Source organism: Nicotiana tabacum, chromosome 10, assembly GCF_000715075.1.
Source record: "Nicotiana tabacum cultivar K326 chromosome 10, ASM71507v2, whole genome shotgun sequence".
Classification (NCBI taxonomy): Eukaryota; Viridiplantae; Streptophyta; class Magnoliopsida; order Solanales; family Solanaceae; genus Nicotiana; species Nicotiana tabacum.
In genome coordinates, this window is record NC_134089.1 from 138,032,138 (window position 1) to 138,104,226 (window position 72,089).

Consider the following 72,089-nt stretch of genomic DNA (forward strand, 5'->3'; position numbering starts at 1 on the left):
GAGTTCAATTTGCGTTGTTATAACTTTCAATGGGAGTTGGACTCCTGATTTCAAATACTTGGATCATGATACAAAACTTATTCTACTTAATAAGCACATATCATTCAATACTTTCCTGAAGAAAATTAGTGAAGTTGCAAATATTGATTCAACCAGATATGCACTAAAAGTATGGTTTGATATCAAACTAAATACAAGCAAATGAATGTTTGTAACTTCAGATGAAGAACTCAGTACCTGTATACATTTGCTTACAACTGATTCACCCTACAAGAATTGCCATTTCATCATCGAAAAATACATCCTTCAGAATCTGCAGCATTCAAACAATCGCTTGCATATGCGATAGATTCAGAACCTTTTGCTGATTATCAACATGAAGTAGGACATCCAATAATGGAAGTAGACAACGAGCAACAATCTTCTAACATTACAGCTGGTTCAGAATATATAATGCTGCAACAATTACCCCCTCCTCCAATAAATTCATACCAGTTTGTTGATGACCAAGAAGAAGAAGGACAACTAGTAATGCAAATTGACAACCAACACACAATCCAACAAAGCTTTTTGTTACCTTCTGCATTGATAAGCAACAACGAAGATGAAGTAAACATGGAGCTTATACCGATAACATCATATAGAATTGAAGAAATTGCTGAAAGTTCTTGTGCTTCTCAGAAATCTAGAAAAAGAGTGAGGAGAAAGCTGAAAGAATCTCCACCATGTAAAATACTTAGGCACGATGTGTTGCCTAAGGAAGTAAGAGTTGGATCAATTGTTGAGAACAAACAAAACATGATTAAATTTTTCTGCAGCTTGGAGATAAACCAGAAAGTTGAATTCACTACTGTTAGATCATGTTCAAAGAGATACGAGCTGAAATGCATCGTGGACAAATGTGGTTGGAATGTACTTGCTACCAGAATAAAAAATTCCACACTATTTAGGGTGATAAAATATCATAACATCCATGAATGCTCGATTGATGCAAGAAAATCATATCATAAGCATGCTACATCAAATTTTATAAGTGAACAAATTATAGAACATGTTTGAGACATAAAGATAAAGGTTACACCAGCCTTTGTAGAAAATAAAATGAAAAAGAAATTTGGAATTAACATTGGTTATCACAAGGCATGGCGTGCTATTAAAAAAGTTGTTGCTTGCATAAGGGGAACACCTGAAGAGAACTACCAGATTCTTCATTCATACCTACACATGATGGTGGGCAAAAACCCAGGAACGTACACAAGCATAAAAAGAGATGTGCAGAATAGGTAAGCAAAACAATACTAACCATCAGCCTGAAGTTTCAAATGTTCCTATTTGAAAAACTTCACATCTTATGATTTGTTTTTTGTGTGTGTTTCACCGTACAGATTTGCTTACATGTTCTTTGCTCCTGCGGCATCAATAGCTGGTTGGTCCTACTATAGACCCGTTATTGTAGTAGATGCAACGTTTTTAAAGTCAAAATATCATGGTATTCTATTTGTTGTTGTATCAAAGGATGCAAACAATCAAATCTTTCCTCTATGTTTTGGTGTAGCAGATTCAGAAAACAATGAGGCATACATTTGGTTCTTCGGGGAAATGAGAAAAGCAATTCAAGTCCGTCGTGAACTGGTTTTCTTGTCAGATAGAAACCAATCGATCGCAAATGGGATTAGAAAAGTTTTTCTTGAAGCTCACCATAGTATCTGCCTCTATCACTTTGAGAAAAATTTAAAGCAAAGACATGTGAAAGCCACGGTAATAAATCTTTTTCAAAGTGTTGCAAGGTCATACAAACGTGAAGATTTTAATTAGTTAATGTCCCAACTCAAAAGTATTGACAAGAAAACATACAATTACATAATGGAAGAGCCTCCCGAGAGATGGGCTCGATCGTGGTTCCCACGGCGACGTTATGATATGCTAACAACAAACATGGTAGAATCAATGAATTCCGTTTTACTAAAAGGGAGAGAAATGCCTATTGTAAGAATGTTAGATTTCATCCAAGAAAAGTTGGGAAAGTGGTTTTACGAACGGAGAAAAAAGACAAATGAAACTTTTCACAGAGTATCAATATGGGCAGAAGAAGAGATGACTAGGAAGATGGACTTGGCTTGCAAAATATTTGTGAGTATATTTGTTAACTTCAGCTTTTTATATCTGTTGCAGTGATTTACTGCTTACATTTAAAAAATTTCATACTTTTTCTTTTTGAAGCAAAAATACACTAATATAGTTTGTCTTAATTTTTTATTCCTTGTTAGGTGTTTAACCTTGACTCAATATTGTTTAGAATAAATAGTGAAGAAATCGAATTCATTGTGGACTTAAAGAAGAGAACTTGTAACTACCTGGAATTCCAACTTGATGAATTACCCTGTCCACATGCAAGTGCTGCTATAAATAAGAGATATTTGCAGAAATCTGATTACTGCTCAAATTGATATTCAAGGGAAACATGGTTGAAAACATATGAAGGACATGTGAATACCGTGGGAGATCAAAAATTATGGGATATACCACAAAATATATAATCTAAGATCACAAAACCTCCTGATGTAGAGATTTTACAAGGAAGAAGACAAAAGAAGAGGCATATACCTGCGACTGAATCAGTACCATTCAAGTCTACCAAATGCGGTCGATGTAAATAAGCTGGGAATAACAAAACAACTTGCTTGTCTTCTCCAGCACCTCATCCATATTCCAAGAAACACACTGAAAAATACTCCAACCTTCAATAATCCTTGGCCTGAATTTAGACTTTCTTTATTGTATGACATTATTGAAATGTGATTTTTTTTCATTGGAATAAAAACAAATAAGCTCTTGGACTATTTTATATACTGCTAAAGTACAAATCACTCATTTTTGTTGCTTAGGCTTACAGGTTTGGTTGCATTTTAAAAAAGTACGCAATGACTTCTGTGACAAAAAACATCATCTTACAATATGTGAAATACATATCCTTAAACAAACACACACAAACACACATACATATACACATACTCTCTCACACACACACATACGCGTACAACACACAAAAGAAATGCATGTACAAACAAAATTTGCAGCATCTCTAAGCTGAAGTTATAGAAAAAGAACTTAATAAAAACTAAGAACCATACTGCAACTATGAAATATAAAGCAAATACCAACAAATAACAAGGATAATGCAATAGAAAGCTAAGAACAAAGAGGATGACAATTACATCGATATAAAAAGAGATGAGAACAACAAACAAAGTACAAACAAAACTTCAGCTCTCTAGGCTGAAGTTATACAAAATGAACCTAAAAACTTTATCTCTATGGGCTGAAGTAAACAAAAAAACATAGCATTAAAACATAAAAAAAAGGATTACAAACACTAACAATCATCACCATCATCATCATCATCATCATCATCATTACAGTACTCCTCAATTTCTCTATATATCTCATCATCATCAGTATCGGAGATAACTATAGGGTAGTCGGGCAAAAGACTACTGAATCCAAGAAGATCAATCTTTAACTTGTTGAATTCATCACGCATATGACTTTGTTCGACGATTACTCTGTTCATAAGAGTAAGAAGAGTCTTCAGGTTGTTTTGCAACTTGGAATAGTCGTTCCAGCTGGGAAACTGAAAACTATCAAACTGCTGCACAACCTTGTCGAACGAGGTTGAATAACCTCCACAACTACGTTCCAGGTTAAGCCTGTTCTGGAATGATTCATTCGCAAAGAGCTTTGGTCTAATTCTCTCCCAATCAGCCTTTATTTGATCCCACAAAAGCATAAGATTAGCCATCGCTTTGTTATTGTACCACTCACACTTCAAACTCTACCACTTCTGAATAATTTCATCTATATTAGGCTTTCTACTTCTGCTTGCACCAGACATTTTTTCTTTAACAAAAGCTGAAAGACTAAGGATGAATATAAATTTAAAGAAATATGATGGAAGTCTATGAATGACTATTAAATTTTCAAGTGAAGAGATTGTTAATATAGACAAAGAGTTCACCTAATCAATTTAATATCTATAAATGTAAAAGTAACTTTTCAGCTATTTTTACTGCTTTACGTTCAGAGAAACTGAATGAAACAAGATAAGTAGGTGGTAAAAATAAGTATATGGTAAATGCAAAAAGAAATGTAACTTCAGCCGTAATAAAGCCCATAGTTTTTCTATAGTAAAAAAATAACTTCAGCCTAAAAAATATCTTTTCGGATCATTTACTATATAGTCAAACAAATGTAAATGAAAGATGAAATAGGTGACAAAAGACAAAAAGTAGATAGTAAATGCAAAAAAGATAAGTATCAACTTAAAAAAATACCAAACACATGCCGAAGTTTTTGTCATAAGCTTTTCCAAAATCTTCAGCCCAATGTGCTGAAGTTATTTAGTTCATTTCTATAAACTTCAGCACATAATAAGCTGAAGCTTTCATCATGGATTCAATAGTTTTATCGTAAAGCTTTTTCAATAACTTCAGCCCAATATGTTGAAGTTATTTAGTGCATTTATAAAAACTTCAGCACCTAGTAAGCTGAAATTATTGTCCTGGACTCGATAATTTTTGTCATAAAGCCTTTTCAAATAACTTACGCAGAAACTGCTTTAGTGTATTTAGTGATGAGCTGAAGTTTTTGTCGTACATTTGACACTTTTGTTATGACTTTTAACCAAAACTTCAGCTTAAAAAGCAAAAGTTATTTACTTCATGCTCAAGTTTAGCATGCTGAATTTTAACAAAAATATACTTGAAATTCATGGAAAAACACACAAACATATTTGAATCAATCCAAGTCACATAATTCACACAAAATAATGTATATTCACAAAATCCAATTTTGTTTTCACTTACATCCTTGGAAAAAAAGAAAAAATTAGTTTTCTGTTTACAAGTTATTCTCTAATCAAAAAATTCACAGAGTGTCTTCATATTCTCCATAGTCATGTCCTAGTTTCTCTTCTTGATTTTGTTAACCACATTCCATGAACCTTCACTCTGTCTTCAACTGATTCACAGAAGCGGCAATACGAGCACCTGACACAGGTTGACGAAGTTTAGTACTATAATTTTTTTAGCAACTACCGTCTTCTTTCATAAGAAAAAAATAAGAAAATATTGGCCAAAGACATGCTTGCTGGTGTGCATCTGGGAATTCGTGGGAAGCAAAGATAGTGAAGGAGAAGTCCAAAATACTTCATATGTGACGGAGAGTGGCCACATAAAAAACTCGAGCCCCAGGAAATTTGCTCTTTTTCCTAAAAAATAAATTTATCAACTAGTAAAAAGAGCAAATTGTCCTGGAGCTCGAATTTTTGATCTGGTCACTCTCCTTCACATATGAAGTATTTCGACTTCTTCTTCACTATCTTTGCTCCCCACGAACTCCTTGCTACACCCAATAAGCATGTCTTAGCCAACATTTTCTTGTTTTTCTTTGAATACAAATTTAATATGATGGAAGTCTATGGATGGCTATGAAATTTTCAAGTGAAGAGATTGTTAATATAGTCAAAGAGTGCACCTAATCAATTTAATATCTATAAATGCTGAAGAGATTGTTAACTTTTTTTTTGTTCACAGAAACTGAATGTAACAAGATAAGTAGTTGGCAAAACAAATAAGTGCTAAATGCTAGTAGTTGGTAAATGCAATAAAAACAATAGTAAAAAATAAGGCCACAAAAATAGTAAAACTTCGGCCCAATGTCCTGAAGTTTTTTAATATATTTCTAAAGACTTCAGCACCTGATAAGCTGAAGTTTTTGTGTTGGATTCAATAGTTTTTGTCGTAAAGCTTTTTCAAAAAACTTCGACCCAATGTGCTGATATTTTTTAGTATATTTCTAAAGATTTCAGCACCCGATAAGCTGGAGCTTTTGTGTTGGATTCAATAGTTTTTGTCGTAAAGCTTTTTCAAAAAACTTCGGCCCAATGTGCTGAAGTTTTTAGTATATTTCTAAAGACTTCAGCATTAGATTCAATAGTTTTTGTCTTAAAGCTTTTTCAAAAAACTTCGGCCCAATGTCCGAAGTTTTTTAGTATATTCCTAAAGACTTCAACACCTGATAAGCTGAAGTTTTTGTGTTAGATTCAATAGTTTTGTTATGACTTTTAACCAAAACTTCAGCTTAAAAAGCAGAAGTCATTTACTTCATGCTTAAGTTTTTTGAAACAAAAATGTACTTAAAATTCATGATAAAAGACATAAACATATTTGTATGACACAAAAGTGAACTAAAAAAATAATTAATGTATATTCACAAAATCCAAATTATGTTCAACCAATCCTCTAATCAAAAAATTCACACCGAGTCTCTTCAAAATCTCCATAATCATGTCCTTCTTGTTCTTCTGGAATTTCATAGCCGCTATCGTTTTTTCACTTTCCATGAGCCCAAAGATTGGCATCCAATTCTCTCCTGAATGTCAATGACTGACTTTGATCGAAATTGAAGACATCTTCTTTATTCAACCGCATATCAATAAACTTAAGAGCAAATATACCACAATCAATACTACAAAAAACACATGAAAAAGAAATTGAAGAATTGTTAACACAAGGGCAAAAAATAATAAACATAAGATGCATGGTAAAACATATGCGAAACACGTACTTGTTAGTCTATTGCGGTGTCTTCATCCACATAATTTGAATTTTTTTCACAGGACTTTCCCCATAAAAATTTATTGTGTGCCTCAAAATCCAAGCATTTGAGACAGTGTGGGATCAACCGGGCATAAATTCTGACATGTTCAAGTGCACGATCGTATGTTACACTGCCCATGGAATCATACACATATATAATTTTATTTTTAAAGTCCAAAATTCCAAAAAAGTAGTGCGTAGATGTCTGGCCCGTCCTTGGCTTAAGTCGAAATGGAATGAATACTTTTCTAGCATATGCCCATGAGATACCACAGGAAAGGTCGAGGTCTTTTACGTAGTTGGCCACCGTTGCATTCGTTGATTCTTCCTCAAACCAATTAAAGTTCGTAAGTGGCTGAATAACCGCTTCTTCTTCTTCTTCTTCTTCTTCTTCTTCTTCTTCTTCTTCAGCCTGTTGTTTGGATATCCTCTTTCTCTTTGATTTGCTCTTTTTTTGATCCAGCATTCTCTTTTGCTTCCTTTTGTTAATTATCTTCATCTTTTCTTCTAAAGGATGAATACCATCCAGCTTAGTCATATACTGATCGAAAAGTAAATCTGTTACTGCACATCTTGATTTTGGATAACGTGGAAGGTGATAGCAATATTTTTTGCGCAAGTAATATATGCCCACATCAATATGCTGCAAATGAACAACAACAAATGATAACATGTGAAAATACCACTATGAAGTTTAGAAAAAATGCATTACAAAACTACAAACAGCATGACAAAAACTTAAGCATATTCAGTTTGAAGTGTTAGGATGAAGTTTTAGCAAACAAGCTAAAAAACTTCAGCACTTTACTATGAATAAAGCTGAAGTTTTCCAAATTACAGTGCAAAAACTTTACTATAAAAAATAAGCTCAAGTTTTGGGAAATACAGTTGAAAACCAATTCAAAAAACAAACTTAATAACTTATTTCATCTGCAAGATCAGAGTCAGGATCCATAAGCTCGGTAAAGAATGATTTTGCAATATCAAATCCAGCTAATCTGAATCGATTGGAATCATATTCACTGGCATCCATCTCCAACCACTCTGTAAATCTTTCGATCAATCCACTATCTTGATTAACATAATGGAAAGGACACCTTCTTGTATTCTTTCCTACTTTCCAATCTTTCCCCCTTTGCTTTTTTTTTTTTATAAACTACATAAGGAGATCTCAACCAAATACTCTCCATACGAATCCTTTTCCCTTTTTTATCTGGTTTTCCTTTTGCTTGCTCTTCCTGCTGTTCCGTCACAACTAACTGCTGCTGTTCAGCAGCAGGGGAAAAAACTACATCCATCGTGGCAGATGCTTGACCAACTCCCTGCTGTTCACGATGTTCTTGTATCTCTTCACGAACAACAACAGCAGCAGAATTACCTTTTGAATCAGTCCCTTGTGTACTACCAAGTGAAAATGAACATAAATTGAAGTTTGGGATATCACTGGTGTCACACATAGGAGAACTGGAAATCTTGCTTCTCTTAGGTTTTGGAAGAAGTTCCGATGCATCAGATGAGATCTGCAAAAGCAAGGAAAATATAAACATAAATAAAACTGATAGAAAACACACATTAGGCAAAAAAATAACTTGTAATTGAATTGCAGAAAATAACTACCTGGTCTAAGTGTTGCGACACATATGGTGTTTGCATTCCAACATATCATGTATCTTCATGCAAAAAAAACTAAATAATACTGACTAAATTTTATAAAATAATACCAACTTACTTCACACTTGTCTGTGAGGCAATAGATATGAATATATGTATTTCTCCTTTTTCATATAGCTGCATAAGCTCACCAAATTCTTTTTGAGCTGCCTTGAGTCTTTCTGAAAAATCATTCAAAAACATAAAAAAGAAAATAAAGTATGTAAAATTTCAAACTGTAAAAAATATACTTTAATCAAATATAATAAATTCATGATCTATAGAATACCTTGACGTTTGTCTTCCGCTGTGGTTTCCCCAGGCTGCATGCCTTTGTCAATGCCTTTGTCAATATCAGCATTTACAGCTTCATTCATTTGTGAACCAACGTCGAGGAGCATTGGAGTATTCTATGGAAGGTTTTTCTCAACTCTACCTTTATTCAATTCAGCATCATCAGAGAGCTTTTGAGTTGTGTCAATTGAAGCACAACTAGTTTCAACTTCCACTGCATATTCATAAAGAGGGTAAATAGATCAACTAGTTTTTCTATATATAACATAGAAAAATTTTATACCTGTAGTGAAAATTTCACTACAAGATATTATAAAAAACAGTTAAAACTTCAACTCTAAGAAGGCTGAAGTTAGACAGTCACAAACAAAAACTTCGACAGTTACAAAAAAAAAAACTGCAGCTCTGAAGCTGAAGTTCGACAGTTACAAAAACAAAAACTTCAGCTCTAGAGCTAAAGTTCACCAGTTACAAAACAAAATATTCAGCAAAAAAATATGTTGTAGTTTTTACAATAAACACAAACACATGAAACAAAACTTCAGCTCCAATCTAAGGTATCATTGAAATATTATAAACTTCACACTTTGTACCTGTAGTAACAATTTCCCGTGTATCACCACCTAGAGTTCTTTGCAAATAGCTAGTAATCTTGCATACCGATCGTCTTTCCCAATAGTGCTAGACACATCACTCGCTTTCAGTTCTAAAGTACAAACAGGTGCTTGATCTCCATCGCCAAACAAATTACCTTTTCCAATATCACTTTCCAAAGGACAACTCGGTGCATGTTTTCAGTGCCAACAACTTGATCATCTGAACCTTTCTCAGTTGTTAACTTTTCATCATTTCCATCTTTACTCTGTCTACAAACACTGGATTGTTCCTCTACACCTTGTTGTTGAACATGTTCATCGACTTTAACAGTCGCTTCCTTATGTGTAGCATTATCATCTGCGACTTTACACAAAGCATCATGAGCATTATGTTTTTCAGTCTCAACAACTTGATTATCTGCACCTTGCTTGCTTCCACTATTCTCAGTTGATAACTGTGCTTCATCATTTCCATCTCTGCTCAATCTATCAGCACTGAGACGTTCCTCTTCAAATTGTTCTTGAACATGTTGATCGCCTACAAAAGCCGTTTCCTCAGGTGTAACATTTACATTTGCGACTTTATCTAATGCATCATCAACAACATTAATATCCGATGGATGTTCGTAACAGTCGTTCCCCCTATCATATTCTCGATGGTTACTCAAATTAAAATTGCCATCATCCATTCCATTTGATTTGTTGACAATCTTAAACAAATGTTCAAACTTCTCATTGAAATATTCCTAGAAAAAAAATTACTAACAATGATTAATCTGAATAACATCAACAGAAATAAAAAGACTTCTCTATAAATTAGCTTACCTTCACTTTTACAAAAACCGCATCCACAAAAGCAGATCGCTCCTCCTTTTTAAACTTATCAAAATCTTCTTTCACGATTGTGCTTCTTTCTTTTTCTGCATGCCTTTGAACCTCCATCGTTAATCTCTAGAATAGACACATAACAAAAATTCAGATATAGAACAAAATTTCAGCTCAAAAATATGTTGTACTTTTATAAAATACAAAACCAAAAAATTTCAGATGAAAACTTACAAAACATATTGTGTCGAGTAATTCATTGTCATCAAAGTCACTTGTAGAACGGTTAGAACGACTTTGGGTACGAGATGATTCGCCAATAAAAGGAGTTCAATTCGCTTCTTTTGATCGACTCCGACTACGTGGTGATTCACCAATAACAGAAGTTCGATTCGATTCTTTTGGTCGACTCAGAGTACGTGGTGATTCACCAGTTGAAGGACCCACGTTAAGTACCTTTGAACGAATCCGGCTGCATAGTAATTGGCCAATTAAAGGCATTGAATTCAATTCCTCTGCTGTAGGAATTATATCCAATACCCTAAAGTTGCGATATTTCTATTTAATATAAAAAAGTATATTATGAGAAGAAGAAAACTAATACGTCAACATTTTAACACAAAGACAAAAAAAGTAACTTACTTCATGACTACTGAACATCTCAAAAAGTTCGGAAAATTTAGGCTCTCCCACATATACATAACGTAACATCCTGGGAACCTGAGGGGTATCAAGGTACTCATCCTCTCTTATATACTTTTCCCGAATATCTGGGAAGCGCTCATAGAACCAAGCACATAACAGATAAGGAAATCCACCAAGTTTATACTCAGTTGCATAGAATTTGTTCTGCTTGTCTAATGCATGTTTTAGTGAGTAAATGAGCTTCTCATAAGCCACATTACCCCAAGGATATTCAGCACAAACCTTATCATCTTCAACAATAGATGTACACTCCTCCATCACAGATGACTCGGTCTTTTTCCCAAACAAAATAGACTCTACAACAAGAATTTCCTTAAGCTTCACAGCATCATCATCGCTCTCGCATACGTGTATGTGATTCACAACATTCTTTGAAATTTCATTCCGAGTCATAAAATCTCGAATAACCTTCAAAGTCACACCCTTGGACTTACCAAAATAGCGCTTAAGAATATTGCTCTCTCGATTAATTAGTTTTTCAACATTATGTGTTGTGATCCGCAAACCACACATAATGTGAAAGTCTTCAAGGGTGAAGGAAACATCCTGGCCAAAAATTTTGAAACTAATCGAGTCTCGATCATTCGTGAATATTCAAGAAAGACATAGACAATGAACCAACTTCATGCTGCATTTGAAATTCTCCATAGCCATAATGTATCGAAATGTACCATTATGAAGCTTATCCCGTTGTGTAGGAGTCAAGAAAGTTGCAATTAATTTCTTCAAATCGTGGTTCCCCTTCCAGTAACCCTTAGAGTTAAACCAATCTCGAAACTCAAAATATCTTTGACCTGGTCTTGTAGGTGGAGGAGCAGGGACATAAGGACTTGGGGGTATTACAGGTAGTCTAGGTGCTTTAGGTACATCAGCTGCTTTGCGTACTTTAGCTGCATTAGGATCTTTAGGTGTTTTAGGTGCCATCTGTTCAGAAAAAGTAAAACATACAAAATATAACATCAGGACATTATCAAAAAGATCAGTTAAAACTTCAATCTCTAAGAAGGCTGAAGTTCGACAGTTACAAAACAAACTTCAGCTCTAAAGCTGAAGTTCGCCAGTTACAAAAACAAAAACTTCAGCTCTAGAGCTGAAGTTCGACAGTTACAAAAACAAAACCTTCAGCTCTAGAGCTGAAGTTCACCAGTAACAAAACACAAAAACTTCAGCTCACCGATTACAAAACACAAAACATTCAGCCACATGTTGTAGTTTTTACAAAAAACAAAACACAAATTCAAATCCAAAAATAATGCCAAAACATGAAGAAAAAAAAAACGCCAGCTCCTATCTAAGGTATCATCACTTTAATAGTATCATCTATTTAACTCTCAAATTTTTTTAAAATTTGGACGTCTAATCACTGAAGAATTTATAGAATTTTCATCAACAACATAAAAACTCTTTCAAAAAACCTAAAAACACAAGCGTAAAAGTAAAACTAATGCACTTATCAAACTAAACATTAAGAAACTATTTAATCATAAATACATGACTATCAAAACCAAATCCAGAAAAAAAACCCCAGAAAATCGTAAAATAAAACCCAGAAAATTAATGCAGTGTTCTTGTGATTAAATCGTAATGTGGAAATAACGACGAATAGCAGTTGAAAAATCAAAACAACGACGAAAACCCTTTGATTTCAGAAAAGAACAAATCAAAAAACGCGAATAACGGGAGAGAGAGAGACAGAGACAGTAAAGGACTAGTGTATACTTGGAGAGAAAGTAGTCTTTTAATGAAGAATGACAAAATAATCTTTTTAAAAGGTTTTTAACAAAAAAACGGGTACGGGTGCAAACAGAAAGACAAAACGGCTACAGGTTAAAAAAGGACGGCCAAATAGGACGCCCTGTGCAATTTTTACGAATCCGTATATTTTTTGGTTTCTATTTCCATATTTAATTTTGAAGCAGAATTTAAAACTATAAGGTAACTTTATTAAGTGCCAAGAATTAGGAAAAAAATTCTGAATTGATTTCATTTAAGGAAACTTTCATAAGTATCACATTTTTAAATAATACTATTCTATACAGAATCTTAGCATCTATATATTAAATGAGGCAGTGTATTATTTACATTTGTAGATACCTAAAGGAATTTGGCATCTCTTTAATGTCCGAGAATGTCGCAATTTCGTCCCAAAAATCTCTCCTAAAAATTAGGACTTCGCGCGGTCTTGAAAATATCAATAAATTTACAAAAGTCTTAAAAAACATCAATAAATTTACAAATAAAGCTACTAATAACGAATTAGATATTTCTCACTTTACTACGAGAAAGAAACACTTATAGATCTGTAATCACAAGATGGAATGAACAATTAAGTAGAAGAATGTATCTACTTTATGCCAAGCGGATAAGAATAGGAATAAAATTGGTCGCAGAATATGTAACAAAAATGACTTCTTGCTTTTATATTTCTCATTTCAAAGCTACGTTTTGATTTCAGAAAAAGAAAAAAATGCTACACTTTTGACTATCCGCGCCTGAATTAATGCCGTTTTAGTTACTTCCCAAATGACTAATTGAATATAATGTTTGAATTTCTTGGAACAAATGCATGTCAAGCTTTAAGACAACAATGGTAGAACTCTCATTCTCTTTTTTCAGTAAGACCACTGCCAGTCTTTTTCTGATCTCTATAAAATTTATTATGAATGAAAATAAAAAATAATGAGAATTTTGAGAAAAGAAATTAGAGTGTTGGAGAGAGACGTATGTACGTCACTCATTTGAAGGGAACTTAAGATTAATGAGCGTTAGAAGAAAATAGAATTTAGACAAAGAAATAAGAAATCTGAAAACTAAAAAGTGTTGAAAAACAAATGCATAATAAATCTATTCCTTACCAAATGTAAGATAGACGCTTTGTTAGCTTCCAACTAACTTGCAAAGAATAGCATTTTTAGTACTCGTGTGTACAATAAAGCAAGATTTCTCCTATTCCATTCATTTGCCATAGCAAAAAAGCTAATAAGAAAAAAATAAAAGAATATTGGTTAAGAATTTGTTAGCTAAAGATGAAGTAAGAGCAAAGGAGAAAAATTATATATTCAGCTTAGTCTAAGCTCTAAAGCACACGGGTAGTCTGTAAAGCAATTTGAATTGCATCTTCTACATTCTTATGTACTGATCTTTTGCAGTAGAATTGAGATGGAAAGTATCAATAAAAGAAGTTAGTATCTTCCGTATCCCATACGAATGATCAAACTCGTAAACTTCAAAATAAAAAAAAATAAAACAGATATCTTCCCGCCCTAAAATCGAGTTCCCAAAATAAGATATTCTACTATCAGTTGAATTGACTCACATCAATTAATCAATTTATTATTCAATTTTCACCCTATTATAGTCGTATATTCTATAAAATATCATCAAAATATTACATCACATCACTTGTTCAATAACCATATCTCCAAATCTTCGGGTAAAATTCTCTTTTTTCCTTTACATTAGATCATTAAATAACTTTAATCATAATGTCAAAGAGAAAACATAATTACAAACTCAAGGTTTTATGAGAAAAAAGATCTTACAAATTTTAAATAAAAAAAATACAAGCAAAAGGAATATATTTGCTTAATTACCTCGAGATATGCTGAGTGAGATGATCAAATTTATCATGTTATCAACGACAAAAAGTGAAGATCAAAAGAACCATTGCATAAATCTATAACCAGGAAAAATGGGTATTAAAATCTTAACTCGATACTTTTAGAAGAAAATTACAACTCAATGCTTCGACTTATATAGGGTATAAATTCAACGATGACAAAATCAAAGACCATTAAACGTTTTGGAAACGGTTATTACTTCGATCTTGGCCTCATCTTTCAGCACTTCCTTTGCATCATTCCTCTTATAAACCACACTTGTATGAAATATTCTCACCAGTTGATGAAGTGCCTTTGGCTGACTGGCACCGAAGGCCATCATAAAATGTGTACACTATTTTCACATCCCTCTTTACCCTATTTTAGTAAGATACATAACTCCTTGCCATATGTAGAATTCACCAGTCTCTCCAATTCTGCAAACTTCTCGGAATATGCTTTAAAAAAGCCTTAACGCATGGAATGCATAAAGGCATGAAACAAAAAGTAACATTAGGGCGTTCAACAGTTAAGGTCGGCATGATATAAATGCACAAAAACTTGGGGTTTCAATTTCCTTAAATGATGTGGCTTTTGGATTTTTTTAAAACATATTACACAATCAAAAAATAGAGAAAAATCAGAAAATTGAGAAAAAAGATAAATGAGAATCCAAGATTGTGGGAGGTGACACATCAAACTTTTATTACCCAGCTTTAGATTTATATTTATACTAGTAAATTTGTTCGCACTTCGCGCGATCATAAAAATATAATTTAATTTACAAATAATGCTTTTGTAATGATTGAAAAGTAAATTTGCAATAACTACAAATATTTTAAAGTTGTCTGTCAAAAACAATAATCTATACATACACGTTTACAACTTTACGTATTTGCAAAACTTCCACAATAAAGTAAAAAAAAAACTCAATGAATACATCACCTAAATTTTGGAAAAAGATGAAAAACTGAGAAATTAGATAAGTACATTTGCTGGGATATGAGAGTGCCACATCAGATTTCAATTCCCCTGCTTTATATTAATATATAGATACCGATGGATTTCTCCGTGTTTGTCTAAGCATTTCTCCTTTGAATTGTCTATGACTTTCTTCATCTAATTAGGCTATTGATATAGAACGTCAGTGGTCTTACTTCTAGGACTGGGGTTTTAGATTCAAGCATACTCATTAAAAGAATCATTTGATAGCATTAATCATATAAGAGTTCTAAACTGAATTATCCAATTTCTTCCAGAAATAAGTAATTAGTGAAGGTATGCTTCCTGGAATAGCTAGGGTGGAATTAGAAAAAAGAAATTGAAGTGTCTTCTTAGTCCTTAAAGTGACAAATATTTGGAATTCTTTTCTTCATTAAGGTGACAGGTAAAAAGAACAGAACTAAATACCATTTTTAAAAGCAGATAGCCTAGTAGACGCTTGTACTTATTCCGGTTTGATATTACGTCCTTCCTACTTCACTTGTTTTCATCCAAATACTTTAACTTGATCAAAGCCTATATTTTAAACCTCTCAGACTATGTGTGTATCTCACTTGTTTGAAATGGATGACACATTATATTCCACATCATTTTTTATATTTTATCTACTAAAAATACTTAGTATATACTATTTTCTTAAAGAAAAAGAAGAAGAAAATTAATGTCTCTATCTCATCTCTCAAATTAGCGTTGCCTTGTGCTTAGCAGTGCACAAATTTCTTCTTCCTTGTTTGTCTCATAGCCCTTCTCCATTCTCATCTTCCTTCTCCGTCTCACCATTCCGTCGCGTGAATAATTATTTAGGTATTTTTAATTAGGCATATCAACGTCGCATGATTCTTAACAACAACTATCAAGGCATCACCAGAGTCGGATATTGTCGGCTTGCGGAGCTAGCTTGCAGAGATGGATTTGGGGAGGGGGAGTTCACAACCACAAAGGGGAGGGGAGAAAGAAGAAGCTGGGTTGGGGGGTTTCACGACCAGAAAAAGGTCAAAATTAAATGAAAACAGGAGAAAATAAGTATTGATAGCAAAAACAACCACTTTTAGTAAGGGATTTTCAGGGATTGGATTTTTTTTAAGGAGGGGGAAGGGTGGCGCAGTGGGGAAGAAGAAGAAGCATACAGGGGTAAAAACGAAAAGGGAGGGGGTGTTGAGTGTATGTGTGCGTGCGGGGAGGGGAAGGGGGAGGGGTTAACAGAAAAAAGAAATTAAATGGGGCGGGGTGCGAGGAAGAGCAGAAAGAGACAGTATCTCTTTTTTTTTTTTTTTTACTTATTTTATATTTATCTTTTTATTTTATTTTTCATTCTTATTTTAATTATTTTTTTCTTATTTAATTATTTATTGTTCAAAATCTTTATATTCACGCTCGTTGTTCGCGTGAATTATACCTATTTTGTCCAGCTCAACCATTTTGTTGCTACATATGCTTCGTCAATGGTCAGAGGGGTTTAAAATATAGGCTTTGATCAAGTTAAAGTGTTTGGATGAAAACAAGTGAAGTATTAGGAGGGTCGGAATGTCAAACCGAAACAAATACAAGGGTCTACTAGGCTAATCTGCCTTTTTAAAATTTTAAAGAAATTAAAGTGTCTTCTTATCGTTTGCTTGCTCTTCCATCTCTTATGGTAGTGGTTGCCGAGGAACTACTCGGTTATCAATATATTTCCCCAACTATTTCTTGAGGTTGTTTCTCGTAATCGCTTATGAAGATATTTTTTAGTCAAAATCGACTAAGTTAGCAAAATTCTAGGTTCGTTGCATTCACTATCGAGTATATGAGAGCATGAAACAAACAACCAAGTAAAAGAGACAAAAGTAAAATAAAAGTTTTGAAATAAAACAAAGCTTGATAATAAGCATATAATCTAATCTTAGAACAATAATTAAGCTAATTTTAAATCCCGATAACTACTCCAATAACTTGTTGGTTTCCAACTAAAATGTAAGTATACGTGGATGTTTAAGTAATATAATGTGAGAAAACTACCATTCCCTCGAGGACCAATAATTACTAAATTAATAACTAAACTAATATCATTTTAGTAATATAATAAGGTATCAGAGCATGACGCTCACTCAGTACAGTGGGACAAACATTAACAAGGACGTTGAGTCCCTAAAAAGGAGTATATGTAACGCCAATAAAAGAGGGCGAGCCGACGAGGACGGGTCAAGAAGAAGGATCGATAGACTCTAGGCTGACAAGCTTACGAAGAAGGGGTACATGTTTCACCTTAGGTAAATCCTCATCGGAATGAGAGAAGAAGCAAAGAGCTTCATAGAACATAGCACAAATTTACATGATACACGTATTTTAGTGGATGACATGGCCCAAGGTACAAATTAGTGAGGTTTGTGGGCTGAAATGAACAAAACGTGTCATGAGTTTGGACTGATAAATACTAATTCTATCATGCAATAAAATTTGTATAAATTAATTTGTTAAATTAAGAAAAGTGACTCTCAGCTTATAAATAATAGAAAATATTTTTCATAGAAAAGATTTTCTCATGGAAAAGCTTTTCCTTAAAAATGATTTTCGTCATATTAAACATAATAAAATTTATTAAGTAGTGTATACAATTTTATTTTTTAATTCAAAATAGAAAAACTGCTGTGATTTACTCATTACTCTTGCCAATTCATTTCCTGTGTATATTTAACTTTGGTTTGCTTTTTTTAGACAAGACTTAGAACTTTTAAATGATATAGAAGTATGAGATTTTCGGTGGAAGTTTGAGTTCTATAAAAGTTAGACTCGGTCCACAATACACTTACGAATTGTCCACTTAACCTTAGGGACGGCAAGTAGTACGGATCCGTGCAGGTGCGGGACGCGTTTTGTCTTAACCCACAAAATTTCAACATGGCGTATCCCTCCTCGCATAGCATTACCCCGCATCCATCCGCCCCACACCCACACCTGCATCCACCCGCCCGGCCTCGCTCCTCCCCGCTTAATTTTTCTCTCTTTTATTTTGTTATTTTTATTTCTTTTTTTATCTTTTGGCTGGAATTGTTCATATTTTTACTATATAATCTCATACTTTTTATTGATTTTAAAGATTATGTGAGGCTTCAGCTAAGAAAAGAACAAATAAGAATTACATCTTGCACATATAAAATAAAAGTTACTTAACAAAAATCTTTGATATCATAAAAACGTTTTGATTTTTAACTTTTTACATTTGAATAAAAGTATATGTTATTTTTATCGAATTCAAGCTTACATTAGAAATTGAAAAAAACCTCTGTCAAAGATAAATTAATAGATTATTTTATGTTTGTTAATCAGCAGTTACATTCACGAGTATATGAGCAAAATTAAGGGATAATACTTTGATTAATAAAATAGAGTTAGAACTAATTGAGAATTATGTGTTAAATATTATAGTTTTAGAACTTTTCATAAAATAAGGAGAATTTGACGTACAAGCATTATGAAACTTTTATTTTGTTTCAATATATTACGCGGGTTTCATCTCCAGAAAGGTAGGAAAATGAGTTTTCTTCCTTGCTGAAATTTTTAAACCCGCACCGCACCCGTGAAAAATAAAAAAAATTATTTCTCTCTGCCCCGCGTATGTCTAAACCCGCCCTGCCCCGCCCCGCACCCGCACCGCCCTATCGCCATGTGACAACATATGCATGCATATCTGAAAATTAGATAAGAAAGTGTTGAAACTAATAGGAGTAGTGCAGTCTTGTACATAGGCTATGTGAGTTGTACATAATTAGTTAGAGTTAGTTATTGGTTACTCTGTTTTAAAAAGCAGAATTGGGATTCGTTCGGGGCTCGCCCTGGGGCGGAGCACTCGTAAAACGCCCCTGGACTTATGTGTGGAACTTAGTTCCGTGAGACTTACGCTTCGGCCACCGGGGCTTATGCCCCGGACACGCCCAACGCCCAGAGTACTGGGCTCGTCTAATAGAACTTTATGCAATTATATGTAACTAACCTTGTAAATCCTCAATTTTTCTTAATAAATTGTTGACTATTTAAAATTACTTTTTTCTAATCATAAATCATTAAGTTTAGAGTGTTTTATGTCATAATTAAAATAAAAATTATTGCACGTTATCCACTAAGACTGTTATGATAGTTAATTTTAAATAAATCTTTCATTTAAAAATTATTTATTTATTAACTTTTGTTATGTCTTTACTATATAATAATCCATATTTTTTTTATAATTATTTTTCTAAATATTTTTTTTCATGTTTACGAGATAAAATACTTATTAATTTAATACCTCAGTATTAGCTAATAACTATTTATAAATAATTAGTATCATGATATTGTATGGTGAATTATGTGTCACTTTATTAACTTGTTGAAACTTAAAAATAAATGATGCTAGAGAATCATATTTAAATTGTGAATTATGTTTTTATATAAATTCTCTTTCAAATAGAAAGTATATTACATAAAAAGAGTATTTAAAAAAATATCAAATTATAATATCGAAATTCATTCAAGATTCATTACTCCTTAAGAGATACATATAAGATTTCGTATTGAATACATTACTTTTGATGTTTGAGTTGTAATGACGTTGCAGCTAATTTGCATATTACGATATATGTCATACTTTTCGCATTATTCATAGTTGAACTATAATTTATAAATATTTTAAATAGATTATGTGTTATAATTTTGTGATTTTAATGTAATTTTTTTTATTTTATACTATCTGAAAATTCTTAAAATTAGTAAAATTTAAAGATCTGTGCGACTTACGCCCCATGTCTCAGGGCTTACGCCTCGCTTCGTCAGAGAGTAAAATGTTTCACCTCACGCCCTCGCCTTTTAAAACATTTGATTGGTTAGTGGTTGATTATATGTATTGTTAGAGAAGATAGAGTAGCACTATAATTATCAGTAGATACACACGTGTAAGACACATTAAATGAATGAGGCTAATATTCTGGAATATTCTCTCATCTCTCTTCTTCGACTTCCTCTTCTCTCAGCTTCCCTTTTCCCTTTGAACATGGTATTAGAGCCATAGGTTCATGGCGATTTCGAGCTGAATCATTGAGGAATTGAAGGTTAGTGTTGAGATATCTACTCAGTTTCATCGGAAAATTGAGAAGTTGAGAGAATTTTGTCGGAGATTTGGGAAAACTTTAGGTCCGCGAAAATCGTCACTTTCAACCCCAAAGTTCGTAAACACTTACAATCAGTAGTTTCTCCCTTGAAAATTAACCTCGAATTTGTTTTCGATTCACTTGTAAATCGATTGTATAGATGACGAACACAGCTACAGAGACGAAGAAGGACAATAGAGATAGTTCTAGTCCCTCAAATATTAACAGGGATAGAGAACTATACAACTTGGAGTAATTCCATACGAGTTGCTTTGGTAGCAACAAATAAACTGAGGTTCATCGATGGAAAATGTCGCAAGGAACATTATAAAAGTGATTTAGAACGTGAATGGAAAAGATGTAATGCTTTTATTTTATCTTGGATCACTAGCAAATAGAATAATGTATTCAATCGGTGCTCATAATGTGTGGATTGATCTAAAGGAGCGATTTGATAAGAAAAATCTTACTAGAGTCTACCAACTACTTCGAGAAATATGTACTACTAGCCAGGAAAATTCATCAGTATCAAAATACTACTCCAAATTGAAATGTACAGGGGATGATTATTGGTCAATGGTACCACTGTCATGTGATTGTACAAAACAGAAGGAACATGCAGAACATATGGAGCAACAGACACTAGTGCAATTTCTGATGGGATTAAACGAAACCTATGCACAGGCAAGAAGTCAAGTGTTGCTGACTGTTTCTTTTCCACTCTCAACCAGGCATACAATATGATTATGCAGGATGAAAGCCATAGAGTACAATCGAACATGATATCACAGGTTACTCCGGCCTTGCAGCAGCTTGATTTGAATGATCCTACAGCCTTAGCTTCTATATAGAACAACAGGTTCAGAAAGAATAGTGGGAATAATGTCTTACAGTTTGTCACATGAAGGGATACAAGAAAAAGAACTGCTATAAGTTGATAGGGTACCCATCCAACCACAAATTCAACAAAAGAAGAACGTTTGACAAGGCACCAAATTCAGGAAGTAACAGGGGACCTACAACTAACAATGTGAGCTGTGTTGAAGAGTTTGAGAGAAAGAGCTCAGTAGGCAGCTCATCAGGGCCTAGTAATATGGCATTCTTTACCTAAGAACAGTATCACCAGCTCCTGAAGCTAATTGACAAAGAGAAAGCAGTAACTGATGCAAGAGTGAACATGGAAGATATAGCTGATTTCATTAACACATGTCTCTGTGCAGGTTCTGAGGCTAATTCTTGGGTAATAGATACTAGAGCCTCGAACCATATGCTTTCTAGCTTGAACCTCTTAGCTGAATCTACTGTTGTTACTCTCAACTCTAGTAAAGTGCATTTACCAAATGGAAATACCACTTCAGAAACACACACGAGATCATTAACTCTTTCTTGTGATCTGGAATTGTACAATGTGCTTTATGTTCCAAACTTCAAATACAATTTATTGTCTATCTCAAAACTAACTAAGGTAAAGTGTTGTGCATTGTTTTCCCCTGAATTCTGTATTTTTCAGGACATCTACAATGGTAAAGTGAGGAGGATTGGTAAGGAGAAGGATGGTCTTTACTTACTTCAACCTGCCAAGACACCATCACCTGTCAAAGTATCTGAAACATCCTCAACTCCAGCTTTCAACACATTTATACCTACATCAATTCTAGTCTCTACCACTTTAGTCCCAGAGTCCTCTAGTGTCTCATCAAATTCTTGCGATCATCCTTCCATCTGGCACCAAAGACTTGGTCATGCTCCAGAAGTAGTGTTGCAAAAGATCCCTTTCTTGAAGAGTCATTTGTTGAATAAAGAGTCATTGTCTTGTACTGTTTTCCCTCTAGCAAGGCAAACTGGATTTCCATTTTCTACTAGTAATAAGAAGAATGAATTTCCTTTTGAACTTGTACATATGGATGTATGTGTCCATATTGATAATTTACTTATAATGGATACAAGTATTTCCTTACCATTGTAGATGACTACTCTAGAATGACTTGGATTTACTTGATGAGAATGAAAAGTGATGTATTTCTTTTAATCAAATCCTTTCTTATACTTGTTAAGAATTGGTTTGATGCTAACATCAAGATCATAAGATCAGACAATGGTCTAGAATTTTTCAATTCTCAATGCTCAACTCTTTTCACATCTGTTGGCATTCTCCATCAAAATTTTTGTGTGCAGACCCCACAGCAAAATAAAGTGGCAGAAAGAAAATAAAGACATTTACTTGAAATGGCTAGAGCTCTTAGATTTCAGGCTGCACCCTTTATAATTTTTTTTGGGGGGAGGGGGAGGGGGGAATGTGTACTCACTGCAGCATTTCTCATCAATAGATTACCCTCTTAAGTCTTATCTAGGAAGTCTCTTTATGAGTTGTTTCATGGGACATCCTGCTACACTTACTAATATCAAAGTTTTTGGCTGCATATGTAATGCAACTGCGTTGAATAACACAGACAAATTTTTCCAAAGTCACATACCTGCTATCTTTATGGGCTACTCAAATTCTCAAAAAGGGATATAAGCTATACAATATCTCCACTGGGATATTCTTTGTTAGTAGAGATGTGTCTTTCAGGGAGACAGTATTTCTTTTTAAATATCCCAAGTCTACCTTTTTTGTATTGTCTTCCATCAGCTTCAGCCCTACATTCCCTAACAGTGCGCCAGTTCCTATATGTGATGACTCATTTCCAGCTACCACAGACTCATCACTTCCTTTGGCTACTGATATTGGCCTTCTTTCACCTCCTCTTACTCCTGTCTCACCTCTTGCTTTGTCCTCTCATTCTGCATCCTCTCTTAATCCAGCTTCACCACCTATTCTGTCATCCCCTTCTGCACCTCTATCATTCTCTCAACAACGCCAAGAACCTGTCCCCATTCCAGCAGCTCCCATATGGAAATCTGGAAGACCATCCAAGTTGTTAAGGACAACAATTGGGTTTAGGCTATAAAGATTGAGGTTCAGGCTCTCACTGACAACAACACCTGAGAGTTAGTGGATTTGCCTGCAGGGAAGACTCCAGTAGGTTTTAAATGGGTTTATAAAGTCAAGTACAAGGCGGATAGGTCTGTAGAGAGGTACATGGCTAGGTTAGTGGCTATGGGGTTTACTCAGCAGGAGGGTCTGGATTATCATTAAACATTCTCCCAAATAGTGAAGATGGTTATAGTGAGGTGTGTTGTTGCCTTGGCAGCTCAGTATGCTTGGCATTATTCCAGATGGATGTTTATAATGCGTTCCTCCAAGGTGATCTTTCAGAGGAAGTCTATATGTCATTGCCACAGGGCTATGGTAGTCAAGGGGAGACTAAGGTGTGTAGACTACTCCAGTCCCTGAATGGCTTGAAACAGGCCAGCAGACAATGGAATTTGAAATTGACTTCAGCACTCATAGAGTTGTTTCAGACAAAGTAAACTGGATTACTCACTGTTTACCAAAAGGTGTGGCAGTGGTATAACGATCATATTGGTGTATGTAGATGATCTCTTGATTATAGGAAGTGACAGTAATTTGATACAGGGTGCTAAGGATATACCGAATCACAACTTCAAAGTGAAGGACTTGGGAGAACTCAAATTTTTTCTTGGCATTGAGTTTGCAAGATCATACAGAGATGAATAAGAGAAAATATGCTCTAGAACTTATCTCAGAATGTGGCTTAGGGGGGAGGAAAACCAGTTACTTTCCCATTGGATCAGAATGTGAAGTTGACAAGTGTGGAATATGATAAACTATTTGGTGTGGAAGAGAGTGATGTTGAGCTTGAAGACATAAGGAGATATCAGAGCTTGATTGGTAGGCTTTTATATCTGGCAATCACAAGACCAGACATCTCCTTTGCAGTTCAAATGTTAAGCCAGTTCATGAATGCACCAAAGCAGTCTCATTATCATGCTGCTCTAAGAGTGGTGAGATATATAAAAAACTGTCCAGGGCAAGGCCTATTGATGAGCAGCAAACAGAGTGGCAAAGTGGTTGCAATCTGTGATGCAGACTGGGCATCATGCCCAGTGACTAGAAAATCAGTTACAGGTTATTGCATTAAACTTGGAGACTCAATGATCTCCTGGAAATCGAAGAAACAAAGCACAATTTCAAGAAGCTCAAACAGAAGCAGAATACATAAGTATGGCTACAACTGTGGCTGAGTTGGTATGGATACATGAACTGCTTGAGGAATTGGGGGTGAAAGTTGAATTGCCCATGGAGTTGCACTGTGACAATAAAGCAGCTCTGCAAATTGCATCTAATCGAATGTATCATGAACGTACCAAGCATATAGAGATAGATTGTCATTTTATTAGGAAAAACTGCAACAAGGCATGATAAAGACTTCATATGTATCCAGCGGGGATCAGATAGCAAATATACTATCCAAGGCACTTGGGAAGCAACTGCACAGTGAATAAATGGTTTGCAAGTTGGGCATGATTAACATTTTTCATCGCGCAACATGAGGGGAATGTTGAAACTAATAGGAGCAGTGCAATCTTGTACATAGGCTATGTGAGTTGTGCATAATTAGTTAGAGTTAGTTATTGGTTGATTATATGTATTGTTAGAGAAGATAAAGTAGCATTATAAATATCAGTAGATACACACGTGTAAGACACATTAAATGAAAGGCTAATATCCTCTCATCTCTTTTCTTCGACTTCCTCTTCTCTCAGCTCAGTGATCAATTCCCTTTTCCCTTTCAATAGAAAGAATTATTGTTCTTTTTCAGTATGATCTGTCTTGCTATAAATAGCCCCAGAGATAACATACTCCAAGCAGATAAAGTTAAAGCAAACAAGCATGGCTAGTAGCAAAGTCGTTGTCCTCACTCTCCTCCTCCTCCTGTGTGGTGCGCCTTTCACCCAATACTGATCTTCCTTTCTTTCTTTTTTTCATTCAATAAGTAGTTACTTCATGATTCTTTTTTTGCATCAATTTACTACTACTATTTATGTAACTTACAATGCAAGGATTATCTTACTGTTTATTGTCTTTGAAATTGAAACAGTTTTCGTACTAGAAAGAAATTATGTTGAAGCTGAAGAAGCCAAGTTTTGTAAACACCAGTGTTCTATTGGTGTGGCGTACATGACTTGCCCACCTACGGGAGATAAGAAGCTTGATACACCGTCATGCATCAGTTGTTGCAAAGCACCAAAGGGCTGCAAACTTTTCAATTCAGATGACTCTTTGATATATACGTACTGGAACCTAATGATCACTTTTGAGAATTATCAAAAGGGAAAGCATGTACTTTACTTCGAATCAATTATGGTCATGTATGTAAAGTCAAGTCTGGGTTTACATTTCACTCAGATGACTTTTAATAACATCTTTATCTATACCGAAATAATGGATTTTCCGGTGTTTGTCAAAGAATTTCTCCTATGCAGAATTTATGACTTCTTTTCTGGGATCTTTACATGAATATCCAGCTCCAGCCGGATTCATTATTTAATTTTTCTAGCTGATTAGATAGATTATACATGGATTATACACATAAATTATACATCCGCCGGCTATCTTTAATTTAAGCGGTTGGATGAACGACTATTTAAGTTTAATCTTCTTTTCCTTTTACCTGGAAGCTGATCAACGAGAAGAAAATAAAACAAAACTTGTTGACCCACGTGTAAATTTTAATCCTATAGCTCAATGAGATCAAGCTAGGAGTTCAACAATTCTAATGAGAAAGAATTTTATATACAGACACTAACATATAAAAAGAAACTTTTCACTTGTGAAAGGAAGCAAGCAAATATTCTAAAAGTACAGCCAATGTAAATATTAAAGCAGCTCAGAGTAAACGTCATCTGGCCCCATTTTACAACTATAGATATAATATATGTAAGGAGTTTATGAGCAGAAGGATTGAACCTACGGATATCCTCATGCTGAAGATTTTAGGTTGCTAATAATCTGCATAAAGGAAACCTTCACTACACTTGAAAAGGAACAAAGAAATTAAAGAGCAAATTGTTATGAAATATAACTCAAAGTAACAATATGGAACAAGGAAATAAAACAATTTAGTAAAACATGAACAAGAAATGAAGATAGAGATTTTTTTCTTCAATTGTGTGTATTTTTCTATATATTACAAGGCCTTTATATAGGCATAAACAGTGAAGAAAATATGTCATGGAATATGTCATTGAACATACAAATATGTCATTGAATATGTTATTAAACATTTGAGATGAAGATCATGGAAGAAGAGTAGACATCCACCATAATGTGATATTTATCATAACACTCCCCCTTGGATGTCCATAGATAATGTGCCTCGTTAAAACCTTACTAGATAAAAAATTCTATGGGAAAAAAATCCTAGTGAAGGAAAAGAGTACACATGTTTAGAAATACGCCTTTTGGTTGCCTCATTAAAAACCTTGCAAAGAAAAACCCAGCGGGATAAAAGCTTGTAAGGAAAAAGAGTACAACGCGTATTAACTCCCCCTGATGAGAACATCAATTTACATCCTTAATCATTCACATCTTAATCTTATACACTAGTTTCTTTAAGGTTAACGTCGGTAGAGATTTGGTGAACAAATCAACAATATTATCATTTGAACGAATCTGTTGCACATTGATATCACCATTCTTTTGAAGATCATGAAAAATAACTTTGGTGAAATGTGCTTTGTCCTAGCTCCTTTTACGAATCCTCCCTTCAATTTGGGCTATGCATGCTATATTGTCTTCATACAAAATTGTAGGTAGTTTGCAACACTTCAAACCACATTTGTCTCGAATAAGATGTATTATAGACCTCAACCGTACACATTCTCGACTTTCTTCATAAATAGCAATTATCTCAGCATGATTAGATAAAGTAGCCAAGATTGATTGCTTAGTCGATCTCCAAGATATGACAGTGCCTCCATATGTAAACACATAGCATGTTTGAGATCAAATCTTGTGTGTGTCAGATAAATACCCCGCATCGGTATAACCAACAAGACCGAGATTGTAATCATTGCCATACAATAAGCCCACATCGGTAGTCCCTTTTAGATAACGCAATATATGTTTGATTTCATTCCAATGTCTCCTTGTAGGAGTAGAGCTATATCTTGCTAAGACATTAACTGAAAAAGTTATGTCACGCCTTATAGTGTTAGCAAGATACATTAGTACATCAATTGCACTAAGATATGGTACTTCAGGACCAAGAGTTTCTTCATTATTTTCATGAGGTCTGAATGGATTTTTATTTATATCGAGTGATTTAACAACCATCAGGGTACTCAATGGATGTGCTTTATCCATATAGAATCACTTTAAAATCTTTTCAGTGTATGCTGATTGATGGACAAAAATTTCATCTTTCATATACTCAATTTGTAGACCAAGATAAAATTTTGTTTTTGTCTTTACAAGATCTTTCATTTCAAATTCTTTCTTTAAACAGTCTACTGCTTCAGGAAGCTCCCTGAGAGTTCTAATGATATACACGACGATTATAACAAATTCAAATCCAGATCTTTTATAAAGACACGAGGACAAATTGAATTATTCTTGTACCCTTCTTTCAACAAGTACTCTCTTAGACGATTATACCACACGCGCCCTAATTGTTTCAATCCGTATAAGGATTATTAAAGCTTTATTTAATAAATTTCTTGGAAACCTTAATATGCTTCAGAACTATCTAAATCCTTCAATGATTTCCATTATATATATATCACGTTTTTCATGTATTTTTTTTCATGTATTGCTAGATTAAAACCTGAAATGCCAGGATATTTACAAATCTTCTTGTGACACAAGTCGTCTTTATGTCTATCGACTTGTCTTTCTTCGCACAAGAACACATTTATACCTCCAGTGGCTTTATACTTTCAGGTGTTTGGACTATCCGTCCAACTTCATATTTTTCAGGTGAAATCAATCTTGATTGCTATTTTTATTTTATTTTATTTTGGCCAATCATTTATCTATCCAAATTTCATGATAGATTTGAGCTCAAGATCCTCGTCAATATTAATTATATTGAGCGCTACATTATATTAACAATATCGTCGACGATCACTTTACGTCAGTTCCATTATTACCAAATAAAGATATAACTTATTGATATCTCTTTATCTCATTATTTTCAGGTACCTGAGCCTCTCCCATGAGGTCTTATGAAGTGTTATGTCGTGGTACTCTTCTAGGGCACTTGCCTCCTTATTATGACCATTTTGAATATTTGCCTCTCTCTTTCTTCAAGGAGTTTTATCTTTGGAACCGATTGGTCTGTTACGTTTCATGCGTGCCATAGACTCTGTCCCTCATGGACTTTATTCTATTTGGAGCATTAGCAGCTGAAATATGACATTTAGCTTTGGGTCAACAAATGTGTCTGGCAATAATTTGTAAATGAATTATCATTTGAACTTCAAGTTCATATTTTCTTGTACGAGGATCTATATGTATTCATAATAATTCATTTCACGTATCACTTTCTCAGCTGCCCATTTTCTCCCCTAATGTTGGGATCACCAACACATTTCCCAACCTTCTTTGGGAACTCATCTTTGTGCATTTTGGTGGCATAATTAAACCATATAGAACATCCATATTTCTATATAGAAATTATTTGGTTCCTGACCCTGAACCGATTGTGATAGGGAGAAATTTTTATAACTTGGCTAGATGCGTACAAGTGCTGTTGTATATTAATAATACATCTCATACAAAATTTCATTTTTGAGAGTTTTGTTCTCATAACCAATGATTTAGCTATAATTGGAGGCATATAATTTTTGCTAAACCAACTTGGATTTAAACCAGTATTATTAAGATAAATCATCATAATTTATATTCTGGAACTTTGCTCTAATAATTTGAGCAAGCAATCTTGCAAAAGCCAAACTGCAAGTTGATAACAAATGCACATGTGACCATAGAATAGATGCATCTATTAAAATGGTAAACAATCCACATGGTAGGTGACTGGGCCCATATATTTATTACATTTTAGTTTTTCCAGAAATCAAGGGATACAATCCCAACCTTAACTGGTATATCATGAGAATAAGCAGCACAAGAGAATTCTTGAAGAATCTTCTGTTCTTCAATATATGCCAATGTAATTCTCAATTAATTTTTTCGCATCATAATTGAACCGGGATGGTCAACCGGTTATGCCAACTATTATTTGTTTTAGTAAACTTGTAGTTTACTTGTGGCATATGATTCAAGCATCATGCTTATATTTGTGTAGTACAAATAGAAAAAAAATCGGGTAACATTTCATATTTACCCGGTATGATTATAGAGAAGATATTCAATCTTTCTTTCATTTAATGTCGCAATATGACAACCACTTTGACTTATACATTTGAAACTCAAAACGTTTCTTTTGAGACTTTGCAATATCAATGTCATGAATAATTTTATTCATCCGGGTAGTAATAAATTAGTTTTTCCGGAGCTCTTAACAACTTTTATACTACAAGATCTTGTATCATACCATTCATATGGCAAATGTCTCCTTCACGGAGAAACTTATATCATAATAAATTGTCATGGTCAGAATCATCATAAGCAAAATCATTTATTGCTTTAATTTTGCCTTTAATAACTTTTATAAGGCATGGCAAAATAACATTTGGCGTATCACATGTACGCGACCAATGACATATTCATGTAACCACACAATAATATTTATTCTCTTTATTTCACTCAAATTCTTTAGAGGTGAGTTGTGTGATATTCATATAATCATGAATTGCATGTCTTTATTCATTACTTTTATCACATATTGCCCCATTCAACTTTAGGAATTGTCTTGCATTCTCAATGCTTATCACAAGTCACATTCTCTTCAAGGAATGGATCATAATCAGCGACATACTTTATTATTTTCATACCAATTTGATGGCAAAAATTGCCTTCACATTTTGAAGGACTATTTTGAGAACCCTTATTATTCTCCTTTTATAATCATAGTGATGATTATTATTATTTTGATCTTTGGAACTCCCACGTTCGTTGTTCAACCACTTGTCTTCATTATATCATCAATATGGTATAGTGGGAATCAAACCCAATGTCTTACCAATATAAAGGCATGTTAGGCCATAATGAATTGAGACTCAAACCCAACTCTTATCATATGGTGCATCAGGATTTGATCCCGATGTCTTACCCTCAATCAATGGTATAATAGGCTAAACAATATTGAGATTCATTCTCAAGCCTTAATTTCAATCACATGCCAAGAAAGTTGTACACAATTAATGCCACGACCCAAATTCCAGTCGTGATGGCGCCCAACACACTACTAGGCAAGCCCGACCATTATTCAATACTTAACCCAATTTATCAAAAATAGCGGAAAGAAATATCAATTAAGCAAGATTAAAGTACTGAAGAATTTAACAAAATACACAATATAATCTCACTAGGACCCGATGTCACGAATCTGAGCCTCTAGAATACAGAATATCATCCTAATACATGGTATATCCAAAGTCTGATAATGCGGAAATAAAGAGATAGGATAGGAGGGAGAAGATCAATGGCTGCGAACGCCGTGCAGCTACCTCGATACTCTTAGAGGCTGGATCTGCTGATCAACTGGATCTACTGAGCCTGAGACTGCCCTGGATCTGCACACAAGGTGCAGGGAGTAAAGTGAGTACTCCGACCCAGTGAGTAATAAAAGTAACTACAGTCCGAAGATAAGAAAATCCAGTAAATACACAAAGTAAGCTAAAATCCAAATATACAGCAACATATGGAACTGAGCATCTAAACAACAGTATAAATAGAAATACATGAATGCAATGCAATGCATATAATGGTACATTCCAGTACCCACTGCGGCGTGCAGCCCGAGCCATCCATATTTATTTATCGTCGACGACGCTCACTGGGGGTGTGTACAGACTCCGGAGGGGCTCCTACAGCCCAAGCGCAATATCTTGGTCAGTCATCGTTACCTGACCGGTCAGCCATTGTTACCTGACCAATTTATATCATACAGTGTCATTGTTACCACTGTTCAAGTATATCATCCAGTGTCATTGTTACCACTATTTCAAGTATATCACACAGTGTCATTGTTACCACTGTTTCAAGTATATCACACAGTGTCATTGTTACCACTGTTTCAAGTATATCACACAGTGTCATTGTTACCACTGTTTCAAGTCACTTTATAATTAGTCCAGAAAATAATATAATAAGCCCCTTGGGCATTTACAAAACAGAAGTTCCCAGCCCGGAATATATTTAAAAATATCATTTAAGTTTTCAACACTTAGAATTATGGCTGAGTTTGCAAAACAACATTTAAAACCTTGGACTGAAATTAAACGATATGCAAATCATGCTAAGCAGTAATATCAATCCTCGAAGGATTTTACAAATTGGCACAAGGCCCCAAACATGGCATCAAGCCCCGTAATATTAATGAAGTATGTGTATCAATCACCAATATAGTATAAACATCACACGGGATGGACCAAGTCACAATCCCCAATAGTATCCGACCCCTTACTCGCCATGGAGTGCGTGTCACGCCTCAATATAGCGTTACGATGTGAAAGTCCGGGGTTTCAAACCCTCAGAACATCATTTACATCTATTACTCACCTCTAATCGGCCGTAGACTAGTCCGCAATGCCCTTTCCTCTTGAATCGACCTCTTCGCGCGTCGAATCTAGTAAGAACCACAACGAATACGTTACAATAGGCTAAGGGAATATAACCCAATCGAAAAGACTCAAAAAATGTCGAAAATCCCGAAATTAGCAAAACCCGAGCCCCGGGCCCACGTCTCAAAATTCAGAAATTTTTACATCAATACGACCCTTATCTCGCCATGAGTCTATACATACCAAATTCACAAAAATCGGAGTTCATTTGACCCCTCAAATCACCATTTAATTCTCTTAAGTTTCAAGCCCTAAACCACCATTTTTGTCCATAATTTACTTGAGTTTTCAGCTCTAATCTATGTATTTAACTTGGAAATAAGTAGAAACAACTCACCTTTGATGCTTGATGAAATCCCCCTTGAAATTCTCTCCAAAATAATCCAAGCCAAATGAAAGAAATGAAAGAAATAAGCCAAATCCGTGTTTAAAAGAATCTGCCCGTGCTTCGTCGAGTTGTACCTTGCACTTGTGCTATACAAGTTGTACATCCTATTAAAAATTTTCCTTGTCGGACACCTTCTGTTTAAACACCCATAACGTCTTGTATAAGTATCCAAATGACAAACGGTTTGAAGATTTAGAAACTAGACTCGAAGATCTTTAATTTGATAGGTTGTACACCATATAACTCTTTATATATCCCGAGATATGAGCTTCTAAAGTAGGCTCCCCGAATCAGAAAATTCTGGAGAACGAGCTCCACCAGTCATATTCAATCGACTGTAACATTCTCTACAGATGTCCAAATTACGATTTCTTTAGCTTTCTGGAAACTAGACATAAAGGGCTACAACTTTCGTTTTTAAACCATCTCAAAATTCCTTGTAGATCAAAAGATATAGGCCTCCGAAGTACGCTCCACGATTGCAGTCCAAAGACCTGCAGAAAATTGCAGCAGAAATTTCTGCAGCTTTTTCTTTTCTTTTTGGTCCGAATTTCATTCTGTTAACCTTCCGAAATCCACCCGAGGCCCTCGGGACCTTAACCAATTATATCAACATGTCCCACAATATCATTCAAACTTGTCCCAACCTTCGAAACACCCAAAATAACATCAAAACATCAAATCCTCATCGAATTCAAGCCTATGAATCTCACGAACTTCCAAATTCCATTTTTGATAAAAAAACCCAACCAAACCACGTCCGAATGACCTCAAATTTTGCAGACAAGTCCAAAATGACATAACGAAGCTACAGCAACTCTCGGAATTCCATTCCGACCCTCGGATCAAAATCTCACCTATCAACCGGAATTCGCCAAAATACTAACTTTGCCAATTCAAGCTTAATTCTACACCGGTCATCACAAAAATATTCCGGACACACTCCTAAGTCCAAAATTACCTAACGAAGCTATATGAACCATAAAATTCGCATTTCGAGCTCTCTAACACATAAGTCAATATTCGGTTGACTTTTCCAACTTAAGCTTCCTTAAAAGAGATTAAGTGTCTCAAACCTTACCAAAATCATTCCGGAATGACTTTTTGCACACAAGTCACATTCGACATTACGGACTTGCCCCAACTTTCGGATTCACATTCCGACTCCGATATCAAAATTTCCCCTTCCGGTCGAATTTTTCTCAAAAACCTTCAAATTTCTATACTTAGCCAAATGACTTCAAAATGACCTCCGGACATCCGAATTCACTTCCGATCGCGCTACCAATCCTTAAATTATCCCCCGAAACTAACCGAATCATCGGAAATAAATTCCGAGACCTCTAACTTACAAGTCAACTTCCGGTTGACTTTTCCAAACTAATTCTTCATTCAAAAGACTATTTGTCCCAATTTCTACCAAACTCGATCCGAATTGACTCAAATTCACCAAGTACACATATTGAAGCATGAATAAGCATATAACGAGGAATACAGAATGGAATTACAGGAGACGACGGGTTGGGTCGTCACAAAAACTGAAATGCCTTCCAACCTAAATTTATGAAATTCTTCTAAAGTACTAACTTTCACAATATACGCCGAAATGCTCACGGGTTACCCAAAATCAAATCCGGACATACGCCCAAGTCCAAAATCATCATACGAACATGCTGGAACTTTCAGATCCCAATTCCGAGGTCGTTTACTCAAAATTCTAATCCTAGTTCATTTCTTCAATTTTAAGCTTTCAAAATGAGAATTTCCATTTAGATTTGACTCCAAACTTCCTGAATTTTAATTCTGACCATACACACAAGTCAATATACCTAAGATGAAGCCGCTCATGGCCTCAAACTGTTGAATGATACGCCGGAGCTCAAAACGACCGGTCGGGTCGTTACAATTAATTTGCAACTTAGCAAATCAAATTAGCTTTCTTAAATAAGTAAAATCTCAAATCAGCGTAAAGGTTTATCAATTATTTGTAGCAACTATATGAAATACAACCGTTTGTAGTCAGAATATTTCTTCTAAATTCTATTAGAGTTTAAATGGATCATAAAATTATTTTCATTATATTTATTGAGTTTCTCTCAAAAATATTGTTATTTTCGGGGTATACCTTACCTATTGGATTTGATTTAATGCCATGACTTTCCTTCACTCAATTCAACCAAGAAATTAGTGAATAAATTTATCAAAAGTACACCATATAGGTAACAACACATATATAGTACTAATACATAAATTTAGCATTTATATTACCTGAAAAGTGACATTATAGATAACAACTTACCAGTTGTAGCTTGTGCATCATTCATATAAAATACTTAAAAATGGTAAGTTAGTAGCAAACATCAAGTCTACTTCAAGATGAAAGTGATATGACTAGAACATTAAGGAAAATGATGTATCAAATAGAATAATAGTATTATTAGTTACCATGCATTTTTGTGGAAACTAAGTATTATGCTCTCTAGAAAAACAAAAAGATATAGTCATCGCCCTCATTTATGATATTTTCAAAAAAAAAAAATTGATATGAATGCCTTTTATTGTCAGAAGTTAATAATTCTCATTTATGTCCTGATCATTAAGATGATTTTCTTTTATATATCAGTTGAGGATTGCTTCTAATTGACAACAATTATCATAAATAAAGGGGGAAAATCACCATCCAAGGCGACATCAAGTCTAGCCAAATTCAACTCAAAGAAACAAAGGAGTAGTAAATATGCATTGCATACTCTTTATACGTTCACAGTCTTGTTGCTATTAGGCATAGGTAATTTTATTTTGATCAAGACAAGAATCTAACAATCCAAATAATTCATACCACTAGGCTTATAAATGAAAAGTATAATTATTGTGATGCGGGCAAAGTTAATATTTCAACGTTAGGATGAATTACAAAAACTTGGCTAAGCATGATATGATCAGTAATAGTTTTCACACAAAATCCTGTATATAACCAAAGAGTTAACAACCCAAATTGAAACATATTACCTAGTTATTGCAATTGGCAGCACCGCAAACTTTTTTAACTTCGATGAGAAAATCAAATTCAATTTTAGGGTAAAAAATAGAGACTAATTCGTGCTGATAACGTGTTATGAAATATAACTCAAAGTAACAATATGGAACAAGGAAATAAAGTAATTTAGTAAAACATGAACAAGAAATGGAGATAGGGAGAAGGGAGAGATTTTCTTCTTCAATTGTGTGTATTTTCCTATCTATTACAAGACCTTTATATAGGCATAAAAAGTCAAGAAAATATGTCATGGAATATGTCATTGAACATACAAATATGTCATTGAATATGTCATTAAACATTTAAGACGAAGATCATGTAAGAAGAGTAGACATCCACCATAATGTAATATTTATCATAACACAAATTAATTATTTAGACTGTCATTAATATTTTTCTTATTTAGTAATTTGACTGTGAAAAATCCTATTAGCTGGGAGGGCATGGTACATTTTGCATCTACATCATTTTGAAAGTCCAGAGTCTTCAATCTTCAGACAAAAGGCTTCGAAAATCATCAAATTCAAGAAATAGTCCACTTCAAAACTACAAGCAGTGGAATACGATTTGTCTTATACAATTATACTCCCTCCATTCCTTTTTACTAGTCCATTACACTAAAAACAATTTTTTTTTTCTTTTACTGGTCTTCTTTAATAAATCAAGTGAGATTTATTATTTTCTTCCAATATTACTCTTTTCATTAAGTATCCGCACTTTCAAATCGTTGCTTTGTTGATAAAATTTAATTACCATTAATAAGGTTAATATAGTAAAATAAACTCCTAATAGATGATTACTTAAGGGAGTGCTAAGTCAATATTTGAACTAGTAAAAAGAGGAGGAATTTTCAGAAATGACTATTGTTTAGTGGCTATTAACTTTCTATAGCTACCATATACATAATTACTTTCATTAGCTTCCTTTCAGTTTGTTATGATAATGTATTCGATGTACTCGAGCTATTGTATTCATGAATACAATAGCAAAAATCGGCTAAAAATAGGGCAGTCCAGTTGTCAGCCGCTGTATTCATGTGTATACATACCATGTATTCATGAATACAACGTAATAATAGGTCTCTTCAGTTGTTTAATAACGGAAAACTGCTAATTTAACGGGATACACTCCTAATATAAGTCACCTAAATCAATTATAACACACAACATTATTAATCCAATTAATGAGAAGATTTATTAGACGCTAAACACCAAAAAGCAGAGCATTCTTCAGAGTTTCAGTCCCTTTTTTTTTCTAATACAGTTCGAGTTTTTTTCCTGACATTGTTCGATGTATTCAAGTTTATTTTTGTTTTCACAATATTTTATTTATTCCTAATACATGGTATTATGGCTTTATTGAGTATATTTTATTGGTTGTATTCATTGATTTTCTATTTGTATTGAGAGTATCTTACTGTATTTCATTGTATTGTTGTTTTAAATATAGATGGATACAGTTAGGTTGAAAATACATATGAATACAGTTAGATTGAATGCATAACTAATTGATGAATAATATCAAAATGATAGAACTAACAATGTACTTAAAAATATTGTTGTATGAATTCAAATACATATTAATACATCTAAATACAACAGTCAAAATCAGTGTATGCCTTATCGAATACATATAAATACATCTAAATACAAGAAGAGAAAACTATTGTATAAATATGTATGCCTTGTCGAATACATAAAAAGACATCTAAATACAAGAAGAGAAACCATTGTACAAACTAAAGTTCAATGTATACGGACCCGAAAATATAAATACATCTACAATTAGGGTCATTGCGTATTTTTGTTCTCCTTTCGGCTTCAATGGTTGTTGATGAACCTACAAATACATTTCAATTGTTATATGTGAATGGTTTAACCCATTTCCCCAAACCTAATCCTAATTTCATTAGCCGCTGCCACCCTCTCCTCTGTCCTTTCCTCTTCCATGTCAACATTCAAAATCAATTCAGCTATGAACAGACCATGTCCCTTCCACTTTGGGAAAAGATACAACTCATATCAGAAACTTTGATCAAGACATTTTGAAACTCATGTGTAACATAGATGAAATCCAGCAAATCTACTCCAGGGTTTGAGAACAATCTGAGAGAGAACCTGCAAATAAAGGAGAATCGTGGTTCAACAATGGGGAAGACAATGGTGATGTGAGAGAGAGATAGTGTAGAGAGAAATAAGATACTATGTGGTGATTATGGGAAAGAATAAACTGAAAGAATGAGAGAGAAAAAAATATTAGACAACGTATTTAATGGCTAACGGTAGGAAGTGGCCAAAAATACATATTTTGCTATAAAAACTAAAAGGTAGCTATAGAAAATAATATTTTAAAAAGATTTTTATTTATAATAAATAGGGTGTAAAGCTTTTCTATAGGAGGTAAAATTTCCTAAAAAGATAAAGAGGTACTACGGAGTACTCCCTCCGGTCCACTGTAAGTGGATTTTTGGCCTTTTTTGTAGTTCACAATATCTTATTGTTTCAAATATCAAGAAGAAATTAATTTCTTCTTTCCAAGGTTGCTCTTGGAGTAAAGAGCCTAGGAGTCGTTTGTTATATTTCCAATGAGCAAATTAAGGTTAATATGATCAATTTTATTATTAACTAATGTTAAAATATAAATTTCTTAATATGTGTTAAAAAAGTCAAAAAATGAGTTAAAATGGACCGGAGGGAGTACCTTTTTAGCGATAGATAGAGTCACAGAGGCGGATCCAGGAATTTGGGAGGATGGATGCACTATTACGAAGCGGTGGATTTTTTAGGGATTCAATCTTTAGTTCTACTATTGCATCCATTATACTTTTGGAATTATAAGTTCAAATTTAATATTTATATAGTAATTTTCTTACATCTATATCTGTATTCTTTACTCCCTATCGAAAATATTGGGATCAGTTGAATCCATTGACTATATGCTACATCATTCATTGCTACTAGTTTTAATATGCACATTTCGTTTAACCATATAAATTTTATGGTAACAAAAGAATATAGGAATTTCAATGCGTGAAATCATAAAAGAATAAAAGAATAGGAATTTCAAAAAGTGACACGTGACATGTCCATCTCCCGTGGGTGCATAGTTTTAAGAAAGGATAAATACATAAGAAGACCCTTAAACTTGTCCAAATTTTTCATATAGACACTTGAACTATGCCTTGTTCCTATTGAACATTTAATCCAACCTCAAGTGTACCAATTACACTCAATTCAGTAACATGGAACTGTGCGTGTAAGACACATTCTTTAAGAGCGTGAGAGGCCATATTTTCTTTTTAATTTTTTTTTTACGTTCTCCTTCCTCCTACCTCTCCCCTCCTAGATCTCCACCACCATATACCACCACCCTCCGGCATACTTACTTCTTGCCGCGATATACTACCCCTTCTCCTTGCCCTTTTGTTTTCCGTCACTCCTACCACTTCTACCACCACATTCATTCTTTTCCTTTCCTCTTTTCTATGTTCATACCATCGCTGCCGCTGCCACCAACTACAGTTTAATTTAGAGAAATGCTGAAGGTTGGAAGTTTTTTAGACATAATACTAATGACGCACTGAATGTATTTAAATGCAGTACGTTAAAAATGAATTCCAAACATACCGTGAAATATTTAGCAGTGAACATTAAAGGGATGTCATTTCAATAATCCTAAAAGCAAAATCCAAACATAATTTGAATACAAGCTCATTCTTCTACCTCCAGTTTCGCTTCTCCAACAATCACTATCCCTGCTGCTTCTCCAACAATCACTTCCCAGCCGCTGCCATGTAATCCCCAGAAATTTACAACCTTCCACCATCGTATTGTCTTTAATATGTTTCTCGATGTAAAGAGGAAGAAGGAAGAAGACATGCTAAAGTAGTGTTTCCACCGCCGGCCACCATCAGTCAATGTTACTCTTCTTTTTTAATTTTCACACATTGACCGTTTTATTTTCTTCCTTGACGTGTCAATTTTTCATTGGTTTGATCTCCCATGTTATTGGCAAGTGATATTCACGCACTCTAGTTTATTAAGAGTTGTCAAATTTGTGTTCAATTGGTACATATTTCATAGAGATCAAAGTGTTTAATAGGAATAAGGCTTAGTTTGAGTGTCCAAGTGAAAAATTTGGACAAGTTTAAGGGGCCATGTATGTATTCAACCTTTTAAAAAAATAAAATAATTAACATGAGATTTGAACTCATAATTCACTGTCCAGTAATCATTGCATTATATGATACTTTGAGCTTGGGTGTACACACATATATTTAGTATTTTTAAAAAAATATAATATTACTATACATGATTTAGGGAGGGGAGCATGAGTTCACATGCCTCATGGATCCTTCCCTAGATACGCCCCTGGATAGAGATGTTATCCATAGGATTAAAACCGTATGGTTGAAATGAAAAAGTTCTTCTAGGTTATTATGTGACAGAAGGATGCCTACCAAGCTGAAAGATATGTTCTATAGAACAGTGATAAGACCGGCTATGTTATATGGTAGTGAATGTTGGGTTGTTAAAGTTAGCATATTCACAAGAAAAGTGTTCCAAAAAATATTGTGAATTCTAAGAAGGATATGCGTCTCACACAAGATTAAATGAGATTAAAATAATTAAATTCACTAGAAGGTACATGTATCACACATTGATGATAAAATAAGAGAAGATTGTTTAAGATGGTTTGGTTATATCATGTGTTGACCTACAGATACATTGGTCTGTAGGAATAAACTGCAATAGGTAAATGTGTTAAAAGGGGATGAGGTGGACCTAAGTTACATGGAAGAAAATTGTTTCGAAAGATCTATAAATCATTGTAAGCTGCGTAGATTTAGCTAAAGATAAAGTACAATGGAAGAGAAAAATCCATATCGGTGATGCCTACTAATTGAGAATAGGTTTTAGACTTGGTAGATTATTATTATTATTATTATTATTATTATTATTATTATTATTATTATTATTATTATTATTATTATTATTATTATTATTATTATTTGCTAATGACCAATATACTTTTTAATTGCACTTCTAATTTATTTTAGTACTAATGATGATATAAGTTAAGCTGAATGAAAAGAATAAAGATTTTATATCGCCGACCTCAAATTGCTTGGAAATGACACGTTGTTGTTGTTATTATTATAAATCATACATAGACTATTTTGCAAATTATATTATTGAAGTATATATTATTGACATTTATGTTTGTTGATTGTTTATAATCTGATTGAATGAAGAAAATCATATGTTTTTTCAATGATACATATGAAATTTAATAACTTACCTTCTTCACTTTAATAAGACAAAACAATTTTTTCTATGATACCTTGTGAATTACTAACTTGCCTTCTTGACTTTAAGTGTCAAAAGAAAGTAATGTACAAATTTTGAAAACTCAAGTATTCTGATTATGTTCAATATTCTGAATGTGATTATCATGGCAAGTACTTCAATATTAACACCACACCATAACCTATATAAAGAAGTGGCATCTTGATTGGCAAAATTCAAGTTTTCCTCCCATCTATTTACCATGTCTGCGTTTAAGAAATGTTCTTCTCTAAAATTATGTTGCCCTAGCACAACTATTTTCTTTCTGCTTTTCCTCATAGTGGGCTTCACTGGTAGTGACGCCCTTACTGATCGACTAATGATCATGAAAAAAGAAGGTAAAATTATCTTAAATAATGTAGTACCACCGTCTGGGCCATCTCAAGGTGGCAATACGAACCCACCAACTTCAACAAAGAATGGACCACAAATCCTTCGCGAAAGGCATTTTTTGAAGAGTGAAAATCCTCGTTTTGGCCATTAAACCATGGATAGGAAAATTACCAATTTCTTGATCTAGTATTTGTCTTGGCCCTAAGCCTAATAGAAATCAATAAGTGAGGAGTGGTGATTGAATAATCTATTATATTCTCTATGTGATTTTTCACCACAAGGTGTTGTGTTCAATTTTATATCGAAAAATGGTTTCATGCATTCACATGTATCCCATGTATCATTACTTCATTTTGATTGCTGATTGCACAACCTTTATTAATTCTTAGTTTTTATCGTTGTCTAAATTAACTTTGCGAAGGGAGTGGTGAAACTACGAAACGTTTAGGAATCGGAAACAAATTACCAAATCAAATAAAAAAATCAATTTGATTTGGTATTTTGTTTCCAAATGGTTCTAACTCATTCCATCAAGTTAATTTAATTAAGAATGTCATGCTAGTAGTAATAGCTGGGTAATATACCAAAACTGCTCAAAAGAGGGAATAAGTAGATTATAGATAGAATTTGATCGTCTTGTGCAAGTTATATATAAAGATCAATTATGAAGTACGCTAAAAAATCAGCTTAGAACATGAATTAATTATATAAATTGTTGAAGAAAGAAGCTGGAATATGAAAAGAAAACCCGAAACAATACAAAAAAGCTAGATTAAATTGCTTTTTTAATCATACATTAGCTTTACTCTTTATTCGCAAATCAGACAGTGCTGATTTAATTTTGAGTATTTATTTCTTGAGCTTGATAATCCCTTGCTTTATACTTTAGATGGAGGAACCATCAAGGCATATCCATTCACCAACGAACATTTTGTCACAATTGAGGTTAGGGTTGAAAGCAGTAAAAACCTCAGAGGTCACACTGAAATTTTCCATAATGCTGAAGCATGTGTCTCCAATATTTGCACCATAAATCTTACTGCACACTAGAACAGAATTTGTTCCAGTTTCAGCTGCACCCATCAAGAAAATAATATATTATTAAATAAAATTTACTTTTTATATTTAGGGTCATGGGTCTTTTTGGGCATAATTAATACTAGCAAGGTAATATATTTAGGTTTGATACTTACATGAAAGTATTCTACTTTCTGCCACGTAAACGGAGAGAAGGAACAACAAGAACAAAGCTGAAAAGAACGACTGATACTTTGTAGTTGGCTCTTGCCATTTCTGTTGTTTAATTGCACAAAAACCGATTTTCTGTTCGTCCCTATTCCTTTAATCGTTGGATTGGTGGATGAATTTGTTAATGATGCCGTTGCATTTATAGTGGAATTACTTTAGATATTTATCAAAATGAGACAAAAATTGGACGTTGTAATTTCCTTCAATTGACCACACGGTTGCCGACATCGTTGTACACATTACAGTATCTACAACTTGTTATGAAATACATATTTATATGGATGTCCACTAATCAAATATAACTCTCACTACTCTTCTCCATTATGTAGAGAACCTCCATTATTTCTCACCATTATAGTTGTAACTCTCACACTTTCATAATCTTCCCATCATCTTTTCTATGATCTCAAATGTTTAATGCAATATTTATGACATTCTTTTGTATACTTGTTAGAATATTTGATAAAGGCTGAACTATTTGGGCTATTTTTATAACTTAGGTCCATGTCTATATTGAGTCCATTGTTTTGTATTAGTTAGGCCACCGGGTCAGGCCCATTATTTATAAGAGGAGTCCCTCATTTTTGTAACCAGATTGACATTTCTCAATGTAGAAAATATCTGCTTTCTCCCGAACCTTCTCTCAACCTATGAACCCTAGTTTACATTTTGTCAATCTCTCTATAAATTTCGATAATTTTCATGGTATCAGAGCATAGATTCTGGTAGATCGTATCATTAGCTTCCGATCGATGTTAACCTCTTCAGTTTTCATCGAGTTTTTTTTCGTTTGGACTGCATTCACGGTGGATTATGGTTTTGTTTGGTTTTTGTTGGATGATTTCTTCTCATTATCGTCTGTCTCTGCTGGATTTTACTATTTCTCTGGATATTTGACTGTACTTGGCTGATTTGCTCATCTGATTCGAGCTAGGGTTTTCTCGTCGGTGTTTAGCTGAGCCGCCAGAAGTTCGATCACAAGGATGTTCTCTTTTCGGTTGCAAAATAGGGGGTACACCAGTTCTCTCTTCATATTTCATAAATTTGTTTGTTGAATTGCTGACTGTTTCTTATTGATATATTTTCTCTCAATGACGAATGATAATCCTGCAATTACACATTCTTCTTCCTCTACTGCATCTCGTACTATATTTTACGAAGATGATTTTACACATCCATGTCATCCATTATATGTACATCCATTAGATGTGTTGGGAACCTCTTTGGTCTCTAGTCCATTTGATAGAAGCTTGCTATGGCAGCTGGAAGGAGAAACATCTTGGTTGCTCTCTCCATTCATAATAAATTTGATTTTATCAATGGCACCTCTACAAAGCCACTTCCAGGATCTCCTCTGGCACGTCAATGGCAACGGTGTAATGATCTTGTAGTGTCATAGTGGGTTAATTCTTTGTCAAAAGAAATATTTCGTAGCATAGAATACTCTGAATATGCTAAAGATATTTGGTGTGAATTGGAGGAGAGATACAGTAAGGCTGATAGGGCCAGAGTTTTTGAGCTAAATAAAGAATTAGCACATATCTCTCAAGGGTCTTTATACATAGCTTCTTACTTTAATAAAATCAAATAACTATGAGATGAAATAGCTTCTTATAAGGTTAGAGTTTGTAATTGTGGGGGTAAGGCTGCTGAAGATGAAGAGTAGAAGGTTTATCAGTTCCTTATGGGTCTGAATGATACCTACATGCAAACTCGCAGCAACATTTTAAAGATGAAACTCCTTCCGTCTGTTGGGAATGTGTACAACATCTTATTATATGATGGTAAGCATAGACAGGTGTCTTCTGCCTCCCAATTCTCCACAGTCTGTTTCATTCAATGTTGGGACTTCTAAGCCATCATTTCCTTCCAAGGTTTCTTTTGAGGCTCCCAAGTCTTCTCTCATCTGCAAATATTGCAAGAAACCTAGGCATTCTATAGACAAATGCTATAAATTACATGGATATCCTCCCAATTTCAAGTTCAACAAAGGACCTCCCCCTCACAGAACTACTGCACATGTTGAGCTTGAATCTTCTGGTGGCTCTTCTGTGCCTTGTGGTTCTGATGGTCCTGTTGAGAAGGAGTAGTCCTCTGTGATACCTGGTCTTACCAAGGATCAATACTCTCAGGTGATGATCTAATTACAACAATCCCAAATCTATGCTTCCCCACATTTTCCACCTCTCTTTGCTTTTGCTAACTTTTCTGGTAAGATTATGCCTTATGAGGGTGTTTCTTATAGAGCTTGTATGTTGTCTAGTATGAATGGAATTGTTTGGATAATAGATTTTGGAGCTACTGATCAAATGACTTCCATCAGGAGTTTACTTTTTGATATAATCACTCTTCTTATTCTTTATCTTGTGTCTCTTCCAAATGGGTATAAAGTAAAGGTTACCAATATTGGTTCTTTAGCTTTATTTCCTGATTTAATTCTTCATAATATTCTTTACATCCCTAGTTTTAAACATAATCTCATATCTGTTCACAAGCTTTTGTCTCATTGTGATAATGTTGTACAGTTTACCAAGTCTGCTTGCACTTTCTAGGGCCCCTCAATGAGGAAGCCAGTGGTGCTTGGTAGACTGGACAATGGACTTTACAAGCTGTTCCAACATGTCACTTCTCCTGTTGAATCTGTTAATGTCAATTCTTATTCTTCTATTGCTTTTTCTCTACATGTAGTGTCTAATAATGCTGCTATTGACAATTCATCTGTAAATACCATAGTTGATTCAAATAAAATGAATAAATCTGATATTGTTTGGCATTATAGACTTGAACATATTTCCTTTTTCAAAATGAAACTTATTTCTGGTCTTGATTGTAGACTATCCTCCAAACAGTCTTTCATATGTCCCATTTGCCCCTTAGCAAGACAAACTGGGCTCCCTTTTCCTGATAGTTCTATTCAGTTCACTCACCCTTTTCAGTTTGTACATATAGATACTTGGGGTCCCTACTCTACTCTCACTCATTCTGGTTCTAAATACTTTCTTACTACAATAGATGACTATACTAGGGCTACCTGGACACATTTGATGGGAGCAAAGAGCAATGCTTTTGATTTGTTAAAACCATTCATCTTTATGGTTGAAACACAGTTTCAAACTAAAGTACAGACTGTGAGAAGTGATAATGTTTTAGAGTTAGGCTCCAGTTCCTCTGGTTCTCTTTTCTTCTCTGAAAAAGGGGATCATTCATCCAACTTCTTGTCCTCATATCCCTCAACAAAATGATGTAGTTGAAAGGAAACATAGACATTTGTTAGAGACTGCCAGGGCTCTTTTATTTCAATCTCACCTTCCTATTAAATTTTGGGGTGATTGTCTTCTTACTGCTACTTACGTGATAAATAGATTTCCTTCACCACTTCTCAAACACAAGAGTCCCTATGAGTTACTATATTCTCGTCTCAGATCCTTTGGCTGCCTTTGCTACTCAACTGTGCTCAAACCTCATAGAGACAAGTTTCATCCTAGGTCTATCCCATGTGTGTTTATTGGCTATGCATTTGCCAAAAAAGGTTATAAATTTTACAGTTTGTCCACTAAATCATTTTTTGTCTCCAGAGATGTGACTTTTCATAAGCACGTCTTTCCTTTCTCAAAATCTTTTGTTCCCTCATCTCTTGGCATACCTTCTTCTTTGTTCCTAGTCACTTTTCTGATGATTCGTATTCTCCCCTATCTCCTCATGTTCCTGTTTCTTCTCCCCAGTCCTCTCCCATCTCTACTCCTCATTCTCCTTCCTCAGGTTCCCCTGATTTCATTTTCTCTCCTTTCTCTAGCTCCTCTTCCCATTCTGTTCTTCCTTAATCTCCTTCTCAAATTACAAGATCTAGTAGGCCTCATACTATTCCTGCTTATTTTTAGGATTATGTATGTCCTACCCTTCCTCCTTCTGCATCTCTCCCTGCTCCTTCTAGTTCTGAGTCTGTTTCCTTCAATGCCACCACTATATAGCTCCACAACCCTGAGCCTTACACTTACTCTCAGGTTGCTGCTATCCCTGAGTGGTAGGATGCTATGAGAAAGGAGTTTGAGGCTATGGAGGCTAATAGAACTTGGGATATTATTGATTTACCCCCGGTAAAAAGCCTATAGCCTGCAAATGGGTATACAAAGTAAAATATAGAGCTGATGGGAGTCTGGAAATATATAAAGCCAGGTTGGTAGTTAGGGGTGATACCTAGGTTGAGGGGGTTGATTTTCATGAAATATTTTCTCCTGTTGTTAAAATGTCCACTGTGAAATCTTTAATTATTGTTGCTGTCAAGCAACACTGGCCTCTAATTCAACTTAATGTTAATAATGCATTCTTACATAGGGATCTTGATGATGAGGTTTTTATGAAGGTACCTCCTGTATTATCTGTTCCTCCTTCTTGTTCTTCTCATTTTCCTTTGGTTTGCAAGCTACTTAAGTCCCTCTATGATTTGAGATAGGCTTCCAGACAATGGTATGCTAAATTATTTCAGGCCTTTTGTTCTAGAGGATATTCTCATTCTTTAAATGATCACTCCCTATTTACTAGGGGTTCTAGGACTTCTTTGGTCATTTTACCTGTGTATGTGGATGATATCATCCTTATTGGGACTGATTTGTCTGAGATTTCTTTCGTAAAAGGCTTTATGTATGAACAGTTTAGAATTTAGGACCTTGGTTCTCTTAAGAGGTTCTTTATTCTGATTTTGGGGTTCTTCTTCATCAAAAGAAGTTTGTTCATTACTTATTGGATTTTTTGCTTCTTCTGCTGTCGTTTGTCTTCTTGCTCTTAATGAGAAACTGAAGGTTTCGTTGGTGAGCCTTTTACCAAGACTGAAGAGTATAGGTGCTTGGTAGGTAAGTTAAAACTCTTGACCCGTACAAGGCCTGATATTAGCTTTGTCGTTCAGCATCTCAACCAGTTCTTGCAGACTCCTTGTGTTCCCCATATACAGGCTGCTTTACACTTGTTGAGTTATTTGAAGGACACTTCTGATTTTGGACTTTTCTTCAGTAATTCACCTGATCTTTCCTTGATGGTATACTGTGATAGTGATTGGGCTTCTTGTGCTGATAGTAAAAGATCTGTGACTGGTTTCTGTGTTTTCCTTGGGGATTGTTTGGTGAGCTAGAAATCCAAAAAGCAGCCTATGGTCTCTCTTTCCTCTGCTGAAGCTGAGTATAGGGCCATGAGTAAAGCTGCAGCTGAGGTCACTTGGCTTTCCAGGTTATTATCAGATTTTCGTCTTCCTTCTTCTTCTCCCATCCCTTTGTATTGTGACAATCAGGCAGCTTTGCACATTGCCCGCAACCCAGTATTTCATGAGAAGAGTAAACATATAGGCTGGACTGTCATTTCTTCAGAGAAAAAATTGGTGATGAGCTGATCAGCTAGGGTCATGTCTCCAGTAATGCTCAAGTTGCTGATATTCTTACCAAGGCCCTTCCAAAGCCTGCTCATCATTTTCATCTTCGCAAGTTGGGGGGTTTTATCACCCTCCAACTTGAGGGGGGCTGTTAGAATATTAGATAAAGGCTAAACTATTTGGTCCATTCTTGTAACTTAGGTCCATATCTATATTGAGTCCATTGTTTTGTATTAGTTGGGCCACCGGGTTAGGCCCATTATTTATAAGAGGAGTCCCTCATTTTTGGAACCAGATTGACATTTCTCAACGTAGAAAATATCTGCTTTCTCTCGAACCTTCTCTCAACCTAAGAACCCTATTTTACATTTTGTCAATCTCTCTGTAAATCTCGATACTTAACATACTTCGATGTAATACTATAAATAAAGAATGAGAAATAATATTGCACACACTTGAAAAGAATTGGAAAACACTTGATGAAATAAAAAACTTCTCTCTTTCCTCTTTTTATCTCTTGTCTATTTTCTTGGTTTATATTGTTACTTTGAGCTCAGTTTCTTAATACAACCATGTGCTCTTGTCCATTTTTCTTTTCTTGGTTGTTCTTTTTCATTTTACATAGATAATAATATCGAAATCTTAGTCCAATAACTGGTCAATATAATCGTTGAAATTCGATAAGAATAATTTTCATGATACACGAAACAAAATATTGCACTTTGCGTGTCGTATATGCTTTTTAGTGTCTAAAAAACGGATGAAAAATTAAATGAGTAGATGAGCAGTATCATTGTAGCAATAATTTTTTTTTGTGAAAATAAGTGCATACTAGAAAAAAATAAATGTATAGATTTCAAAAAATATATCTACTACTAGTATTCTATATCTGCCTTTAGTCTACATCTGGACCCTCGTGTTATAGTAACAAATCCTAAGTAGATCAGCCCTCTAAGTCCCTAACCTTTATCTATATCATCATTACAAGTTAGCTTCGATCATCGAATTTGAAGTTTGTTTTCATATATATTGAGTTCCAATGGTTATGTCAATAAATCAGTCATCACGAATTTTGATCAAGTCAAGACAGGTTAAGTAAACAAAGGTAAAATAATGAGCTATAACTCTACTTTTTCTACTTAACTTTCCGAATTGGATGACGAAAACAAAAGTTCACCAATTGGACGAGTTTTATTTTACCAAGCGAATTTACACTTCAAGATGTCAAATGAGTAGCTTGAGTTAGCAATGATAACACATTAAAAAAGGTGAGTCTTTATAGAGTCATGACTCGACTCGTTCAATATTTCTGCAGGTTGATTTAATAAACAACGAGTCATAACCGCTTGCCCAACTCAAGTTTGGGCCGATTCAGCAATTTGTATTTGGAAAACTATCAGCTATGTCCATTTATAAGTAGCTTATTATAAAATTTGGCCAATTCACAAAATATTGCTAATATTAACCAAATATTACTAATATTAGCCAATTAGCTATCTGTAATAAAAATATTAAATTTTTGCTTTCTCTTGAGTGAGTGCTATTAGAATGTATTGGGTACATCTTAAGGAGTTTGAATCTCGATTTTGGCATGATTTGGTAGAGTTTTGAGGTATTTTGAATTGAAAATTCAAAATTGTAATGAGCCGGCCGACCGTTTTAAGTTGTAGCTCCGTTCCTCCATTTACTGCTCATTTTATACTTTTCAGTTGTTATGTGACTTGCCGGGGTAGTCGTTCGGGCCCGGAGGGATTTCAGAATAAATTGAGACACTTAGTCTCAAGGTTGGAAGCTTAAGTTGAAAAAGTTGACCGGATATTGACATATGTGTAAAAGACTCCTAAATAGAGTTTTGATGGTTCCATTAGCTCCATCGGGTAATTTTGGACTTAGGCGCGTGTCCGGATAGTGATGTGGAGGTCCGTAGTTGAACTAGGCTTGAAATGATGGAAGTTAGAAATTTGGAAGTTTGACCGAGAGTGGACTTTGTGGTTACCGGGCTCGGATTGGGGTTCCGGAAGTTGGAGTAGGTCTGTGGTATTATTTGTGACTTGTGCGCAAAATTTGAGGTCAATCAGACGTGATTTGATAGGTTTCGACATCGTTTGTAGAAGTTGGATTTCCTTAGTTTCATTAGGCTTGAATTGGGGTGCGATTCGTGTTTTTGATACTGTTTGATGTGATTTGAAGGCTCGATTAAATTCGTAGCATGATTTAGGACTTGTTGGTATAATTGATTGAGGTCCCGGGGCCTCGAGTTGATTTCGTATGGTTAATGGATCGTATTTAGAGTTTGAAAGATTGCTGAAGCTGGGAGTCTTCTGGTACAACTCGCACCTGCTGTAATGACCCGACCGATTTTTTTGAGCATTTGCACTTCGCTCGCTAGTTCTCGGGCATGACTAGCCTTATATGATGTATTATAACTTATGTAAATCATCGATTTTGGTTTTCAGGATAATCATAATAGATTTGGAAGAACAATTCTCAGCTTGAAGCTTTAAATTTGAAAGGTTTTGTCACACCTCCTTTTTCCGCGCCCGCGAGGGTGCAAGGGAGTTTTTCCAATTAAAGGACAATCGAAACGGGGATGGTTTATTAATTTCAGAGTCGCCACTTGGGAGATTTAGGGTGTCCCAAGTCACCAATTTTAATCCCGAATCGAGGAAGATAATGACTCTATATTACAGTCTGCGTACCAGAAATCCGGATAAGGAATTCTGTTAACCCGGGAGAAGGTGTTAGGCATTCCCGAGTTCCGTGGTTCTAGCACGGTCGCTTAACTATCATATTCGGCTTGATTATCTGATTTTATACAAGTGTGAACTTATGTGCAAAATTTAACTTTTAACCGCTTTTATCATTTTACTGTTTTTATCAGGAATTGCAACGTTGTGAAAATGTATCTCGAACCGCGTTACAATCAATGTACCCGTGGTCGTCGACACACTTTGACTCCGTTGAGATTTGGATTTGGGTCACATCAATGCGCACCCGAGTTTAAGGAAATTAAATTATTAAAGACGCGCCTAAAGCGACTAGCGTATTTATTTTGGGTAAGACCGTGGAATTTTACTAAACGGTCCATCCCGAAGTCCAAATAATTTTTTAAAGCAAATATTTACTGAGGGCCCCGCAATTTGTATTTTTATTTGGCGAGGCTCATCTCGTTCTTTATTTTTTAATGAATTTGCAACGTCATGGACATGCATCTCGAACCACGTCACAATCAATGTACCCGTGATTAGAAACACATTTCGACTCCGTTGAGAATTGGATTTGGGTCACATAAATGCGCACCCGAGTTTAAGAAGGTAAGATTTATTAAGGCGCGTCCTAAAGAGTCTAACATATTGTTATTTTAGGAGGGTTGTGAGATTTGCTAAACAACCCGTCCTGGAACCTAAATGCTTCGATAATATACATTTAAACAAGGGCCCCACATCTGCACGTTTTGTTTATTTTCATCGAGGCTCATCTCGTTCTTATTTTAAAAGGATATCCTATAGCAACTACGTTTCTTATCGCGTTTGTCCTTATCAATTGAAAACAGTAGATAGTCCTAATTAATTACATGCTTGCAAGTTGTTTGTAACAACATTCAGAAATGCCTAAAATCAGAAACGAGGCTGTCCGAACAAATAATCACGGGCCCAAATCCAGCCCAAGCGTGATTGGCCAGACCTGGGCCACTGCTTGTTCGAAGCAGGCCGGCTTGGCCTGTTTTGGCCTGAACTCGACCTTTGTGAGGTTGAGGCCCTGAATTTGTGTTCCTGATCTTAAAACATGGTTTTAAGAGTCATATATAGCAATTTATTGGAAAGGAAAGAACTTAGTTAGTGTACGAATTTCATGCTTGGCATACATTACAGGCTTATACTACACCTTTGAACTAAATATGAGATACAAACTACTACCTTGGGCATACTCTCATCACCAACCTATATGCACATTCTAGCATTCAACTACCATACATTGACATTTATAGGCATGAAGACTACCTCTAGTACCCAGAACAAAAATGTAAAACTATTACACATTGCATGAATATTTAATGTAACAATCTATATCTATAAAAAAAACATTCTTCAGGTCTTTCCTTTACATTCATGCTCAAATTTCCAGCTACATCTGACAGTGTCTTAGGTGTGTACCTGGTATAGAGGAACAGAAGAAGAAGGAAAGGGATAAGCTGAGTAGCACACAGCAAACAACAACAATCAGCAGATTCACAGCAACAACACAGCAACAAACAACCAGCCAATAATGATGAAGCTCAGCAAAGAGTCGGACAACAAATGGACAATCCCAGTGGTGTCCACAGTCCACAGACAAACAACAATGTTTCCCAGAACCAACGAGAACCAGCAAATAGTCGAGTACCAAACCAATGAACCCAGGAGAGAATGATGAAGCAACAACAGAGTATTCAATACAGCAAAACTACTAATTCAACAACCAGAAATAGCTCAGTCAATGCAAACAACAGAACTTGGCCAAGACAGCTTGACCAAAATGCACTCTTATACAACTTTCAGACAGTGGTTGGTTGCAATGTTTACTGGAAGCTACCTTATGTTTTTCAGTTTTTCTTTTGACTCACTAGACCTCTCTTCAGATTAAAACTCCAGTCCTAAGACTAAAAAATTTTCCACTTTGTTTTCTCTTTTTCTGAAGACCAAAAGTCCAGCCCTGTTTAAGTTCTCGAATGGCCTATTTATAAGCCAAATGACCCAGTGAGCTGAGCTGCCCTCCTCTGCAACTTGCAGTCTGCCCATACTCTTTAAAGCCCATGCCTAAGCATCTTTTGGTGCCAGCCCCTTTATTCCCCACGCCTGGTTTTTGTTTAATCAAGAGTTATGGGCATCATTTTATTATTCATTTTAAGCCCCATACTCTTGTGTCTTGTTCCCCATTGGTATTAGTTTAATCCTAAATTAGTACCCTACTTGTCAGCTCATTTAAACTAATCTTTCTGTCCTTTTTAACACCCCAGAATACCCTTGTTAACCCTTGATTATTACTGCCCTGCCTATTGCAGCATCAGGGTATTTTTGAACTGATGAAAGTTCAAATTCAAGACTGCCTGGACTGAACCTTTTCAGTCAGTTTCACAATGCAAACAATCCATTTCAAACAATGCTGGGGCATTCAGTCAGTGGCAAGGTTCAATTAGTCATATGACATTATTAGCTCATTCGATTCATTAGTTATAGAAAACTGATCGACGACATTTATCGAATCGACTATACTAATTATAACAGGTAATAATCAGTCGTTCAAATAAACAACACATACAGGGACCTAAAGGGCTTCGGACAACTTGGTCAGTCACTAGGAACCTATATAAGTTTATTCATGCGACGACTATACTAATCGGACATGCTTATCATCGGATACATTTAAATCATACACAGAAACCAATCGACCAAATAAAAGGTCTTTACAGAGATGAAAGAAATTAAGAAACTATCAGAAAATAACAAACAATTAACACAAAGCATGCTAATGACTTAATCAGCAGTTTATATAAACGAAAAAGGGAAAGAAAAACTTACCGACAAAGTTTGAAATCAAAACGGACCCAAATCAGACTCAACTTTGACCACTTGAGGCCGAACAAATTTTAACCAGGGTGTTCTCACATGAGAACACCTTGGTTAAGATCTATTGAACCTCAAACCCCACTCAAGACTGGCCGAATTCCCCAGGTGCATGTGTTCTAAGGTCTGGATTTTCAGATCTGGATTTTTAGGAGTTGTGGGTAGATTCGGACCAAACCAAGCTTGGTTTGGTCACGAGGAAGGTCAGGGGGGTGTCTGGTATGAAGATGGGGTGGTTTGGCATAGGTCCGGGTTCGACTCAAATCTTCAAACGAAGATTCGAGACGAAGGAAAGCGATTCGAGGCTAGGGAGTAATAGATCCATGTTCAGGAGAGTGAGGGGGTCTTAGGGTGTTCAGGAGGTGGCCACCGGTGTTCATGCCGCCTGGTTTTGGTGGAAGGGAAACTAGGGCGGCTTGCTAGGGTTTGGGGGTTTCAGGTTGGGGAAGGAGACGAGTGAGAGGTGGGGTTCGGATAGGGGGTGCGGGGTAAAGGGCTGGGTTTATATATGGGGAGGTTGATCGGATCTGAGCCGTTAGATCAGATGATCTCAACGGCTTGGATCTGAGGGTGAGAAATGAGACGGGGTCATTTGGTAGTTAAACGGGGTCGTTTGGTTTAAGTGAGGGGTTGGATCGGATTGGTTCCTGGGTCGGGCTTTGAAACGGGTTATTGAAAGTGATCCTGGACCGTTGGATTGGATTGATTGGAACGGCTGAGATGGATTGGCCTGAAACGGTGTCGTTTCAGGAGGTGTCTGGGCAGGCCTGGACTTGGACCGGATTTGAATGCTGGTTTTGGGCCTGTTTTTGTTTCACTTCTTTTGGCCCAAACCGATTTCCTTCACTCTTTGTTTTCTAATTTCATTTTTTCTTTTAAAACAAAAATAAAAATAATAAATAATAAAAATAACGAAATTAAAACTAAACAACAATGCAACATTTTAACACAATTATCACAAAAATTATTTAAGTAAGTTAACTAAAAGCCTAGAACGAACGATGCACACATATATATATTTTTTGAATTTTCTTTTACTGACCGAATTGTGGTTTAATCATCCTAACATACATATTCTGTATTTTGTTTGTTAATGATTAAATGCAAAAAATGGACAGATCCACAAATGACTAACAACACATGTCACAGAAAGATCGAAAAATTGTACAGCGAAGCCATTTGCCACTATTTTTATTTTCTTTTGGAGCGATTGTCCGTGAAGCAAAAATCACGTGCTTACAGCTGCCCCTCTTTGCACGAAGACACGAAGGGTTTTCGCGCAAAGATAAATCGAGCGATTTTTGCCCGTCCGAATACTCCGTGTGAAGCATTTTTTTGAAAAAGATTTGACCGAACCTTTGCTTCAGAGGTTTCCTACATATCCTGGGCTGAACAGGAATCAGGTCAATGTAGTTCGGGAAATTTTGGTAGCTGGGACTACCGTGTGACTGTAGTGCTTGCTGTTGTTGTGCGCTGTTGTATGCTGCTGTAGGATGCTACTGCTTAACCGATCTCCCTGTTACATTGCTCTAAAAAGAAAAACAAGAAGTTAAGCTAGACTGAGGATCATGAGATCTCATCCATCCTCAACTTGTTCTTGTTGCCTTGCTTTCTTGTCGGCTAACGCTTTCCTCCGATGCCTTTATCTTGTGACTTTGGGAGATGATGTTGGTCCTTTGCTAACGTTTGAATGCCAGTTTTCATCACTTCGCTTGATCTGCTGGGAACATGCCCTCTTCTTCAAGCCTTTCCATTGTTTCTTTGGTGGTATGGCTTTTATCAAAATTGTTATGTTGGGCATGCTATAACGTTCCCAAACTGCCTCTTTTGAGACGCGTTCCTTTTTCCTTTTGAATTGCACGCTTGCCTCTGCAGTTGTCTGCTTCTTGGTGCTGGGGATTTTACTGTTTCCCGTTTGGGGATCTCTGTTGTACCCTTCCGTCTTCAGGTGGGGTGACTGATTCCAAAATCTAGAGCTTAAATGTATTCCCGCATTATACTGGTGGGCGACCTAGAACTTAAAAGTATTCCCGCATTATACTGGTGGGCGACCTAGAACTTAAAAGTATTCCCGCATTATACTGGTGGGTGACCTAGAACTTAAATGTATTCCCGCATTATACTGGTGGGCGACCTAGAACTTAAATGTATTCCCGCATTATACTGGTGGGCGACCTAGAACTTAAAAGTATTCCCGCATTATACTGGTGGGCGACCTAGAACTTAAAAGTATTCCCGCATTATACTGGTGGGTGACCTAGAACTTAAATGTATTCCCGCATTATACTGGTGGGCGACCTAGAACTTAAAAGTATTCCCGCATTATACTGGTGGGTGACCTAGAACTTAAAAGTATTCCCGCATTATACTGGTGGGCGACCTAGAACTTAAAAGTATTCCCGCATTATACTGGTGGGCGACCTAGAACTTAAAAGTATTCCCGCATTATACTGGTGGGCGACCTAGAACTTAAAAGTATTCCCGCATTATACTGGTGGGCGACCTAGAACTTAAAAGTATTCTCGCATTATACTGGTGGGCGACCTAGAACTTAAAAGTATTCCCGCATTATACTGGTGGGCGACCTAGAACTTAAAAGTATTCCCGCATTATACTGGTGGGTGACCTAGAACTTAAAAGTATTCCCGCATTATACTGGTGGGCGACCTAGAACTTAAAAGTATTCCCGCATTATACTGGTGGGCGACCTAGAACTTAAAAGTATTCCCGCATTATACTGGTGGGCGACCTAGAACTTAAATGTATTCCCGCATTATACTGGTGGGCAACCTAGAACTTAAAAGTATTCCCGCATTATACTGGTGGGCGACCTAGAACTTAAATGTATTCCCGCATTATACTGGTGGGCGACCTAGAACTTAAAAGTATTCCCGCATTATACTGGTGGGTGACCTAGAACTTAAATGTATTCCCGCATTATACTGGTGGGCGACCTAGAACTTAAAAGTATTCCCGCATTATACTGGTGGGTGACCTAGAACTTAAATGTATTCCCGCATTATACTGGTGGGCGACCTAGAACTTAAAAGTATTCCCGCATTATACTGGTGGGCGACCTAGAACTTAAATGTATTCCCGCATTATACTGGTGGGCGACCTAGAACTTAAAAGTATTCCCGCATTATACTGGTGGGCGACCTAGAACTTAAAAGTATTCCCGCATTATACTGGTGGGCGACCTAGAACTTAAAAGTATTCCCGCATTATACTGGTGGGCGACCTAGAACTTAAAAGTATTCCCGCATTATACTGGTGGGCGACCTAGAACTTAAAAGTATTCCCGCATTATACTGGTGGGCGACCTAGAACTTAAAAGTATTCCCGCATTATACTGGTGGGCGACCTAGAACTTAAAAGTATTCCCGCATTATACTGGTGGGCGACCTAGAACTTAAATGTATTCCCGCATTATACTGGTGGGCGACCTAGAACTTAAAAGTATTCCTGCATTATACTGGTGGGCGACCTAGAACTTAAAAGTATTCCCGCATTATACTGGTGGGCGACCTAGAACTTAAAAGTATTCAAATTGCTTCCCCGTTCTTCCGAGAAAATTTTCGACAATTGGCAGAAAATTTTCTGCCCCGGTTTTTGGTGACTTCCCTGGCGTTGCATCTTGCTGCCATCATCAATTCTTTGTTCTCCTGCAACAGAAAAAAGGATTTAGTCAGTTTTAATCATGGTGGTAGAGGGTGCCTTTCTGGCGAGCAATTTTTCTCTCTTCCCCTTTTCTTGCTCTTTGTCCCCATAATTGGTTGGCGGGCAAAGTTGCCTGTTGGGGGTCTCTAGCCTGCTGGGGATTGGTTTTTCAATTTATCCCCTTTTCTGCTTTCTCTTTAAACACATGATGTGGGAGTCTGCTTCTAACTCCCGAAACCACTCCCTTTTGGAGCTTACTTCTTCCAAAATTTCCGGGCACAATCACTGCATTGCATGGGACCGGCCTTTAAGACTGTTTGTATTATCCTGCATTGGATGAATTCCCCTTCGGTTTCTGGTAGTAAGCTTTGAAGAATCCTTTCAAGACACCTTTTAGGAAAAGAAATAAAAGATATGGAAAGGAGAAAATCTTTCTGAACCAATATTTTTGTGGGAGGAGACAATCAAAAGAACTTATCTGGAGGACATGACTTGTCCCCGTGATCATGACGTGCACCATAGATTCCCGACCCAGTCTATTTGTATCAATCGATTTGCCGGATGGTCTGACTTGCTGGGGATGATAAATGACTGTCCATGCTGTTGCAAATGTGGTAGCTTTTGTTGATTCGTCTTGTCGCCTCATAGTGCCCTTCGAGGGGTTTTCACTAATGAGACTCTCTCTTTTCTCTCATCTCCCGGCGCCTTATGGTGCCTGTGAAGGTTTTCACCAATAAGACTCTCTCATTTCATATCCCTCATCTTACATCGCCTCTCGGTGCCTGCGAAGGTTTTTACCGATGAGACTCTCTCATTTTATTTCTTTCGATGAATCGGGGCGTTGTAGATACGACCCTCTCTTCTGGAGATTCCTTTGACTATCAATTCATTCCCAGTCTTACGATCCTCTTCTTTGCTGGGGATTGGTGTATTATTCTCGGTCTTATTTGCCTGACTCGACATCTCTTGAACATTGATCGGGAGGTCTTTTGGACGTTGATGTTGGTTTTGGTGCGGAGTTAAAGAAAGGCTATGAAAAATGAAAATAATTTGATGGGTGGTGCGCTACAACTTTTGGAATCAAATCTTTGTTGGAACTTAAAACATAACCTCTGCCCCAGTTTTCTTGCTTGGGGAATTTATTTTTTACACTTATGTTGCGTTATGTGCGTTACGCACGCTGTGCCTATTATGCACACTATTATGCATCCTACATTTACTATGATGCATACTATGACCGAGCCGTGAGGCGCCTACGTATCCTCTTTGAGGAATCAGGTCAAACGTAGTTCCCACGGTTTTGTATTTGTGATTTTATCTTCTTCTTTCTTTTTTTTTTCTTTTCCTTCTTCTCATTTTTTCATGTCTTTTCTTTTCTTTTTTCTTTTTCTTTTCTTTTTTCTTCTTTTTTTTTCATATTTTTCCCATTAGTGATTCCAAAAGAGGGGTATTGAAAGAATTGCTTAAGGCTCAAAGGGGGAAGCGAGGGTTAAAAGTGTTTGGATAGAAGAAAGAATTGCCTCCGTCATCTCATTATTCAACAAATGCCAAATACAAACAAATAAACCAAAAATTGCCATAATCAAAGAAGTTACGCATAATATCTCTTGACTGCATCTGAATTGATAGCCATGTCGACACATCTGCCTCCGACATATGTCAAACACAAAGCACCGTTGGACAATATTCTGGTCACGATATAAGGCCCCTGCCAATTTGGGGCGAATTTGCCTTTTGCCTCGACCTGATGTGGGAGGATCTTCTTTAATACCTGCTGCCCTACTTCAAATTTCCTAGGGCGCACCTTCTTATTATATGCTCTTGCCATTCTCCTCTGGTACAGCTGACCATGGCATACTGCTGCCAATCTTTTCTCATCTATCAGGCTCAACTGTTCTAAGCGAGCTTTGATCCATTCATCATCATCAATCCCGGCTTCAGCGACAATCCGGAGGGACGGAATTTCGACCTCCGCCGGTATCACGGCCTCGGTTCCATACACCAACAAATAAGGAGTTGTGCCTATGGAAGTCCGGACGGTGGTGTGGTAACCCAACAAGGCAAAGGGTAATCTCTCGTGCCATTGTCTGGACCCTTCCACCATTTTTCGCAGTATCTTCTTGATATTCTTATTGGCTGCTTCGACTGCTCCATTTGCCTTAGGACGATATGGGGTGGAATTGCGGTGTGTAATCTTGAATTGTTGGCATACCTCTCTCATCAAGCTGCTATTAAGATTTGCACCGTTATCCGTGATGATCACTTTTGGGATCCCAAATCTGCAGATGATATGGGAGTGAACAAAGTCCACCACTGCCTTCTTGGTTACTGATTTGAAGGTTTTAGCCTCAACCCATTTGGTGAAGTAATCAATGGTCACTAGAATGAACCTATGACCGTTGGACGCTGCTGGCTCGATGGGCCCAATGACATCCATGCCCCATGCCACAAATGGCCAGGGTGCTAACATCGTATGTAACTCTGTTGGCGGAGAATGAATCAAATCTCCATGTATCTGGCACTGATGGCATTTCCTCACGAAAGTGATACAGTCGTGTTCCATGGTGAGCCAATAACACCCTGTTTGAAGGATTTTTCTTGCCAATACATATCCGCTCATGTGTGGCCCACAAACTCCAGCATGTACTTCTGCCATAACCGTCGTTGCCTGCCTGGCATCTATGCATCTCAACAATCCCAAATCCGGGGTTCTTTTGTACAATATTCCCCCACTGAGGAAGAAACCATTCGACAAACGCCGGAGGGCTCTTTTTTGGTCTCCAGAGGCATGTTCTGGATATATCCCCATCCTGAGGTATTCCTTGATATCATGAAACCAGGGTTCGCCATCTGCTTCTTCTTCTATGGCATTGCAGTAGGCGTGCTGATCACGGACCTGGATGTGTAGAGGATCAACATACATTTTGTCAGGGTGGTGCAACATTGATGCTAAGGTGGCCAAAGCATCCGCGACCTCATTGTGAACTCTCGGAATGTGTTTGAATTTCACCGATCGAAACTGCTTGCTCAGATCATACAAGCATTGTCGGTATGGTATGAGCTTTAGATCTCGTGTTTCCCATTCTCCCTGAATTTGATGTACCAAGAGGTCCGAGTCTCCCAAGACCAAGACGTCTTGGACATCCATGTCAGCAGCTAGGCGCAGACCCAGAATGCAAGCCTCATACTCGGCCATATTGTTGGTGCAATAGAAGCGTAATTGAGCCGTAACAGGGTAATGCCGTCCTGTTTCAGAAATCAGTACTGCTCTTATTCCAACCCCTTTTGCGTTTGCAGCTCCATCGAAGAAAAGCTTCCAACCCGGTTCCTCAGGTAATTCCAACTCATTCGTATGCATCACCTCTTCGTCAGGAAAATACGTTCTTAAGGGCTCGTATTTTTCATCAACGAGATTCTCTGCCAAATGGTCTGCCAATGCCTGGGCTTTCATGGCCGTCCTCGTTACGTAGATGATATCAAACTCTGTGAGCAGTATTTGCCACTTTGCCAACCTTCCCGTGGGCATAGGTTTCTGAAAGATATACTTCAATGGGTCCAAGCGGGATATGAGATAAGTAGTATATGAAGACAGGTAGTGCTTCAACTTCTGAGCTACCCAAGTTAGGGCGCAGCATGTTTTCTCGAGTTGAGTGTACTTGACCTCATGTACTGTGAATTTCTTGCTAAGATAGTAGATGGCCTGCTCCTTCCTTCCTGTGTCATCATGTTGCCCCAGTACACAACAAAATGAATTTTCCAAGACCGTCAGGTAAAGGATTAAGGGTTTCCCGGGCTTAGGCGGGACCAATACGGGTGGATTAGACAGATACCCTTTGATTTGGTCGAAGGCCTCCTGACACTCTGCTGTCCAACCTACCGCAGCATCCTTTCTCAGCAGCCGAAATATAGGCTCACAAGTTGCTGTGAGTTGAGCGATGAACCTGCTGATATAATTGAGTCTACCCAGCAAACTCATTACCTCTGTTTTGTTCCTTGGCGGTGGCAAATCTCGGATGGATTCAATTTTGGCTGGGTCTAACTCAATCCCCCGTCGACTGACGATGAATCCTAGCAACTTTCCTGATGGAACCCCGAATGCGCATTTGGCCGGGTTAAGCTTGATATCATACCTTCGGAGTCTTTGGAAAAATCTCCTTAGGTCTGCTACATGGTCCTCCCGACGCCAAGATTTGATGATCACATCATCGACGTACACCTCAATTTCCTTGTGTATCATGTCATGGAACACGGCAGTCATTGCCCGCATGTACGTTGCCCCGGCGTTCTTTAATCCGAACGGCATTACCTAATAGCAGTAGGTTCCCCACGGCGTAATAAACGCTGTCTTCTCAGCATCCTCCTCATCCATTAGGATCTGATGATAACCTGCATAGCAATCCACAAAGGATCCGATCTCGCGCCCTGCGCAATTGTCGATCAAGATATGAATGTTGGGCAGCGGAAAATTGTCCTTGGGACTTTCTTTGTTGAGGTTGCGGTAGTCAACGCACACCCTGATTTTTCCATCCTTCTTTGGGACTGGTACCACATTGGCCAACCACTCGGGATACCGAGTGACCCGAATGACCTTCGATTGCAACTGCTTAATCACTTCTTCTTTGATCTTTACACTCATTTCTGTTTTAAATTTCCTTAGTTTTTGCTTGACCGGAGGGTATGCCGGGTCAGTGGGCAATTTGTGAACCACTAAATTGGTGCTTAATCCAGGCATATCATCATATGACCAGGCAAAAACATCTTTAAATTCCCTGAGAGTTTTGATCAATTCTGTTCTGACATTCGGCTCAATGTGGATGCTAATTTTGGTCTCTTGGACGTTATCAGCGTCTCCTAGATTCACAGCCTCGGTGTCATTTAAGTTAGGCTTGGGTTTCTCTTCAAATTGGCATAGTTCTCTGTTTATTTCTTCGAAGGCTTCACCTTCGTCACATTCAGATTCATCGTCACAAACGACCTTTTGCGTCATTGAGTCGGTTTCAGATTGATTTATTAGACTAGGTCGAAGATCCGCTGTGCATGCCATGTCATTAGAACCCGTAAAAAGAGAATTGTTCAGAAAGAAAAAGAACAAAACAAAAATTAAAATAGGACAAAAGAAAAGAACTTTATTAAATTTGCGGGATAGAAGGGTTCACACTTTTACAAAAACGAAATTAAAATTTGGATTACACCCTTGAATAATCCGAACAAACAAACAAACAAAACATTAATCAAAGCCTACTACCAAGACTCCCCTCGGATAGGAAGAGGAGTAACCGTCCAATTGTTGATCTTGGCCTCAGGCCCCACAAATTGTATCTCTGCTCTGCTGGAACCTTCTCCAGCTTCCACCATACTGACATCCGCGAACAGCCTCTCAAAACTCTGATTCAGGTCTTCATTTATACCGATCAAAGGTCCTTGAATCTTTGGGATCGGTAACCCCTTGTCACTTGCTTTAACAAAAGACCTTGAGAGGCGTGGCACTGGTTTAGGCAGAAACCAGACCCTCTTCTTCATTTTTCGCGCTTGCTTCCTGTCTGCTGCGGTTGGTTTGAACCCCAACCCGAAAGTTTCCAGATTCTTAGGAAGGGAGACAGGTTGGACTATCCCTTGAAGCTCGACTCCCAGGCCTTTTCCCGGCACAAATCCATTACCCAGCATTTCTGATACCATCATGACTATTGCGGCAGCTACCCTAGGGTGCGGGATGATTTCTCCTTCAGAAATTTTGTTGGCCGACCCTGTATCGAGAATCTGGTAGACCCAAGGACCTTTGTCATCAGTGGTCTCTATGAAAGGCACAATGGTTCCGCCCATGGTGCATGTTGTATCATCGCCGTGTAACACGACCTCTTGTCTTTCCCACTCGAACTTCACCGTCTGATGTAGGGTGGAAGGCACCGCTTTAGCTGCATGAATCCAGGGTCGTCCTAACAGCAAGTTGTAAGATACCGTGGCGTCCAACACCTGGAATTCCATGGTAAACAGGACCGGGCCAATGGTTAGTTCAAGTACAACATCCCCCACAGTGGCTGTTCCGTTTCCGTCAAACCCCCGGACACAGATGCTATTCTCCCGAATTCTTCCACGGTCAATCTTTAACTGGTCCAGGGTGGATAATGGACAAATATTGGCGCTTGAGCCGTTATCCACCAATACTCGGGTTACCACCGAGTCTTCACATTTGACAGCTAGGTGAGCTTTATTGTGCTCCGTTCCTTCCACCGGCAGGTCATCATCTGAGAATGTCACTCTGTTCACCTCGAAAATCTTGCTGGCAATGGTTTCCAGGTGGTTTACAGAAATCTCACTGGGTACATGGGCCTCGTTCAATATCTTTAACAGGGCCCGACGATGTTCCTCGGAATGGAGGAGTAATGACAATAGTGAGATCTGGGCAGGTGTTTTTCTTAGCTGCTCAACCACAGAATAGTCTTGTACTTTCATCTTCCTCAGGAATTCTTCAGCCTCTTCTTCTGACACTGGCTTCTTGGTTGCCACTGGGTTGGTTTTTCTTAACTCCACCGGAGCAAAACATCGACCTGATCGAGTCAGCCCTTGCGCTTCACAACTGACTTCTTCCACCTGTTTTCCTTGGTACGTCACCACTGCCTATTCATATTTCCAAGGCACAGCCCTGCTGTCAATCATCGGTAGTTGGACCACAGGCTTTATGGTCACCCGTTCTCTACATACCCCTTTCAACACGGCTGCCGGTGTGGGCAGGATCCCTGGTATTACCAACTTGCTTGGCTCGGGTTTGCTTGCTATGACGGACGGGCTCTTCCCCAATATCACTACCGGCTTGACGCCTTCACCCTGCGACTGTACACTCGTTCCTCCACTGGTTAAGACTTCTTTCGGGGCGGCTTGGATCATCATCACTGTTTGTGAGGGTTTTCTTAATTCTCCTCCCTCACACACCAACTCAATCATGTGAGTTTCGTGGTGCGCTGGCAGTCGGTTTTGGTTGATGTTAGGAGCCTCCGGTGTCTGGACCTCGATCTTATTGGTGTCAATAAGATCCTGTATGGCATGCCTTAACTTCCAGCACTTCTCGGTATCGTGCCCGAGCATCCCTGAACAGTATTCACAACTGATTGAACGATCCAAATTCTGAGGCGGGGGATTTGGTTCCCGAGTATGGACAGGACTAACCAAACCCAATTGCCGCAGCTTGTGGAACACAGCGGTGTAGGTTTCTCCCAGTTCTGTGAAGGTTCTTTGCTTCCGCAACCTGTCGTTCCTAGCATCTGGATTTCCCCGAAAACCTGCCCCTGAAGGGTTTCTATATGCCCTTGGCGGAGGGTAGGTGTTTTGTGGTGGTGCATATATGTTCTGGGGAGCCGGTGCGCGCCATTGTGGGCGAACCGGAGGTTGAGTGTATACCTGGGCTTGGTGTACGGAACATTGTGGTTCTCGAGGTGGATAGAAATTTTGTGGTGGGTTGTATGGGTAGTTTGACCTGTGAGGCCTGGGTTGGTTGTAGTGCGGCCTGCCAGCCCTGGACCAACTGCCTGCCTCGATTGTGGCAACCTCTTCTTTCTTTCTTCTCAGCGCACCTCCCGTGCCGCTTTGAATAGCCTGGGTTGTAGCCTTAAGTGCCGAATAGTTCAAGATCTTGTCCGACCTCAAACCTTCTTCTATCATGACCCCTATTTTGACCACCTCGTTGAAAGATTTTCCAACCGTTGTCACCAAGTGACCAAAGTAGGTTGGATCCAATGTCTGCAAAAAATAGTCCACCATCTCTCCCTCTCTCATGGGAGGATCGACTCTAGCTGCTTGTTCTCTCCAGCGGAACCCGAACTCGCGAAAACTTTTCCCGGGTTTCTTCCCAGTTCTCAATAACGTGAGACGGTCAGGGACTATCTCCAGATTGTACTGGAAATGACCTGCAAAAGCCTGCGCCAGATCATCCCACGTGTACCACCTGCTGAAATCTTGCCTGGTATACCATTCCAGTGCAGATCCACTCAGACTTTGGCCGAAATAAGCTATCAAAAGCTCATCCTTGCCTCCTGCCCCTCTCATTTTGCTACAGAATCCCCGCAAATGTGCCATGGGATCACCGTGCCCTTCATATAAATCAAACTTGGGCATCTTGAACCCAGCCGGGAGTTGGACATCTGGAAAAGGGCACAGATCTTTGTATGCCACGCTGAATTGATTGCCCAGCCCGTGCAAGTTCCTGAAGGATTGCTCCAGGCTTTTGAACTTTCTCAACACTTCATCCTGTTCAGGGGCCTTAACCGGCTTCTCAACCTCTGCCGGTACTTCCAAATGGGGATTGTAAGCATGTGGTTCGGGTGCATGGAATGTAGGCTCAGGGGGATAGTATTGGGTATCGTGAGCCTGAAACAATGGCTCACTAGTCATTTGCTGCAAAGGGGCTGATGTAGGTCCCACAAAAATGGGAATATTGGGTGTTGGGAGAGGTTGATGGGGTGGTGGAGCTTGGGAATCATGAGGGCTTCTTTCTTGATGATAGAGGGGATTTGGGCGGCTTGTGGAAGGGCCAGAGTGAGGGTACTCCGGCATGTGTCCCAGTGTTTCAGGACTCTTTTGTGTTTTGGCTAGGGCTAGTTGCATTGCATTCATTTCTAGTCCCATCCTTTCAATCTTCTCCATCGCTTCTTTTAACAACTGGCTCATTGGCCTTTCTTCTTCATTGCTATTCTCCGAAGTAGTCATGCTTGATGCTATCGGTCCTTTGGATCTGGTTTGGTATGAATGTGTTGCCAGAATTCTTTAACAACTAACTGTCTGGTATCAGACAACAACAAACTTTGTTAGCGTTAGAGCTTAACAGATTTGATCATAACACATAGAGGATGCAATGCACCTAGGCAGTTAACCGTTTCTATATGCTTTGCTTCAAACGACATGTGTCATCCTGGTTTGCTCATTCGTCTCTTTAAAGTATTTCGCAAAACCCTGCGTTTTATTTTATTTACATTTTCTTTTCTTTATTTATTAAAAGCGGTTGAATCTTATGGGGATTGCCTACGTATCACGTCCCTGCGTGAATCAGACCAGGCGTAGTTCTGCCTTAAAGTAAAGAAACACACAATTCTTGTGAAATCATTAAATTCATTCTCAAAATTTTGCTATTACAAATTACTTCAAGCAAGGAATAGCAATAGTACAGACTCCACAGTTCTTAACCCGTTTTGACTAAAAGAAAGGAAAACAACATATGGAAAAGCGACAAAGCCAAATAAACAGGACTCAACCAAAGATTAATTTTCCAACTTAGGGACCCGCGAGGCATCATTCGGCCTTTCCGCGGCCCTTGGTGTGAGGTCCCTCTGCAGGTTTTTCGGCTCATTCATGATTCGGTGGACGCAACCCATGATGGAAACAAGGAGGGTCTTTCGAGGCTTTTGCTCGCATGCCAGGCATCTCATGTAGATGTAATGCCCAATCTCGTCGATCTTCCCCCGAATGTTGTTCCTTTCCGCGAACAACTGCCTTATCTGTCGGTTCTTCAATCCTAGTGTTTGTGCATCGTTGGCAAGCTGGTCTTGGAACATCTCCATTTGCCTTTCCATTCTGGTCATTGCCTCGTAACATCGCCTTCTGTCGGCTTGGGCATCTCGTGTTTGCTTGAAGATCCTCTTTTGAAGAGAGGCATTCGTTTCCCTTAATGTCCCGATGCTCAGTTCATAATCCCTTATGACTCGTTGCAGGCGCTGCCTCTGAGCCATCGCACCCTTTGCCCACTTGGTCCGCAATCTTGCTGTGCTGGCCTTGGCTCTTTCCAAATCTTCCTGACATTCCGCAACCTGATCCTTTAACCCTGCTATCAATCTTTTATCTGCCCGGCTTCTCAGCTGGCTATTAGCCTCCTTTTTCATTCTCCGGATATGAGCTTTGAGGATTTCGCCTTCTCTGATTAATCTGTTCTTTTCTCCCTTGTGGGCGGCAGACTGTAATTGGCACTCAAACCTCATATCCTGAACTTGTTGCTTCAGTTTGCCTGCTTCAGCAAGATATTCCCGCTCTTTGGCCAACCAGCCCCACTGCTCTTGTGAAGATTTGGAAAATTCTTGCATGTGAGGTCTTTTGGTCGGTCTTCCAGATGATGTCTCCCCTTTGTACCAGGCCTGATACCCGGGCGAAACTTCCCCCTTTGCCCGATTCATTACACAAGTATTTGCTTCTAAGTATTGACATTGGCTCCAAATTTGACGCACCCTTGCTTCGGGAAACTGGTCGTCGGAACTGATCTCGATCACCTGGGTGCTTAGATCCTCATCTTTCGGCACTATCTGATACCTCCCCAGTTGCCTTAAAACCCGATGCGACGCGCATGGTTGAATGCTCTTGAGTCCCATTAAGAGAAAATGGGGTCTGGCTGTTGGCATGTATATGACTTCGTCGATCGGTAACCATCCTAGCGCCCACTGTATTTGACTGGCGTTGAGGGTATGGAAATATGAGGTCCATGCTATGACTCCTTCTGGTAGGTATGTCTTATTAACTCTGGTATAGAACTCCTCTATGCAGGTCTTTCCAACGGATCCATGGCTCAGAAACTGGGCTCGGTGACATAGGTGTTCGGTCATCCACATTTGCAACAACAAATTGCAACCCTCGAAAAAGCTTCCTCCGGCTTTGCAAGATGTGAGAGCCCGGAACATATCAGATACTATCATGGGCGCCAACGTACTATCACTCTGTGTGAGCAACGTACTGACGACCCCTGCTATCTTTATGTCAATATTCCCGTCTTTTCTCGGGAATACTAGTAGTCCTAAGAAAGTTATCATGAAAGCAATCCGTCTATGTTCTTCCCACTTTTGGCGATTACCTTTGCTGCACAACTGGTTTTCTGGCTTGTCGAATCCTCCTATGTGACCATATCTTTGATATACGAAACTCATGCTGCAAAAACCTTTTGCCAAGTCAGGGTTATGAATTGTTCTGACTATCTTTAAGGAGTCCAGAAACCGGTGTATTGCTACAGCTCTTGGAGCAATCAGATATTTGTGCCTCAAATGAGTCTCAGCGCTGCCGATATACCCTGCTATTTCTTCTAAAGTTGGGGTAAGTTCAAAATCTGAGAAACGGAAGACATTGTGCGCAGGATCCCAGTGGGGAACTAGTGCCCTTATGATATCTCCTCGTGGCCTGATATCCCACAAACTCGTGAGGCCTTTCAGATACTTCTTGATTTCGTCATGCCCTTCTTTGCCTAAATCATTCCACCAGAGCCGCAATTGGAGGGGGATTTTACTCATGATTGAAAAGGGTTCATTCGGAGTCGTGCTCATTCTGCACATTTATTAATAAGATTTTAACAAACGACACTTATTCTGATAAAAACAAAAATATATGCGATTTTTTGAATTTTGAATTTTCGTATATATATAAAAAAAAACTTTCTAAAGAAGTCAACAACGGAAAATATTTTGGATTTTTGTTTCGAAAACTGGGAGCCTAAAAGAACTTTTCTAGACCTTTGGCAAGACAAATACTTTTGCAACAAATAAAGATATATATACATTTTTTGAAGTAAAGAAGAACTTTTGAATTTTTCATATATATATATACATATATATATTTGCAACAAATAATAAAAGTAAAGACAAAATAAGACTCCATTTTTTTTTGTTATTATTTTCGAATTTTCATAAAAAAAAACCATTTTAAAAATAAGATTCTCTTTTTTTTTATTTTTTTTTTAAAAATTTTTATGACAAGACAAACTATATATTTCTATTTATATTTTATTTTTTGAAAAACAAAACGGAACAACGACTTTTCAAAATTTCGGCAGAGTTTTGACAGTATTTGTTTTTTTTCTCTTTTTTAAAAACAATCAATTCCTAACCGTTATTTCCCTTTTTTTCACAATATTCCAAATATTCAAACACCGGTCAGCATGCGGGCATGAGACAAATAAATGCACGGAAAACAATAGGATGCATCAGAATGGTCTTTTCATATCAGGTCGCTAGTCCTAGACGGACCCAACCCCTGTGTTGAGTCCCCTAAGTCATATGCAACATGATGCAAATAAGCGTTCCTACTAGGGATCCGGCATGAAGTCACGTTATTCTATGTTCAAAACCTGGGTCGGTGTTCTAGACAGTGTACCCGAGCGGAAAACTCGAGCTGAGGAAGGAGCTCCTTTCCGGGAACCAAAAGGCCAGCCGGCTTAGAAACTTTCCGAGCCTCTTTTATTTAGGGTATGACACTAACAGAATAGGGAGTCTCAACCAGTGAGCACATCCCCAGAGGTAAGAAGAGAAATGTTTCGGCACAGTTTATATACAGTTCAAATAATATCAAAGCGGTAAAAGCAGCATTTAGCACATTAGGCTCAAAACATGTAATAATCAGATAATAAATAAAGCCAGATAATAACAATTACTCTAAGCTCGAATTCTTAACCCTGAACCAGTGGTTCTGGGTTAAAGATCCCCAGCAGAGTCGCCAGAGCTGTCACACCTCCTTTTTCCGCGCCCGCGAGGGTGCAAGGGAGTTTTTCCAATTAAAGGACAATCGAAACGGGGATGGTTTATTAATTTCAGAGTCTCCACTTGGGAGATTTAGGGTGTCCCAAGTCACCAATTTTAATCCCCGAATCGAGGAAGATAATGACTCTATATTACAGTCTGCGTACCAGAAATCCGGATAAGGAATTCTGTTAACTCGGGAGAAGGTGTTAGGCATTCCCGAGTTCCGTGGTTCTAGCACGGTCGCTTAACTATCATATTCGGCTTGATTATCTGATTTTATACATGTGTGAACTTATGTGCAAAATTTAACTTTTAACCGCTTTTATCATTTTACTGTTTTTATCAGGAATTGCAACGTTGTGAAAATGTATCTCGAACCGCGTTACAATCAATGTACCCATGGTCGTCGACACACTTTGACTCCGTTGAGATTTGGATTTGGGTCACATCAATGCGCACCCGAGTTTAAGGAAATTAAATTATTAAAGACGCGCCTAAAGCGACTAGCGTATTTATTTGGGTAAGACCGTGGAATTTTACTAAACGGTCCATCCCGAAGTCCAAATAATTTTTAAAGCAAATATTTACTGAGGGCCCCGCAATTTGTATTTTTATTTGGCGAGGCTCATCTCGTTCTTTATTTTTTAATGAATTTGCAACGTCATGGACATGCATCTCGAACCACGTCACAATCAATGTACCCGTGATTAGAAACACATTTCGACTCCGTTGAGAATTGGATTTGGGTCACATAAATGCGCACCCGAGTTTAAGAAGGTAAGATTTATTAAGGCGCGTCCTAAAGAGTCTAACATATTGTTATTTTAGGAGGGTTGTGAGATTTGCTAAACAACCCGTCCTGGAACCTAAATGCTTCGATAATATACATTTAAACAAGGGCCCCGCATCTGCACGTTTTGTTTATTTTCATCGAGGCTCATCTCGTTCTTATTTTAAAAGGATATCCTATAGCAACTACGTTTCTTATCGCGTTTGTCCTTATCAATTGAAAACAGTAGATAGTCCTAATTAATTACATGCTTGCAAGTTGTTTGTAACAACATTCAGAAATGCCTAAAAGCAGAAACGAGGCTGTCCGAACAAATAATCACGGGCCCAAATCCAGCCCAAGCGTGATTGGCCAGACCTGGGCCACTGCTTGTTCGAAGCAGGCCGGCTTGGCCTGTTTTGGCCTGAACTCGACCTTTGTGAGGTTGAGGCCCTGAATTTGTGTTCCTGATCTTAAAACATGGTTTTAAGAGTCATATATAGCAATTTATTGGAAAGGAAAGAACTTAGTTAGTGTACGAATTTCATGCTTGGCATACATTACAGGCTTATACTACACCTTTGAACTAAATATGAGATACAAACTACTACCTTGGGCATACTCTCATCACCAACCTATATGCACATTCTAGCATTCAACTACCATACATTGACATTTATAGGCATGAAGACTACCTCTAGTACCCAGAACAAAAATGTAAAACTATTACACATTGCATGAATATTTAATGTAACAATCTATATCTATAAAAAAAACATTCTTCAGGTCTTTCCTTTACATTCATGCTCAAATTTCCAGCTACATCTGACAGTGTCTTAGGTGTGTACCTGGTATAGAGGAACAGAAGAAGAAGGAAAGGGATAAGCTGAGTAGCACACAGCAAACAACAGCAATCAGCAGATTCACAGCAACAACACAGCAACAAACAACCAGCCAATAATGATGAAGCTCAGCAAAGAGTCGGACAACAAATGGACAATCCCAGTGGTGTCCACAGTCCACAGACAAACAACAATGTTTCCCAGAACCAACGAGAACCAGCAAATAGTCGAGTACCAAACCAATGAACCCAGGAGAGAATGATGAAGCAACAACAGAGTATTCAATACAGCAAAACTACCAATTCAACAACCAGAAATAGCTCAGTCAATGCAAACAACAGAACTTGGCCAAGACAGCTTGACCAAAATGCACTCTTATACAACTTTCAGACAGTGGTTAGTTGCAATGTTTACTGGAAGCTACCTTATGTTTTTCAGTTTTTCTTTTGACTCACTAGACCTCTCTTCAGATTAAAACTCCAGTCCTAAGACTAAAAAATTTTCCACTTTGTTTTCTCTTTTTCTGAAGACCAAAAGTCCAGCCCTGTTTAAGTTCTCGAATGGCCTATTTATAAGCCAAATGACCCAGTGAGCTGAGCTGCCCTCCTCTGCAACTTGCAGTCTGCCCATACTCTTTAAAGCCCATGCCTAAGCATCTTTTGGTGCCAGCCCCTTTATTCCCCACGCCTGGTTTTTGTTTAATCAAGAGTTATGGGCATCATTTTATTATTCATTTTAAGCCCCATACTCTTGTGTCTTGTTCCCCATTGGTATTAGTTTAATCCTAAATTAGTACCCTACTTGTCAGCTCATTTAAACTAATCTTTCTGTCCTTTTTAACACCCCAGAATACCCTTGTTAACCCTTGATTATTACTGCCCTGCCTATTGCAGCATCAGGGCATTTTTGAACTGATGAAAGTTCAAATTCAAGACTGCCTGGACTGAACCT

At 37.1% G+C, this 72,089-nt stretch overlaps 3 long non-coding RNA genes across 3 annotated transcripts; 1 reads left to right on the forward strand and 2 right to left on the reverse strand.

Moving 5' to 3' along the window:
• Positions 1–21,291: 21,291 nt before the first annotated feature.
• Positions 21,292–25,821, forward strand: LOC142164777 (uncharacterized). Its single transcript, XR_012695766.1, has 2 exons — positions 21,292–25,273; positions 25,433–25,821. It is a non-coding gene; the product is annotated as an uncharacterized LOC142164777 (long non-coding RNA).
• A 4,935-nt stretch (positions 25,822–30,756) lies between these two features.
• LOC142164922 (uncharacterized) lies at positions 30,757–32,571 on the reverse strand. The gene is made up of 3 exons (XR_012696008.1): positions 32,419–32,571; positions 32,020–32,086; positions 30,757–31,031 (listed from the first exon to the last, which is right to left on the reverse strand). It is a non-coding gene; the product is annotated as an uncharacterized LOC142164922 (long non-coding RNA).
• Positions 32,572–41,869: 9,298 nt separating this feature from the next.
• Positions 41,870–42,536, reverse strand: LOC107784724 (uncharacterized). The gene is made up of 2 exons (XR_012696009.1): positions 42,381–42,536; positions 41,870–42,260 (listed from the first exon to the last, which is right to left on the reverse strand). It is a non-coding gene; the product is annotated as an uncharacterized LOC107784724 (long non-coding RNA).
• Between the last annotated feature and the right edge of the window lie 29,553 nt (positions 42,537–72,089).